This window comes from Rutilus rutilus (genome assembly GCF_951802725.1).
Source record: "Rutilus rutilus genome assembly, chromosome: 1".
Classification (NCBI taxonomy): Eukaryota; Metazoa; Chordata; class Actinopteri; order Cypriniformes; family Leuciscidae; genus Rutilus; species Rutilus rutilus.
This window is the reverse complement of record NC_140209.1, coordinates 57,939,897-58,011,985: the sequence shown is the minus strand read 5'-3', so window position 1 is coordinate 58,011,985 and position 72,089 is coordinate 57,939,897. Positions and strand designations below refer to the sequence as shown.

Genomic DNA, 72,089 nt, shown 5'->3' with positions numbered 1-72,089 from the left:
CATCTGTCGCCTTACACTGCATCCCAAGGTCTTTCATATGCTCCTGCATGACAACAATCACCGCCGTGTTCTTGTTCACCATTTCTTCAAACTTGGAGAATCGGTCATTCAGTCCGTGAATATCTTTCAGGATATCAGCATTGGACACATTTTCCGCTCCTTTCTTCGAAATTTCAGTGCGGACCTTCTTTGGACTGGGGCTATTCAGAGGGGTTTCAGGAAGAGGTGAACATAAGCTTGGGAAGGGATCAGACTCCAGGTCCATTATCAGTCCTCCCTTGCGTCTTGCTTCTTTTTTAGCCATATTTTCAGTGCTAGTCTGTCACGTTGATAACTGGATACTAGGTGCTATGCAATGCTAGCTGGAGCTGTTTACCTCCAGTCTTTGTGCTAAGCTAGGCTAGCGGTGGGTGCGTCAGACAGAGTTACTTCACGCACGGAGATGAAAAAGTTATGTATGGACTCATCTAACTCTGGGGGATACGGTGAATAAGCTAAAGTCCCAAAAAGTCGAAGTGTTCCTTTAATAAAAAAACGGCACTGTACTATGAAAGCCCATGCAAATGAACTCGTCCTCCGTAGAGGTCACAGTATCAAACTGAAAAAAAAGAAGAAGAAAAAAGGTGTTTTAAAATGCCCAGAATGCACAAATATGAATATGAAGTTAATTGGATGGCTTATTAAAATATCACAAAATACTTATAGTGAACATTACATTATTTTATACATTAACAACAGCCTTTCAAAATCTGTCATCTATTCATGTCAACTCCGTCAGATATTTTTCAAATTCAAAATAAATCAGGCATATTTTGGTCAGCTTTAACCCTGAGGACCCCCTTTGACTTCTCTCTGTTGATGGATGCAGCAGTCCAACACATGGTCCCCTAAGTTTTACTTTTTTTTTTTTTTATATATTCAGCAAACAAGTTGAAATCCCTGTGGTCACAGCTTTTATGTGTCAACACTGTCTTCAAAGTAGGGATGATTTAAATCAAGAATTTTGAAATAAAAGTTGGTATTTTGGTTTAGTGGCAGCTGGCAACTGAGGAAAATCCAAATTGCTACCATTTACTAGACATGATTAAGTTGAGAAAACATGTTGTCAACTCTCTCAGATATTTTGTCTGACAGTGTTGACATGTAAGCTGACGGAGTGGAAGATGTCCTTTTGATACTGACGGGGACAGCTCTTCCCCTCCAAGCAAGCCGGACCAGAGAGCTCTATGCCATATAGCCCCTGATGTTATGGACCTCATAGAGCGTAGGCATGTTCAACACCTCTTGTCCAATGCCCAAGTCCCGCAGGTTAGACAAACTATTATATAAATATCTAATGCTTGGCTCTACACTGAAGGCAGTAATGACAGATAAAACTCTCTCTATATATTTACTTACTTGTTGAGAGAAATTGAAGCAAATGATAGAAATGACCTGCCTGAGGCCCTGTAGAACAAAAGATGAATTACCTGTCTGAATCCCTGTGTTAAAGTAGAGCTGGAATTACAACAGACATTTCAGTCAATTTAGATTTACAGAAACACTGACATTATGAGTCTGATTGTTCACTTTTCATTTTTATAGTGAGCCTTTGGAAGGAGTCAGGAAATACATGAGGAGAATTCTGGATCCTGTTACACTTCAACATTTGTACACTATTAACACTATTACATAACTTTCTTAGTTAGTTCTCAGCCTAATGTGTCCTCTTGCAAATCAGTTGTTAGATTTACAGTTTAGTTCAAATATAGATGAGCAATAGAGGACCTCCAGATACATTTGCTTTTTTCTTTTGATACCAGGAACATTTTGACATTTTCATGTGTGCCTTAAACATCCTGTCACCAGGTACTCTTTGTTTGAAGTTTGATACTCTCTCCCTTTGCCATGTCAAAACTAGGTAAATATCTTTAATCAGTTTGATTCTCAATTAGTTTGTCAATTGTGTGTCAACACCATTAGTTGTGTGTCAATACTGTAAGATGGAGGTTTTTCATTTTTATAAAAAAATTTGTTTCTTTTGTTCAATTGAGTTCATACATTAAAACACCAACTTATCTACATGCATCAGTGTCTTGTGTGCACAAAACCACTGATTGTATATATTAAAAATGAAAACATTAGTAAACGAAATGAAGGTAATTTAAAATGGCTCATTTCTAAAATAATATTAAAAGTGTATACAATGCAATTTATCAGTTAACCTTGCTAAGGCACACCATTTCTACACACTTGAAGATTTTACAGTGTTGTTGAACGGATCAAACACACACACACAGACACACACACACACACACACACACACACACACACACACACACACACACACACACACACACACACACACACACACAAAAAAAAACAACATATTTTCATGTGTCAGAGAGTTGACAAATGTCAAGTTACTAAGTGTTTTTATAAAAAGTGGTTAAATAAAAAGCCTGTTCCTTTTCATGGTATGAAAGATGAGATCCGTGTTTATGAAGATATCCAATTCAAATTAATGTAGTATCGATTTTTTGTTTGTCACTTTTCAAAAGTACTTTTGTCCCTTATCTCAAGAATCAGTGACTTACTAATTCATTAATCAGAGTTTCTTGTTAGTTAATAGTAGTTACTAGAATGTTAATAGTGCATTACTCATTTGTTCCTGTGTAGTTATTCATTAATGAAGGAACAGTATTCTAAAGTGTTACCGTTTTTAGTGTGGTTTTGAATAATGAAATAAAACAGTTGTGAACAATGTAAGGAGTGAAAATGTAGAAAATTACAACTTCCTGAGATTTCAGATATTGGGTCACAAGGGATGAAAAACATGAACATGATTTCCTCAACGTTTGATAAAGTTGTTGATGTAAAATAGTTATTTTCAGATATAAAGAAATTTATAGTATCAGTGATGTTGCAATATATATATATATATATATATATATATATATATATATATATATATATATATATAGTGAGCTCTGAAGTTCTGGATAAAAAGAAAAGATTCCATCAGATTCCAGAAAGATTCTAAATGGATGTGTGGAGAGCCGGATCATTAGATATACAGTTTTTCTCGATTGCTTAAACACTATAACCAGGCTTTTGAACTAAAATTTCAAAACCATAATGCCATTTATCAAAAAGCACACCCATTTCACTAAACTATAAACACTATTCCCCTGTTTTGACACATCAGGTCAGATTTGTTGAACTGTCACTGCAAAACTCTACACACAAATCCCTTCATTTCTCATTGCCTACACCATGTTGTCATTTAGAAAGCATAGCATTTAATATTGTTCACTCAAGTCAGCACAGCTTCAGCTCATTTAGACACAATTATCCAGGTGGAAACACTAAGAGTCAAAATTTAACACACATCAATCAGATCCTTCAATAGATAAATAAAAGGGCCCAAATCAGTTTATTGAGTTTTGGAACAATGGATCCAGAAAGACATGAAGGAAGAGATCGAGAAGGAGGAGGAGGAGGAGGAGGAGGAGGAGGAGGAGGAGGAGGAGGAGGACAAAGGGCAAGAAGACAGGCAGTCTCAGATGAAATTCAAGCCACTCTTGCCCATGTCTTAGTCAATGGTATGAATATGGGAGGCTGGGCTACGAGTAAGGCCAAATTTGAGTCGCTTCACCGTCGCCTCGAGAACCTTCAGGGAGGAGTGGTGGCAAACAAAATTCTATCACTGAATAAGAGACAAACACAACCACAAGCAACATAACTTACCAGTTTTGGAAATGTTGTTTTGAATTTATTGCACCAGTGTGTTAGACTATGTTGTAGTGTGTGTGATTTTGAGGGCTTGTGTGTGATGTCTGAGGGCAAAGTTTGGTTTAGACACCTTACAGATAATGTGTTTTTATTTATCAATTACAAATAAGTAAAAACAAGGAGCATACCTTATATTAGGATATATAAGCCATTTAATTGAAAAGAAAGACAGTTAACATATCCTATATTTTTGTTTTGTTTGTAAGTTTTCAGTGATGTTTGAAAATCTTTGTCCAGTAAATACAAGCAACTGTAAAAGTCGTGGACATTTATTGGTCAAAAGGTGTGAGAACCCCAATCTCTGTTGTTATCTCAGCTTGTTATCTCAGAGTTTCGCATTCATATCAGACAGACTGGGATGTGTTCAGTCATGTGTGTGACTGTTCCCAGAGTCTTAGCATACAGCCTGCTGTGTATGTTATTGTGCAGTGTGTGTGTGTGTGTGTGTGTGTGTGTGTGTGTGTGTGTGTGTGTGTGTATGTGTGTGTGTGTGTGTGTGTGTGTGTGTGTGTGTGTGTGTGTGTGTGTGTGTGTGTGTGTGTGTGTGTTCATCCGCTCAGGGACTGTGTTCTGTCAGCACACCTGTGATCTGTTCTGCCACCCAAGCCCTCCCAGATAGCAACATTGTTTCGGCCCAGATCCGGCTCACATCTGACACTTGTGGGATGCTGATATGCAGCGTGGAAGGATGGATCTTGGGTGGACCGCTCCTGTTTGCCAGATCTGGGCCACAAGCAGGCCATAGCAATGCCACATGCCAAGAGCAAAGAAATAAACCACAACTGGGACATATCTGAGCCACAAAGTCTGTGTATATTACATATGGAGTCATCTCAGCCTTAATAAACCTTTTAACAAGCAGAACCACTGAAGGAAAGAAGAGAACAGAAAAAGAGACGAGCAGAAACACAAGAACTACAACTGACTTCAGCCACAGTCTTAGATGAAATCCACCGAAGAGAAAAGAAGACATTAAATCTGTGAAGATCTCAGCAGAGGAGGATTAATCAACTCCACAAACAGCATTACCAGCTTCACTTATTACTAACCAGACTGACCTTATTTCTGTCAGATGTCTGTAAGAAGTTTTTATTGAGAATTAACAGGGGTTTAACTCTAACGTGTTTCATTTGAAGTCACCACAACAGTGATTAGTGTTTCCATTAGTTGGGCTCCTAAATTGCACAGGATGCCACACCAATCAGCACTCTTACCTTCACAGCTGATTGTGTCTGTGATTTTCCATTCTGTTGTGATCGTTTAAGTCCTGTTGCTGTTCCTGCTGCAAGTCCACCTCCCAGGAATTCTCTGATTACTCCTGCTGTTACTGCTGCTCCTGATGTTGATGATACTGGTGCTAGTGATTCTGATGCTGCTGATACTGGTGCTGCTGATACTGGTGCTAGTGATTCTGATGCTGCTGATACTGGTGCCAGTGATTCTGATGCTGCTGATACTGGTGCTTGTAATTCTGATGCTGCTGATACTGGTGCTAGTGATTCTGGTGCTGCTGATACTGGTGCTAGTGATTCTGATGCTGCTGATACTGGTGCTTGTAATTCTGATGCTGCTGATACTGGTGCTAGTGATTCTGGTGCTGCTGATACTGGTGCCAGTGATTCTGATGCTGCTGATACTGGTGCTTGTAATTCTGATGCTGCTGATACTGGTGCTAGTGATTCTGATGCTGCTGATACTGGTGCTAGTGATTCTGCTGATACTGGTGCTAGTGATTCCGATGCTGCTGATCCTGGTGCTAGTAATTCTGATGCTGCTGATACTGGTGCCAGTGATTCTGATGCTGGTGATCCTGGTGCTTCTGATGCTGCTGCTCCTGGTGCTAGTGATTCTGATGCTGTTGATACTGGTGCCAGTGATTCTGATGCTGGTGCCAGTGATTCTGATGCTGCTGATCCTGGTGCTAGTAATTCTGATGCTGCTGATCCTGGTGCTAGTGATTCTGATGCTGCTGATCCTGGTGCCAGTGATTCTGATGCTGCTGATCCTGGTGCTTCTGATGCTGCTGCTCCTGGTGCTAGTGATTCTGATGCTGCTGATCCTGGTGCTAGTGATTCTGATGCTGCTGATACTGGTGCTAGTGATTCTGATGCTGCTGATCCTGGTGCTTCTGATGCTGCTGCTCCTGGTGCTAGACATTCTGATGCTGCTGATACTGGTGCTAGTGATTCTGATGCTGCTGATACGATGCTGCTGATCCTGGTGCTAGTGATTCTGATGCTGCTGATCCTGGTGCTAGTGATTCTGATGCTGCTGCTCTTGCCTGTGATACTTTAAATATTGTTGCTATTCCTGATCCTCCAATTAATGTTTCCGCAGGTAATGCTGCTTTTACTCTTTTTACTAGGTCTACCGCCCATTGTAAGCTATCTATCACCCAATCTATTGTATTTATTGCCGACTGTAATTGTGTTCTTCCTGCTGCAACCATTGCAGCTCCTGCCAGCGCTCCAGTTACTGCTGATCCTGTTAGTGATTGTGTTCCTAACAATAAGTGCAATATTGCTGTTGCTGTTCCTGCTAGGCCTCCTGCTACTGCTATATATGCTGTTCTTTTTCTGGCTTCTGCTTCCGATAGTGATTGTAAAATGCTTATTCCAGCTGCTGCTCCTACTACTGTTGCAACTATTGTTGATGTTACTGAATCACCTGTTACTGCAACTGTGGCAACTGTCAGTGCTATTACAGTTTTTGCCCGTTGCTTGAACACTATAGACCCATGCTTAGACTAAAGTAACACAAATTGAAGCTTTTGTTACCATACCTCCAACACATGTACCCATACCTTAAACAAAAGCGCTGCTTTGCACTCTAGTTGCAATTCTGCAACACACATACTCCTTTATGCAACACACTTGGTCCTGCATACTACACTCTATTTCATACATAAGACACTTCGTTCAAAAATGAAATCTCAGGGTGCCATTTGGAAAACACATGTATCCAAAATACAAAACACATCGGGTAATTGCAACCACTCAAATACACACCTGAAGGCACTTACTTGCAAAACTGAACACCAATCAGCCAGCTACAAAAAGGAGAAGGAGGAGGAGGAGGAGGAGGACGAGGACAAGGTCAATGTCAAGGTCGAAGAGGGCATGCACGGACCCCTATTTCTGATGATATAAGAGCAACTTTGGTGGACCATGTCATCAACCATGGCCCGACTGAGAAAACAGGTATGTCTTCACCTCTCTACCTTCTACTCTACTCAGATGGTATTTACAGCACTGTACTACAGTATATCACATTACCACATCACGTGTACAGGGTATTGCAGGGTGCTAATGCTCCTTTTGCAGCCAAAGTGGTAGTTTTTGTGAAACATACCATGATTCAGGGGTGTCGGACTGGGGGTAAAACCAGTACTGATTACCAGGGCCCCAAGGGGAGAGAGGGCCCTTGAAAAGTCTGGAATATATTTTATTTGGAACATGGGGGCCCATCAGGACTGCCTATACATAGGGCCCGGGATCTTGTGCTACGTCCCTGCCATGATTACTTACAGTATAACCATTTTTAAACCCTATAGAGGAATTCTTTTCGGCTTGGAGATGGCGTGTATATGACCGCCAACCACATGCCCGCATGCCTCTTCTGCAGGAAATGGAACAGGCCTGCGGCGACATTCAGGTGACAGCAATCCATGGATGGTTTCGACATGCAAGGGGATATTTTCCCCGGTGCCTAGCGGGAGAAGACATTGCTTGCGATGTCGATGAGGTCCTGTGGCCAGACCCCAACAGATGGCGGGATCCATGAGCCCACGTATGCACAATTGCCATGATTTTCTGTGTTTACAGCATAGTGTTTTTTCTATTATTATTATTTATTTATTTTTTGCTTTATCTGAATTCACTGAGTTACTGCAATATACAATATTGAGTAGGCCTATTTGCTTTTTTGGTTGTTTGAAAATGTGCCTCCTGAAAATATGCCTTCTGAATAAACAGTGAAAATCAAAGACTGCAGTGTTTTATATAAAGTAGACTAGTGTGTTCCCCCTGATCTGAAAGTGTATGCATATGATGCAAGTATGTGTCATTTTGTCATCAGAGTTACATTTTGACAAAGGAATGTTAGGTTTTGATAGCAGAGTTTAGGTTTTGATAGTAGAGTTTCAATTTGACACAGATGTGAATGGTATATTTCCCAGTGTTGTGTCATGTTTACTTGTGTGTAGAGTTTTGGCACAATGAGCGAAGTTTTGCAAAATGTGTTCAAGCAACGGGCAAAAACTGTATTACTGTTAGTGGTGATTGTAGAGTTGCCCTTTGTTCTCCTGCTTCTTCTCCTGGCACTGCAATATTAAAGAATTGTCTTCATGAAATGTCATCATCACAGAAATTATGCTCACTAATGTGTATAGGATATTGATGTTATCCATTTATAATTTACATTTCTTATCCATGTTGATTGATTTTAATTTGCCAGGATGACATAGATCTTCCCATAAGTACCCTTGTCAGGTTTACAGCTCTTTCCCCCTCTTTATTTCCAAGCCATTCGCCCGCCTTTAAAGAAACAAATGTTAAAACATTTTAAAATATTTTATTTTATTTATTTTTTTGACATGCAGCAGAAAAAGACAGTCAGTCAGAATGTTCATGGTGGATGATTAACCAAGTCTTTTCCGAAGGATCACAGTAGGTGAACAGGTGAGTATGTGACTTCATTTTCACTAACATATTTGTGGAAATATGTAGCAAACGTTCAAAATGATAAACAGAGCAAATTATTAATCGACAGTAAAATTTAGATAACACATGAAAACATGCGTTGCTTGAAATGTGCAAGATGTGATTTAAAAAGAGAATGAACGGTGTTTGCGGTGGCTGAGATGCAGCTGTGTGTGTGTGTGTGAGAGTGAGTGTGAGTCGTCAAGGAAATGAAAAATGAAGTTCACGAGCACCGCTGAGCAGCGATTTCGGCCCTCAAGAGGTTTCATAGTGAACTGTGGAATTGTGTGAAACTTCGTTTTAAAAAGTGGGTGGGACAGGAGTCCTGAAATCTATTTCAATAGTAGGCCTACATTGAGTTTAATTTATAAATAATAATAAATATAAAGATTTGCATAAAGCGATCATGTGAAAGCAGGATAGGTGATTTGTTCCCTCTCTGTGAAGTCTCTTCACATCCTGATAGCAATCACTAAGTTAAAGAGTCTAAATATATGTTTATATATTATTGTATAGCCTACTGTATATCATCTGTGTAAGGCAGAGGACCATAAAATGATTGTCAAATCCTTCTTGCTAAAAAATGTATCTACTATATTAAAAATCTAATTCAGGATTCAGGCCCCATCATGACTTACTTTTAGCTTCTGACCAAGGCTGCATCTCAATACTAGTTTTACTTGATCTTAGTGCTGCATTCAACACTATAAATTAGGGGTGACCCCGAATAGTCGAAGATTCGATGCTTCGATTGGAGGAGCCTGATTCGACTACCGATCTCACGGTCGAATCTTCGCCAAAAAAATTAAATAAAATAGAACTACCGGTTTTCTGTCAATACATTAATATTCAGCCTATTATGATAATGCTGTATATAAAAATGTGCAAAGAAAGAAGCTTTTAATAAATATTTTTTAACGTGCGTGAATAAATCCAAACACCCCGTGACAGATTTAAGTTTCACTTTCAATCCGTGACCGACAGAGGAGCGTGTTAGCGGCAAGGATTTAAATCTTCAACAATGTCTGGGATAAGAAAATCTAAATGTACACCATCAGAAAGGATATTCTCCAAGGCTAAATTCAGCATTCAAGCATTTTTCGCACTTCTGCCGGCCAACGTTAACAAGATGGCTTTCCACGGGACATTCTAAAATGCTTAACGTGAAAAAAGCTTTTAAAACGCTTAAAATGCACTTTAAAGCAGCACTCAGTAGTTTCGGGATTTCTTCGCTGTATTCTCGCTTTTTGTTCGCAGGTTTCTCTCTAGAGCTCCCCCCACAGCTTCGGAATAGATATTTGACAACACTGTTGTAAAAACTCGTTGGTGATTCTCAGACACCAGAGGCTAGTAGATCAACGACATCAAAGCAGATGGGACATTCTTTAAAACGTCTTCTTCATTCGGGTTCGGACAGCGTGAGGGAGCGCAATAATGACAGTATTTTAGCAGATTTCTTTTGGCTGTAAAGCAATTGTTTACATCGCGAGACCTGATATCACGCGATACTTCCTGACGCAGCGGCCGGCGGCCCGCCGCCCCAAAGTTGCAAGTGCGAATATTCCGCTCACGGGCACCAGGGGGGTGCGAAACGACCACCATTCAACCCGAAATAAGTAATATAACCATTCCAATGACTCCGAAGCTGTTCAGTTAAAGGGACACTTCACCCATTTGCATTAAGCTTTGCATTGTTAGAAACCCAGTCATACTATTGAATGCTCGTGCAACACTCTCTCATTTTCCCCTGAGACGGGAGAAATCCGTTATTTACCTCTTACACTTCCTCCTACAATGACGCAAAAATCGTCATTTTGCGTCATTGTAGGAGGAAGTGTAAGAGGGGGGGATTTCTGTTCAGACTACAGACACTCGTTCCTCATCTTTCCCAGGGGGCGGGACCCGCTCACGCTACAGACCTATTACAGATCAGTGGGTGGGACTTTACTCTCTGAAACTGAAAGCAATATCCTCCATCTTGTTTGAAGCTAAGCTAACAGGCGCTGTGGAGACAGATGTAAAGTTATGACAATAGCGGAGGAGAGTGCTCAATATGATATAGAAGAAGAGGATTTCGGAAGTCTGATACTTGAATCAGGTGTTTGTGGCTACCTTTACAAGCCGCATTATAGCGAAGAGCAGCCGAGGCAGAAGACCTGCCTGCCGCGGACGAGGAGCCCGGACTGGCTCGGGTTAGGGCGGACCGGTGGCGCCGGTGATCTCACTATGCAACTACGAACCGCTACGAACACAGAGATTTGCTTTGTGGCAAAGATTTTCAACGATGACAATTTCTCCTGGACGAAATCTCTGAATCAGACGAGGACACGGACGTTTGTGTTGTGAACTATCCTAGTTTCGCACCGCATATGTTCTGACTGAACATCCAGGTACCATGCAATAATTCACCTTTTCGAAAGATATACAAACGAGGAGTAATGCACTAATGAGTTCGCCAAATAACTAGACATTTTGTGTGAATGTGAAATTAATTTCAAGCTCTGGTGGTAGCTAGACTTGTAGACGGAAGAGTGATTTCTCTTATAGGCAGATATGCGCTTTCTGGATTAGTGGGAGTGGCTTGCGGAGCTGTGCAATGTGGTGCATTGTGGGAGTTGTTTTTCATACAAATGCGTCCTGAAGTTATTTTTTGTCTTTTCTCGGTCACAAAGGCACCAAATTCAAAATTTCTTTTACATTTCGACTACATATATGACCCACTTTAAATAAAAAACAATGTTCAAATGGGTGAAATGCCCCTTTAAAGGGATACTCCACTTTTTTCGGAAATATGCTCATTTTACAACTCCCCCAGAGTTAAACAGTTGAGTTTTACCGTTTTAGAATCCATTCAGCCGAACTCCGGGTCTGACGGTACCACTTTTAGCATAGCTTAGCACAGATCATTGATTCTGATGAGTCCAGTAGCATTTCTTTCAAAATGACCAAAGAGTTTCAATATTTTTCCTATTTAAAACTTGACTCTTCTGTAGTTAAACCGTGTACTAAGATCGACGGAAAATGAAAAGTTGCGATTTTCTAAGCCTATATGACTAGGAACTACTCTCATTCCGCCGTAATAATCAAGGAACTGTGTGGCCGTACCATGAGTGCAGCAGGCGTAATGATATGACGCAGCGCCTGAAAATAGGTCTAATAGGTTAGACAAACTTAGTCCCGGTCACGTTGGAAGAAGTTACCGAGCTGGGGACTATTTTCAGGCGCTGCGTCATATCACTACGCCTGCTGCACCCATGGTACAGCCACACAGTTCCTTGATTATTACGCTGGAATGAGAGTAGTTCCTAGCCATATAGGCTTAGAAAATCGCAACTTTTCATTTTCCGTCGATCTTAGTACACGGTTTAACTACAGAAGAGTCAAGTTTTAAATAGGAAAAATATTGAAAAACTTTGGTCATTTTGAAAGAAATGCTACTGGACTCATCAGAATCAATGATCTGTGCTAAGCTATGCTAAAAGTGGTACCGTCAGACCCGGAGTTCGGCTGAATGGATTCTAAAACGGTAAAACTCAACTGTTTAACTCTGGGGGAGATGTAAAATGAGCATATTTCCGAAAAAAGTGGAGTATCCCTTTAAGGTAAAAAAAGTTATCAAAAAAAGTTAAGTTAAGTTTTCTTTACATAATTTGATATTTTAATTTAACTATTTTAGGAGATTAAGCCGTAAACGCTTTTCACGTTTTAGAATGTATTTTATCCGCGCGCACAATTTGAAAAGACTCCAACGGACACAGACAGAGTGAAAGACTGGATTTGTTCTCACGATCAGGTAGGGTACAAGTGATTTCAAAACTTTTCAGCCGTTTCTAATTAGATTTTTGGATGCTGTGAACATTTTTAGCTAAAAAGACTGCCACTCCAGTTTAGCATTTATTGTTGTTTAATAATTTGTATTGTAATAATTTATTTATTTTAATTTTATTTATTGATCTGTCAGGGTTATCTAATCTAACTATTTGTGGCTTGTGTTTTAAATATATGTTCCCCTGCACTTTAGGCATTTTGCACACATTTGCTCCTCATCTTGTGACTTGATTCTGATTTATTTCGTTTTGTATTTTTATTTATTAGAAAGTTATATTCTGTTCTAATTTAATTTTGTAAATTGTTTATTTTTTTCTGTGCATTGATTCTGTGCTGAGCCAGGAGCCTGCTTGCACAGGTAATTTAGCTGATTTAATTTGATTTGCATGTGAAATGCAAATCCTGTTTGTGGCCTTTCTGGAGTTATGTTATTTCTTAGTTTTATTGATCCAAAATGTTTTTATACATTTTCTTATATATCTTTGTGTGATTTTCTTTACATCACGACTTTGAAAGGTTAAAGCCCCGCCCCCAAGCACATGATTCGACTATTAGTCGACTATAGGCAAGACTTGACGATTCTGATTCAACTATGAAAATCCATAGTCGGGGACACCCCTACTATAAATAGATCATGACATTTTCTTAAATGGATAACATAATTACACTGGTATTCAGGGACAGGCATTAAAGTGGTTTAGATCAAACCTGTCTGAATGTTACCATTTTGTTTATTGAAATGGGGAAATATCCAAGTTAACATCAGTAAAATATGGAGTGCCGCAGCCCGCAAGGGTCTGTTTTAGGCCCTCTGCTATTTTCAATACACATGCTGCCCCTCTGTAATATTAAGAAAACATGGAATTAGTTTCCACTGTTATGCTGATGATACTTACATTTCATGACCAGGTGAAATCTCTATAAATGATCCAATTTGACAGATCTGTGTTAAAGATATAAAAAATATTGGATGACCAGTAATTTTCTTCTAATACATTCTGTATTACTTATTGGACCTTAAAATAATGTACTGTTACTTCATCCTCAACAGTTAAAGTTCTGGGTGTTACAGTTGTGGACAATTTCACGTTCCTAGTCACCCTGGTGAGCTAAAAATGAAAATATGAATGGGAATATACTTCAGAGATATTTTACTCCTAAAAATTCATGGGGTGCCAATAATTGTGGCCAACGTGTTTTAGAGAAAAACGTTTATTTCATAATGTGATTTTACCCCTAATTTTAAATATTTTAGATTAGATTTTTGCAAAAAAATAATTATGAAAGATCAAAAGGATAAACAATGCAGATTAATTTTTAAAGCCATCTTTGATCATATTTACCAGGGGTGCCAATAATTCTGACCACAACTGTATATTAGATAACTTTTCGAAAATCATATTTAATATGTTACAAAAGCCTTCTTCCACCTCAGAAACATTGCTAAGCTACGAAACATGTTATTTGTTTCTGATGCAGAAAATTTTGTTCATGCATTCATGACCTTAAGACTGGATTATTGTAATGCATTACTAGCTGGTTGTCCTGCATCCTTAATAAACAAGCTACAGTTAGTCCAAAATGCAGCTGCTATTCTTACCAGGGCAAGAAAATATGACCATATAACCCCAATTTTATCATCTCTACACTGGTTACCTATTAAGTTCTGTATAGATTAAAAGTATTGCTACTGATCTATAAGGCCCTAAGTGGTTTAGCTCCTGTGTATTTAACTGATCTTCTATCACCCTACAATCCATCACTTTCTTTAAGATTACAAAACTCTGGGCTTCTGGTAGTACCTAGTAGCCTGGTTCTACCAGACTCTCGTACATTTCATTTGTACAGAGAGTCTGGCCTCTCTCCATTGACAAGCGTTAACTTCCTTGTAGGCGGCTATTCTGTTGAAGTTTAAAACTATTGGATCTGCCCAGAGTCACTCTGGATCTACCATAACCAATCGCTAACCTTTGGTCGTGACGTAACCCTACAACTCAAACTAATGCACGACATCAACGTCATCGTTCTCAGCCACTCCCTCTGTTCGCTGATTGGGCCGGAGAAAACCAAAGAATACACCACAATCCCAGACGTAGTACTGAAGGGAAACAGAGAATGTCTAATAAGGGGAGAACTTCCACTCTCAGTAAACTTCCGGCTTCTGAACTGGTTGCAGTTCCACTCTGATTCCATATGAGGGCGCTCACAGGACGAGTGCAGAATGAATGGAGGTCTATGGCAGTATACCCATCAAAATACACTTTTCTCAGGATATAATTTTTTGTCTAGTAATTTGAATGCTGTATTCGAAAAGAGATGCAAAGAAATTACACATCGCTGGGTGTTAGATTTTTTAGAGTCACTTATTTGCTTTAAAAAGTCTTTTAAAGTGTCAATGACGCATACACATCGTACGACCAGATATACTGATTTACGGCAATCCTTCAGTCACTCTGGTGCGTTCACGCTCTGCACTTTCTTTTCTCTCGAGGCATCGACAACACAGCTGACACAGGTAAATACACGTTGTTTTGTTTGTTTCTGGTCCCGCTTCGGATGCCGCGATGCCATCAAGCGGTATCTCTAGTCGTAATCAGTCCTTCACTGACCAATCAGCGTTCATTAGCAGAATGCTAGCGTGTTATGGGCAACAACAACTCAACCTGTAAGAAATCGAAAGGACATAAGTACTCGTTCATTCAACTTTCGACCTATAACCCATGTTGAACTTGCAAAACCTACAATCAAATCTGAGATTTATCAATGGCAATCGAGTGAAAGAGACGAATTTAGCCGTCTAGCCCCATAGACTCCCATTCATTTTGCACTCATGGGTGATCGCCCCCAGTGGAACTCTGGTGGAACTACAACCAAAATTCGGTACAATAGGACTTAATAGGGAGTGGGCAGGCTCTCCGTAGATGGGCTCTGAGGGAAATAAAATTGAGCGGAAGTATGCAGGAGGGCGGAGCCAGGCTAAGTACCTAGGATATCTAAGTCCACTAAAGGAGGGAGAGCGTTTTCACATTTGGCTCCTAAACTCTGGAATAGCCTTCCTGATAATGTCCTCTCTCTCCCAGTTTAAATCTAGATTAAAGACACATCTCTTTATCCAATCATTCAATGCACCTCATAACCTTATACTCCAGTTATATCAGATCAAAAGCACATGATTATATATTACTTGAAATATTATGAACAGCAGCTCCGCTGATTATTTCCCATTAGCTTTTCTGTTTTTACCTCGGGATCCTGAGTAAGCCAGCTCCAGTTTGGATCCAGCCTCTTATGAAGATTTCAGATGATCCAACACTTGTGAGGAGAGGACGCCAACCCCTGCGAGGACATCAGATGATGCCAACTCTGAATCAACATACAAAACTGCCAAATTTTCTATATACTGTAATCATTATGATCACAACTTGTAATAATTGCTTTAACTCTTTCCCCGGCTTTGACGGAATTTTCCAGTTTTCTGTGTTTTCACTGTTATACGGTAGGGGGCGCTATCACACATCTTCTGAAAGAGGACAGAATCTCCTGATCAAAACCTTTATTTTACTGTCTATGATCAAAACACAGGCAAAACAAGAAGCAGAAACAAGCGATAAAATCAACACGTTGTAGTCTTTGAAAACAATTTTCTCAGCTTTTGTTTAAAATGTTGTTGTTTTTATGAAACTTACCCACATTTAAGTGTTGATAAAAAAATAATGCCTAAAGCTACAGAGGATCTGTTATTTATTTTGATACATTGTATGTTCAGATATTCAACAAAATATTCGGGGGGCCATGAACGTTTTTTGAAAATTATAAAATAAAATAAAAATGCTGGCAGTTGCAATGTTTTTTAAAGACTCTGGTGGGGAAAGGGTTAATGAGCTCATTGTTTCTGCCTAAATGAATACATGATGTTAGCTAGCATGATCTGTATTATCTTAGAACTGTACATTTTGACATATTGACATTACTTTGACACAGTATATAGGTATATAGACATATGCATTCGTGAGTAGCCTAAATCTTCGCTCAGTCATTCATGAGCTTTGAACTCGTAATTATGATATTTTCGACTCCACTTGAAGGACACATACAGTAAACACAGCAGTAAAGTGTGTGTGTGTGTGTGTGTGTGTGTGTGTGTGAACGAGGAAGCTGCTTTACAGACACGCCTATTTTACACACGTCACTCAAACACAGAACCAGGAAACTATTTCAGCTCCTCAGTTCAGGGAAACAGAAACTGAAGTGTTGTTGAGCTGTTGTGTGTTTGTGTCTCTCTGTATTCATGCAGTAAAATGGCAGAAGCCAGATTTTCTCAGGATGAGTTCACGTGTCCAGTGTGTCTGGATCTCCTAAAGGAACCAGTGACTATCCTCTGTGGACACAGTTACTGTAAGATCTGTATTACAGACTGCTGGGATCAGGAGGATGAGAAGAGAGTCTACAGCTGCCCTCAGTGCAGACAGACCTTCAGTCCAAGACCTGCTTTAGCTAAAAACACCATTCTGGCTGAACTGGTGGAGAAACTGAAGAAGACTAAACTTCCTGCTGACTGTTACGCTGGATCTGGAGACGTGGAGTGTGACGTCTGTACTGGAAGAAAATACAAAGCCGTCAAGTCCTGTCTGGTGTGTCAGGAATCTTACTGTCAAACTCATTTAGACCGTCATGAGGAATATCACTCTCGTAAACCACACAAAGTGATTGATGCCACTGGACGACTGCAGGACATGATCTGCCGTAAACATGATAAAGAGCTAGAAATGTTCTGTGTCACTGATCAAGAATGCATTTGTGTGCGGTGTAAAGAGTATGAACATAAAAACCACAAAACTGTATCAACTGCAGCACAGAGGACAGAGAAACAGGTATGAACTGAGAGAGATTGATCAGGCAGTGATATGAAATAAATATGAATATATATGCAGATATGAAAGGTATATAGACATAGCCCCACCTACTGGCAACAGAAACTGGCATGGTTAACACAGTAATGCAGTACTAACCACATAATTATTGTGTACTAAGCATGCTAGAAACATACTAAACATGCTAGTTTTATATTTATACTAAACTTAGCTGAGTCATGAAGCATGCTATTATCACCATTATACAAAACATTTTGTAACTGACTTTGACATACTCTTACTATATATACCTCCTTAAATGAGCCCAAATAAAGCTGACACTAATCACGATTTTGGTGACTTTAAATGAAACATTCAATGAATCGTCAACACCAAAACCTGTTAATTCTCAATAAGAGCTTCTGTAGCGTCTGACAGAAATAAAGTCAATCTGGTTATTAATAACAAGAGAAAGCAGCATTTGAAAAAGACATTGAAAAAGAGGCATGATGTGATTGGCTGCCAAAAAACACCCGTTAATCTTTAAGTTTTCATGAATTAAGATTTAATTTATTTATTTGAATGTATTGCTTTATTTATTTTAGAGCATTTTATGGGATACCATATAAAATATACCTATAATTTTTTCATAAACACAAACTCTTCTCCACCCAGTGCTATTCTAGAGTTACATTTGAACACACATTGTGTGTTAAAATATACACAACATGTGTCAAATACCATCAACACATGATGTGTGTTGTTTTTTAACACATCTCTTTTTAGAGTGTATACCTCCTTAAATGCACATTGCCCAACCATGCTCTGTCTTCCTAAAGCCACCGAGTGACGCTTTCATCGCTGCTTGCAGCTTTAATTCACATATACTTTTTTAAAGGAATGCTGTTTTTAAAAGTTTTTTTTTTTTTTTTAAAGGACCAATTTTGATTCACAAATCAAATCATTGATCAACTCATGTACTCAGAGCCCAAATCAAAGAGGATGACGTCTTTAACCCTTATTGTGTGATAGTAGTTTTATGTGTCATTCGCTGTTATTGGTTTGTCCTCCAGAAACAGCTGAAGGAGACGCAGATGAAGATCCGTCAGAGAATCCAGCAGAGACAGAAAGATCTTCATCAGCTGAGAGAGGCTGTGGAGTCTCATAAGGTGAGTCTGTAGAAGAAGAGAAGTGTGAGACGTCTCAGTTTGGACTCACTGAACTCACTGTGTGATTGTGATGTGTGTGTAACAGCGCTCTGCACACACAGCAGTGGAGGACAGTGAGAAGATCTTCACTGAGATCATCCGCTCCATTGAGAGAAGCCGCTCTGAGGCGACACAGCGGATCAGAGATCAGGAAAAGACTGCAGTGAGTCGAGCTGAAGGACGACTGGAGCGACTGGAGCAGGAGATCAATGATCTGAGGAGGAGAGACGCTGAGCTGGAGCAGCTTTCACACACACACCATCACATCCAGTTCCTGCAGGTAACAGAGATCTAGAAGAACTGGATCATAGTGGACTTGAGCAAGAGACTCACAGAGAAACATTTCATGAGAGCAGAATGAGACTAACTTAAGCAGGGCAAAAAAACACTCTAAAGCTCAGCTATTTGCATTTAATAACAACATTAAACTAAACCACATTCATTTAACTGCAAATAACATGCAATTAAGTTTCCGAAAACATTACAGCCAATCGGCACTTATATATTTTTAAAGTATATTATTTCTGTTACAAGTACGGTACTTTCTTTTTCACAAGGAGTGTAAGTGTGAAATACTAGAGTTTGTAGCATTAAATGATGAATATGAGAAGAATGTGCTGATTGTGTGAAAGTGCTGGATTGAAGCGAGTCACTGAAGAGAAGTGAAGTCAACAAGAGCCGCTCAGATCTGATATAGTGCAGGTTATTGGCTGAAGTGTGGAGATGATGAGTTTTGATTTCTGTTTTCTGTAGAGTTTCCAGTCTCTCTCAGCACCTCCTGAATCTACAGACGAACCCGACGTTTCCTTCAGTTCTCTCTCCTCTTTTGATGGCGTGAGAGAATCTGTCCGTCAGCTGAGAGACAAACTGGAGGATTTCTGCAAAGAGGAGCTCAAGAAGATCTCTGATAGAGGTAAAGTCCTGCGCCTCGTTTATAAAGACGTGTGGAGAATGATCCGAAATATGAACGTACAACAGTTTCTGAAATGTTCCTATGATTTATAAAACATGCGCACAAATAATTGTCCTAAACGCATCCCACTTTATAAATCACAGTTCATCTTCAATTCAAGTGCATCAACTCTACAGAACAGCCACAAACATCCCTTGATGGTTTAGAAGTAATTAATATTTATGTTTATATTGAAATTGAAATCTATTGAAATTTAGGATTGAATTCGATACGTGTGTTTTATATATGAGGCATCTGGAGATTCTTCTGTTCTCAGAAATGAGTCCTGCATCATCTAATATCAGATTAGAAACGTCTTAGAAATGAATGTATTTTATCTTGTCATTTCTCTTCACACTGTTCATGTCTGTTTATTTCCACAGTCACATTCACCAACATGAATCCCAAGACCAGGAACGACTTCCTACAATGTAAGTCACTGAGAAACAAGCAGAAAAACTCACTGAATGTGTTCATGTTCTTCCTGTAGAAGGAGAAATAAACATGATATAAGAGTTTTATAATTGATCATGTAAATGATGATTTGCACAGGATATCTGATCAGCTGTACTGAGACACTGATGATACATTGTTCAGATACATTAAAAGATCAGACAGATTCATAATTCCTGATTCTGATGTGTTTTCTCTCCATCAGATTCCCATCAGCTGACTCTGGATCTGAACACAGTGCATAAACGCCTCAGTCTGTCTGAGAGGAACAGAGTGATTACTTACACTGACACACAACAGTCGTATCCTGATCATCCAGACAGATTTGATCACTGGCGTCAGGTGTTGTGTAGAGAGAGTGTGTGTGGACGCTGTTACTGGGAGATTGAGTGGTCTGGGAAAGGTGTGTATATATCAGTGTCATATAAGAGCATCAGCAGGAAGGGACGGGGTTATGAGTGTTTGTTTGGATATAATGATCAGTCCTGGAGTTTGTTCTGCTCTTCCTCCAGTTACTCATTCTGGCACAATAACATAAAGACTGATCTCCCTGTAAAGTCCATCAGCAGAAGAATAGGAGTGTATGTGGATCACAGTGCAGGAACTCTGTCCTTCTACAGCGTCTCTGACACAATGAGCCTCATCCACACAGTCCAGACCACATTCAGTCAGACGCTCTATCCTGGGTTTTATGTTTATTCTGGATCATCAGTGAAACTGTGTTGATGTTTCAGAATAGACTGTAGAGAGATTTTACCCAGAATACTTTGAGCTGATAAATCAGTAACAGTGAGATGTTACAGAGACTCTTATTTTAATTTTCATTAATATAGCTGAACTTCTGCTACTGAAATAACACATCAGAATAAATGTGTGCATTAGTTTTTTATTTTTATTTTTTATTGCTAACAAGCATCGGTCGATACTGAAAAAAAAAATCCACCTCTATCAAAAACAACTTAAATGATGGTGAAGAATTCTGGAATTTACATTTATGGATATGAAACTTGCCTAACAAAATGTAAAGGTTTACTATAGTATATAGTTTCTTTTCTTTGTATTCAAAATAAGTGATAATGTTCTTCCCCTCAATGTTGATTTTGTGTTTTGTTTTACATAATATATAATTCTCAAGTTCTTTCCAAAATGTAATACTGTGTGAACAACCATAAAACAAATGGGTTACATTTTCAAGTTCATTTTTACAAAAAGTACATTTGTTTTCAATATCAAGAAATCTTGAAATGTACATCTTAGATGGGTATATGTTATGTAGTATTTTTAGATGTAATTCTCTCATTTTATTTGTGACACAAAATTTAAAAGGAACAAGCCATGCCTTCTGCCAATTAATATTCATAAAAATAGCATTCCAAAAAAATGTCCCTCTAGGTATTATTTTTTTGGCATTGTAGAAACATTCTCTGATATGTTTATTAGTACATTTTTTGCTTAGAATGTCAATACCGTTTATGTAAAGAATGTTAGGAGTAGTGTGTTGTACATTTTGCTCTACATAGCTTTTCATTAATTATAATATTCCACTGGGAATAGAGTTAATTACTGAGCTAAATTCTTTACATTTTACAGGGAAAGTTTTCTGTGTAAGAAAGTCTTCATAGCTAAGAAGTTGACCATTAGGGCTAAATAAGTCTTTTAAATAAATGATATTTTGATCTATCCAGTTTTGTAAATACAATGATTTGTTCCTTTTAATAATACACTCATTGTTCCAAATGATAGATCTATGAAAAGTTATGTGAATAACATAGCTTCCAGGCTAACAGAGCTTGTGGATGAAATTCCGACATCTTAACTGGTAATTTAGAAATACTGTAATTACAAGACAGTAAGAACTTGAGACCTCCAACCTTCTTGAATATATTATGAGGAATAAAATTCCATAATGAATCTGGAGCTTTTAAGCATTCCTTTAACCATTTAACTTTAAATGTATAATTTAAATCAAGTCTAATAGATCAAAACCACCTTTAGCTTTAGGACCAGAAAGCAAAGCTTTTTTCAAATGATGGTGCTTATTCTTCCATACAAATTTTACAAACATATCATTGATTTCTTTACATGGAATCACAGACATTAAGGGAGAGTGCTGGATACACAAATCTAGAAACTCCTTCAGCTTTAGTCAGAAGGACCCTACCTAAGATTGATAAGTCTCTTTGAAGCCATAGGTTCAATATAGTTTTAGATTTGTTCATTTTGGGGGAGAAGTTAAGTCGTTGGCGCTCTATAACATTCTTACAAACAAAAACACAGAGATATCTAATACAATTTTTAACAGGCATATTATATATGGTTTTAACATTTGTTTCAAACAGACATAAAATTTCGCATTTAGATTTATTCAATTTTAGTCCAGAAGCAGCTGAGAATTCGTCTATTAATGCTACAGCGTTTTCAATCTGATGTTTGTCCTTTAAGAATAATGCTGTATCATCAGCTAGTTGGGTCAGTTTAATTTCCTTACCAAAAATAGATAAACCTTCAATTATTGGGTTATTTAAAATATGTAATGAGAGCAATTCGACAACAATCAAAAATAAAAAGGGAGAAATCGGACAGCCTTGACGGACGGATCTCAGCACTGGAAATCTTTTGGTAGTGTTTGGATATAGTATGACACAACTGTCAATATTTTTATAAAACATTTCGATTGTTGAAATAAAATTTTGACCAAAACCAAAGGTTTGAAGTGCTTTAAATAAAAAATGATGTTCCACCGTATCAAAAGCCTTGTAAAAATCAAGAAAAACTATAAGGGAGTCATTATCAATGTTTTCAGAGTAGTCTAATAAGTCAAGAACAAGCCTTATGTTGGAACTAATATGACGGTTGGACATAAATCCAGTTTGAGTTTCGGCGATAATTTCTCCAAGATCTTTTTTTAACCTTTTAGCATATACCAGAGCCATAGAGAGAAAGAGTTGCGACACTCCCATAGACCTCCGTTGTAAATAATGGCGGCGCTTTTAACCGCCTACTTCCGGGATTTGAAGATCGGATTAGTTCCAAACACTGTCATTTGGTCGTTGGACACCATTCACTTACATTGCTGCGCGTCGAGTTGTTCCAGAGGTAAATTGCTGAAATATCGACCTCTTTTGAATTGTCAACTGTCTATATTGTATCAGAGGCCCTTTACGATGCTTATACGGGTCTTCATTTTTATATGCACGGCGTAATTATTTATATTTTATGTTGGTTGTTTCAACCAATTTTCAAGCACTGCCTGCTAGCTAGCTAGCGCGACTTCGTCAGCTGTGACAGTAAGAGCTCGGTAATGAATCGCTCCCACCTTTATAGCGACTTAATTAATTTTAATCTTAATTAAATATAATAGGGATATACTAACTTTTCATTATGTTTTGTTGTCTTGAGTGAAGCAGCTTGTGTGAACAATGCTGGACATCTAGGATTGTTATGGCCATAACCAGTCCTGTCTGTTTCATGGATCACCTGCCCCTGGTTTTTGTTTTTCTTGTTCACACACACTCACACAAGCAAACATTTTTTGTTGTCTGTCATTGTTTAATAAAACGTATTTTATTTGAAAACCTTCATTTGTATCAGCCATGCTTAATTGATGTCTCAATAGCTGTAACAGAAGTTACAAGTGTTTTGTTAGTGAATTGCTTAAGTTACTTGGATTGAGTTACAGCTACCCTTACTCTTAGCCTACTCTGTACACTAACCCAGAGCCATAGAGGAAAATCTTCACTCTGCACTTACCTATAGACACAAACATAAAAGCGTAAATTCGTTTTTAATCTGTTATAGTTTTGATAATATGTGTATGGCTTAATCTTAAAATTATATTCTTAGTCTTAACATGATCATGTTTCACGTTGTGGTCCTGGGGGTGGCCAGTTTCATCAGAAGAAGTGATCAAAGGTAGGCTAATGGCTGAATCGGAATTTATAAGCAAAATCACGGGAATCAATAGCCTAATACAGCCCAGTTGTGCTAAAATAAATATCATGAGACGTCCATCATCAGATGAATGATATGGAAAAGTTAAGTTAGAGCCGCTAAAGCCAGTGCTACGCTTTTCCCTCCAAAAATATAGCCTAAAACTTATCTCCAAATGCAAAACTGACATTAACAAAATGCAATAATGCAATAACAGCTGAAAAAGTACTTGGGTGTGTGTTTTATTTTATATTTACCGTTCAATAATACAATCGCTGCTGTCTGTCCCATAGAAGAACATGACAGCCAGCGTATGTTTTGGAACTATTGGGGCTTACATGAACCACGTGACAGCCATAGCGGCGACATCAAAGAGTGTCGCAACTCTTTCTCTCTATGGCTCTGGCATATACCAATGAGATAATTTTGTAATCTATATTTAAGAGCGTAATAGGTCTCCAAATTTTCTATCATAAGGTGATCTTTTTCCGGTTTAGGAATTAGTGTTATAATACCCTGTTTCATACTTGTTGACATTTCTTTCCTATCTTGACATTCCTTAAAGGGACAATATGTAGCTTTTTAGGTATTTTATTATCTAAAATCAATATTTTTATTCATAAATATGCCCTCAATGGTGTACAAATACCTATGCCAATGATCAGACTAATCCTCGTAAACGAAGAATTTATTATCTTTATATACATGGCACGGGTAGGTCCACGGAGGCTTCCATGTAGTTCTGCCATCTTGAAAAACTATAATAGCAGAGAGGGACAAAAAGTACTAGACCAACGCGTTTCCACAACGCGTTTCGTTCAGAGCCAGCGTCACGTGACTGAAGCCAGCAGAAGCGGAGGAGCAGAGCAGTGAGAGGCGCTTGTCACTTCCCCGGCAAGTTTAAAAGGCTGCACTGCACGGTTATTTATACATCGTTCATTCATACATACATATGAGTCACAGGATGAGGAGTCCTCGTCATCGAAAAAGTCCAAAATAGACCGTAAAAGGAAACGTGACCGGAGATTACAAAAACAAGGGTTAATGTCGGGATAGCTAATGCAGGAGAAAGCTTTCAAAAGAGATGCTGAAGTTGCCTGCTTTCTTCTCGACAGGTAAGTCAATGTTACCGTCTTAATTACAAGCTTTTTTTTCATTGCTTGGTTGTGTACTTTATTATATAGACAGTAGAACATTTATAGTTAAAAGTTAAACAGGCTCTTTGATGAATAGCAGCTATTGAGTAAAGTAACGTTAGAGAAGGCTCTGATGATGATGATATCTAACAATGCACGTACTTCAAAAAATATAACGAGTAAAGAAGGCATTACTACTAATTACCATAGTTAATGTTTTTCACAGTCAGTAATTCATACTGTAACATTCTTTTATTCGTTGTTTTAAGTTTCAGTTTGTTTTAAATAACAAACCTGTTCACCCGAAGGAAAACTCGAAGTGCTATTATAAGACATCCTGTCATAGCTTTTTGGTACATAACGTCTACCGTAGATGCAACGCGCATTTGAAAAAGTGAGGCGCTGGAGAGCATTATTCGTTTGAATGCAAAATACAGTTTCACCACTAGATGGGAGAAATTCCTACTTAGTGTCCCTTTAAATAATTCCAATAAAGGATCCACAATAATATTCCAAAAATGTAAATAGAATTCAACCGAGAGGCCGTCGTTGCCTGGAGATTCTCCTTTTTTCATTGATTGGATTGCTTCTGATATTTCTGATTTTGTGATGGGTCGTTCACAGTTAGTTTTGAAGGGCTCTGAAATGGTTGGTGTATATTTTTTAATTGATTCAATAAACTTATCACAATCATTGATTTGGGAATTTGATTTGTATATGTTACTGTAGAATGAATAAGCATATTTTGAAATGTCCAAATGATTAGTGGTTATGACATCATCAATCTTGAGTGCAGAGATATTGTTTCTTTTTTGATTTAGTTTCTCTAGGGCAAAAAAAGTAGCTAGAGTTCTTTTCGCCTAATTCCAACCATTTTGCTCTTGACCTTATGAAGGCTCCTTTAGCCATATTAATATATGTATGATCTATTTCTTCTTTTAGTCTCTTCAATTTAATTTCTTCTTCCTCTAATAGACTATCTTTCTTCAATAATGTATTTAGTTCGTTCATGATACTAATTTCTTTTGAGGCGTTATTATTTTCTCATTGCTGCTTCTCTTATCTTAAATTTAAAGGATTCCCATTTTTGTGTATGATTCATTTTAGGATCCCTAAATATCTGTTTCGCTGTTCTTTTAACATCACCACAAAATATTTCATCATTTAATAAATCATTATTTAGCTTCCAGAAACCACGAAGATTGTTTTGATTTTGTTTAGTGCCTATTAAATGAATTTTAATCAATTTATGATCAGATAAGGGAGCAAAATCGTGAGATGCTTCTGAAACAAATTGTGTGCAAGAAGGTGATATAAGCCACAAGTCAATTCTGGATTGTAGAGATCTATTCGTATTACTCCAAGTACATTCTTTTGTATCAGAATTTAAGTATCTCCATACATCGATAACCGAAAGTTGTTCACAAATATATGCAATGCTTTTAAATCTTGAATGTTGAACTGTTCTCATCGGTAATCGATCTAAGAGATCATCTGGAGCATCATTATAATCTCCCCCAAGAATCAATTGTGCTTCTTTGTACTTCAGTTTAAGAGCTTCAAGTTTCTTACACAATTGCATACACATTGTTTTGGCTAGAGCTGTGTTGTTATGATTATATAAGTTACAAACTATAAAAATGGTGTTATCCAGTTTGAAAACTGAAATAATCCATCTACCCTCATCTGAAAATAATGATTCAATAATAATTTTTTTAATTTGTTGAGGAGAATTGCTACACCAGCAGATTGTTGAGAGGCATGACAAAAGTAACACTGATCACCCCATTGTGCTTTCCAAAACTTCACGGCATTTTCACTTGAGTGAGTCTCTTGTAAAAGGATTAAATCTGCATTTTTTCGCCAGCAAAAAATAAAAATAGACTTTCTTTCGGTGCTGTCACGGATACCTCTAACATTAAGGGATATTATTTTTAAGGAACTGAAATGGAAGTCTGTCATAGAAAAATAGAGTAAAGTGAACTAGAAGACTGTAAAATTAACAGGAACTTGTAGAGTGTTGAGATATAGACACACAAGTAGGTACTCTCAAACGAGAACTCTAAATATTGAGTACCTTATGAAATTGAAGACTCGTTTCTTTCTCTTTTTTAATATAAAGAAGTGAACAAATTGCTTAAATAAGCAAGTAACTGTGCCACTGTAGAAGTAGGTTATTTAACTACTAGTACTCATAGTGCAGTATGCTAATTTCAAACATAGGTAACCATCACATCAATGTGATTGTGCTATACAGTGGACAATAAGTGCCTTAGTAGGAGAACTTAAGTTATGAACATTTTTCCGGTAAATCAATACATCTAATCAAACATGTAAACTTAAATTAACCATTGTTCCTTGTGAACAATAACCTGAGTTAGCTTGAGGTATTTAAGGGATCTTATTAATATTACTTAGCATTCAACTTAACTTAAGATCACCTTATTATTCATCTAATTGATTCTTAAACTGTATGTCTTACACCATCAATGATGGCCACCGGGCCGATCCATTTGGTCTTCTTCCCTTCATCTCGGGCTTGTTTAACTTTTGGCCAGAGTTTGTTTCTGCACTGTCTCTCCATGTAAGTGAGGTCTTCTGCCATCCGTAGATTTTTTCCCTTCAACACATCGGAGTTGAGGGAGGCTCTCCATAATCTGTGTCGGAAAGTGCGCATGGTGAATTGCATGATAATGGGACGTGGTTTGTTGTCATCTTTATTTCTCCCCACTCTGTGTACAGTGTCTACCTGGGCCCGTATTCATAAAGATTCTAAGAATCCTCTCAGAAAACTCTTAATTTAGCTTAAAAACTTTTACGTAGGAGTCTTAGCTTAAGAGCGATTCGGGACCGATCTGAGAGCAACTCTGAGTAAGGAAAAGACAAAAACTTTCATCTTAGTAAGGAGGCGGGGTTGACCCCGTTGCTATGTATGACACAATCTTTTGAAGACTGTGATTGGTTGGTTGTCAAAGAAGGAAAAAAAAGTGATTTTAAGTATAGGGTCTATTCTAAGCCTTCACTTTGAAATTACATGCGTAATTTTTCCTATTTGACCGTTCTCTCTCACACACACACACATTATAGGCCTATATAAATCCTTTTTTATTTACCATGCTGTTCATTTCCTATAAGGTATTTGATTGCTTAGAATGATAAAAATTGTTCCACTCTTTCCAGTTACACTGATTGCTGGCATGTCTATTTAAGTGGTGGTTTGAATGTTGAGTTTAATGTATCAAACATGGAATTTTCCCAGTTGCCAAATATCGTAATGTAGTGATTACTTTCATTTCTGGCACTATGGCATTTCTGCGCTGTATCGGAGATGTTAGCGTGTCTCTAATAAGATCTGTCACAAACACGATCTCTGCACGATCTAATCTATAGCGTCTTATTAACTCACTGTCATCCATTGTCTGCAACACATTTCTTCTCCCTCTTTGTCTTTCTGCCATTTTCTCCTCTGCTAAAGAAACTCTTAAGCCTCTTAAAAGTCCTCATCTGTGCTCCTAACAATTTTGACCTTAAAACCTCTTTTAAGGGTTAAGATGCTTTCTGAATGACTTTTTTCTTTTTTAAACGGCCACATTTCTAAGAATTTTCTTAGAATTTTGTCACTAGGAGCTACTCTTTGCATTAAGATTCTTTATGAATACGGGCCCAGGAACCCAAGTCTGGACTTTTCTTCTGGAATGATCTGGGCGATTATTCCCATCACCTCCTCTCTCACATCTTTGTTGCTGTATTCCGGGAGATTAAGCAGACGGAGATTCCATCGTCGGCTATATCTCTCAGCCTCCTCCTGCCGCTCCTGAATTGCAGTCGCTCGCTCGTTCAGCTTCTTCACGATGTCATCTGTCGCCTTATGGTGCGTTCACACCGAACGCGAATAGCGCGTCAGGCGCGAGTGATTTCAATGTTAAGTCAATGCAAAGACGCGTTTCGGGCGTAAAAAATTCCTGGGGCGCGAATGAGGCGTAGAGCGCGGCGCGGTAGATGCGAATACGCCTCGTTCGCGCGAATAGCGCGAATTGAGCGTCTAGCGCGTTAAGCGCGAATGATTTTATTAGTGCTATTTGTGCATTCACGCGTTTGACGCGAATTCGCGTCTGCCGCCCGAGTTGAAAAATCTGAACTTCTGCGTCAATTCGCGCCGCGTTAACCAATCAGGAGCCTGCTTGCTGCTGTCACGTGGTGAACTGACAGTTTATAATGTTATTTTATGTTTGGCCTCAATAAATTATTTTGTAATATGACTAAAATGCACAACAAAGCAAATCTTTCACATAAAAACTCGATTTCAATATGAGAGATACTCATTTTTTATTGAATGCTATTTATTCCATATCTATTCTAGATTAGCCTATATGAAACTTTATTAATCTAATGTAAAGACACCAAACACAATTAAGTGTATAAAAACTTTTCAAAAAAAATAACAGGACAGGTTTCACTTTTGGAGGCTGCCTCCATTTATTATCAAAACAAAAATAAATGACAGATTAGGTGCGGGAGAGGGTGAACCTCGCGCCGGGCTTTACAGCGCGGGCTCGTTAGGCAGCGACCACTCGAGGCCGAGGCTTATACGGCCTACGCTGTCCTCGTCAGCGTCCTCACCGTTAGGTCCACCAAACCTACCTACTGGAGCAAATTGTGAAACTCCTGAAACCCTCCGGAGGTTTTGGTGGACCCGAGTACAGCGACGATGTCCCCTACGCAGCTGTTTCTGCTCTTCAGATCATATAAGAGCGGTGACTCTCTCGATTAATGCTATTGCTAATGCTCGATAAACATCTAAAAAAGATGCCCGCCAACAGCTTAGAAACTTTCGCCCCCTGACTTCGCCTTTGTCGCGCGTAAATTTCGCTTCAAACTTTTGATTTGACGCGCGTCAATTTCACTCTTGACGCGCGAATGCACACAAAGTGGTCACGCGTATAACTAGACGCGGCAGGCGCGAATTTTGACGCAGATTCGCGTTTGGTGTGAACGCAGCATTTTATGGGCCTTTCACACAGGACGCGGTATGCGCGGCGCTTGCCGCTGGGTTCAGCGTTGCCTTTCAGATACAACGCGATTTGCGCTGAGCTATGACGTAGGCGGAGTTTTAAAAACTTTTAGCGGGAGCTCTATTACGTCTGTTTTTGTTTCTTAGTTTCAGATTTAATGTTTGAATAGATGTTTTATTCTAAAAAAAGAGCTGACTTCATGATTCTTGTTTTAATTCAGATATAAAATTTTGCTGTTCATCCATTTTGATTTCCGTCCTTGTTTGGATCCCCCGATTCTATTGGCCGCGCTGGTAATCGTCACAGAGCGCAGCGGCAAAAGTTGAACTATTTTGAACTTTGACCCGCGGCGTGCGCGTGAGCACGCCAATGATGCGCACCGCTGCGCTTGCGCTTTGCTCGACGCAGAAACAAAACGTCCTTGCGCGGCGCAAGCCATTGAGATGAATGGGTTTTATAGCGCAGCGCCGCGCATACCGCGTCCTGTGTGAAAGGCCCATTACACTGCATCCCAAGGTCTTTCATATGCTCCTGCATGACAACAATCTCCGCCGTGTTCTCGTTCACCATTTCTTCAAACTTGGAGAATCGGTCATTCAGTCCGTGAATAGCTTTCAGGATATCAGCATTGGACACATTTTCCGCTCCTTTCTTCGAAATTTCAGTGCGGACCTTCTTTGGACTGGGGCTATTCAGAGGGGTTTCAGGAAGAGGTGAACATAAGCTTGGGAAGGCATCAGACTCCAGGTCCATTATCAGTCCTCCCTTGCGTCTTGCTTCTTTTTTAGCCATATTTTCAGTGCTAGTCTGTCACGTTGCTAACTTTTCTCTTTTTTAAGGTTAAATAGTCCTACTGTCCGTGCATAAAATACAGAGGCAACAAGTCACTTCTCAGAAAACACTCTTTGAGTCCATTAGGATCATTCTAAAAGTTTGGTACTTTGAAAAATTCACGAGTTCACAGAAAAGTGTCTACCCAGGTCGCCATCTTGGCTCTCCCCGAGACACAAACTATGTTGTGCGTCACAAGTAAATACAGCTTGACGCACAGACAACAACGAGTCCGTGTCTTCTCGTCTATTATATCGTCTATTTTCCAACGCTATCTCACGACCAATTCGTACGAATTCGTACGACCTCACTCGTACGAATTTGTACGATTTGTCTAAACCCACGTGATGGGTAGGTTTAGGGGCGGGGTCAGGGGTAGGTCATTCGTATGAATTCATACGAATTGGCCAATTCGTAAAATATATACGATTTTGCAAAAAACGTACTAATTCGTACGAGTCAGGTCGTATGAATTCGTACGAATAAGCCACCTCGTAGAATTTTTACGTTTTTCTGTGAGATCGGGCTCTGCAAAACTTACATTTTACAGTTATATTCTCCATCTGTAAATGTTAGAAAGTCATGCAAATGTATCCATTTTGCTACTAATCTTCATATTGAACGAGCGCTGCTGCGCGCCAAATAGGAGCGCAATAATTCTGACTAAAATATACATTTTGCTTGGAAAATTAATATGCGAGATGTTATAACACTAGAAATATCTTCAAATTATAATAATTTATCTTTAGGATGTTGGATAAGTTGCAGTGAACATCTAGCGAACAGAAGTACTTCAGTGAACAGAAGTAGCCTAATTCAGGGAAGTTTTTTTTTAAGAAACTAAATATATAAAGATACAAAATATAGTTTTGGGTATAGGACCTATGCTACTTAAAGATGACGTATACTTATGCTGAGAATTACAGCTTTTAATGCAATATTTTTTTGGAGAAAGCAAGAATCCCCAGTTTTAAATGAGTAGATTTAGTTTCTAAAGTACACTATGGAGAGGATAACATGAAATTAAGAGCAAATGTATACATTTTGAAAATATATGTGCAACTCTAAAATCAAAGAATATTCCATAAAATAAAGGAATATATAAGCCTACATTAACTACATTTTTATATAACCCTCCCTCCCGGAAAATACGGTAGTTTTTTCATTAAAACCAAAGATGTTCATCAGTGATTGTTTGTCAAAAGCATGGACACGTAATTTGTTTTGAGATTTCACCGGAACGAATAGAGAGTCTCCGCCACGGTGTTGAGCGACAGATTGAAGTGAAGAGGGGCACTGGCCCCAACCGAAACCTGATTGGCCCCTGAAGTGGCCCTGCCCTGTCACTCATGATCGCTGATCTACGTCAATTCAACCCGCGTAAACAGCGCTCATTCAAGGACGTGCATTTATTGCACAGACGGCACAAGAGCATTTAACGTAAGGGTCTAAAATGAATGTGCAGTTCAGTTGAATGATAAAGTTTGCACTCTTTAATGCTGTTGAACCTGTAAACCTTCTCCATGTCCGTGCCACCACCATGTTGCCCGACTGAAAGAAGCTGCCATTTCTGTTGCACACTAGAAACATCAATCATCAAATGAAATTAAAATAAAACGAAACTCGCTTGTTATAATTACAAATGACTTGCTTCTAGCTTCTGACCTGCTCCTCAATACTAGTTTGACTTGATGTTATTCATCAAGTAAACATTACTCTGTCATTCATGAGCTCGCGACTTGTAATTATGATATTTCCGACTCCACTTGAAGGACACATACAGTAAACACAGCAGTAAAGTGTGTGTGTGAACGAGGAAGCTGCTTCATAGACACGCCTATTTTACACACGTCACTCAAACACAGAACCAGGAAACTATTTCAGCTCCTCAGTTCAGAGAAACAGAAACTTAAGTGTTGTTGAGCTGTTGTGTGTTTGTGTCTCTCTGTATTCATGCAGTAAAATGGCAGAAGCCAAATTTTCTCAGGATGAGTTCATGTGTCCAGTGTGTCTGGATCTCCTGAAGGAACCAGTGGCCATTCCCTGTGGACACAGTTACTGTAAGATCTGTATTACAGACTGCTGGGATCAGGAGGATGAGAAGAGAGTCTACAGCTGCCCTCAGTGCAGACAGACCTTCAGTCCAAGACCTGCTTTAGCTAAAAACACCATTCTGGCTGAAGTGGTGGAGAAACTGAAGAAGACTAAACTTCCTGCTGACTGTTACGCTGGATCTGGAGACGTGGAGTGTGACGTCTGTACTGGAAGAAAATACAAAGCCGTCAAGTCCTGTCTGGTGTGTCAGGAATCTTACTGTCAAACTCATTTAGACCGTCATGAGGAATATCACTCTCGTAAACCACACAAAGTGATTGATGCCACTGGACGACTGCAGGACATGATCTGCCGTAAACATGATAAAGAGCTAGAAATGTTCTGTGTCACTGATCAAGAATGCATTTGTGTGCGGTGTAAAGAGTATGAACATAAAAACCACAAAACTGTATCAACTGCAGCACAGAGGACAGAGACACAGGTATGAACTGAGAGAGATTGAACACGCAGTGATATGAAATATATATGAATATATATGCAGATATGAAAGGTATATAGACATAGCCCCACCTACTGGCAACAGAAACTGGCATGGTTAACACAGTAATGCAGTACTAACCACATAATTATTGTGTACTAAGCATGCTAGAAACACTTAGCTGAGTCATGAAGCATTTATCTATTAAATTAATTAGCTATTATCACCATTATACAAAACATTTTGTAACTGACTTTGACATACTCTTACTATATATACCTCCTTAAATGCCCAACCATGCTCTGTCTTCCTAAAGCCACCGAGTGACTCTTTCATCGCTGCTTGCAGCTTTAATTCACATATACTTTTTTAAAGGAATGCTGTTTTTAAAAGTATTTATTTTTTTAAAAGGACCCATTTTGATTCACAAATCAAATAATTGATCAAAACAGAGCCCAAATCAAAGATGATGACATCAATAACATCAAACTTCACTGATCTGTGGTTTGAACCTACAGTATAAACTTGCCATGCTAGATCTTTAACCCTTATTGTGTGATAGTAGTTTTATGTGTCATTCCCTGTTATTGGTTTGTCCTCCAGAAACAGCTGAAGGAGACGCAGATGAAGATCCGTCAGAGAATCCAGCAGAGACAGAAAGATCTTCATCAGCTGAGAGAGGCTGTGGAGTCTCATAAGGTGAGTCTGGAGAAGAAGAGAAGTGTGAGACGTCTCAGTTTGGACTCACTGAACTCACTGTGTGATTGTGATGTGTGTGTAACAGCGCTCTGCACACACAGCAGTGGAGGACAGTGAGAAGATCTTCACTGAGATCATCCGCTCCATTGAGAGAAGCCGCTCTGAGGCGACACAGCGGATCAGAGATCAGGAAAAGACTGCAGTGAGTCGAGCTGAAGGACGACTGGAGCGACTGGAGCAGGAGATCAATGATCTGAGGAGGAGAGACGCTGAGCTGGAGCAGCTTTCACACACACACCATCACATCCAGTTCCTGCAGGTAACAGAGATCTAGAAGAACTGGATCAAAGTGGACTTGAGCAAGAGACTCACAGAGAAACATTTCATGAGAGCAGAATGAGACTAACTTAAGCAGGGCAAAAAAACACTCTAAAGCTCAGCTATTTGCATTTAATAACAACATTAAACTAAACCACATTCATTTAACTGCAAATAACATGCAATTAAGTTTCCGAAAACATTACAGCCAATCGGCACTTATATATTTTTAAAGTATATTATTTCTGTTACAAGTACGGTACTTTCTTTTTCACAAGGAGTGTAAGTGTGAAATACTAGAGTTTGTAGCATTAAATGATGAATATGAGAAGAATGTGCTGATTGTGTGAAAGTGCTGGATTGAAGCGAGTCACTGAAGAGAAGTGAAGTCAACAAGAGCCGCTCAGATCTGATATAGTGCAGGTTATTGGCTGAAGTGTGGAGATGATGAGTTTTGATTTCTGTTTTCTGTAGAGTTTCCAGTCTCTCTCAGCACCTCCTGAATCTACAGACGAACCCGACGTTTCCTTCAGTTCTCTCTCCTCTTTTGATGGCGTGAGAGAATCTGTCCGTCAGCTGAGAGACAAACTGGAGGATTTCTGCAAAGAGGAGCTCAAGAAGATCTCTGATAGAGGTAAAGTCCTGCGCCTCGTTTATACAGACGTGTGGAGAATGATCCGAAATATGAACGTACAACAGTTTCTGAAATGTTCCTATGATTTATAAAACATGCGCACAAATAATTGTCCTAAACGCATCCCACTTTATAAATCACAGTTCATCTTTAATTCAAGTGCATCAACTCTACAGAACAGCCACAAACATCCCTTGATGGTTTAGAAGTATTAAATACTTATGTATATATTGAAATTGAAATCCGATACGTGTGTTTTATATATGAGGCATCTGGAGATTCTTCTGTTCTCAGAAATGAGTCCTTCATCATCTAATATCAGATTAGAAACGTCTTAGAAATGGATGTATTTTATCTTGTCATTTCTCTTCACACTGTTCATGTCTGTTTATTTCCACAGTCACATTCACCAACATGAATCCCAAGACCAGGAACGACTTCCTACAATGTAAGTCACTGAGAAACAAGCAGAAAAACTCACTGAATGTGTTCATGTTCTTCCTGTAGAAGGAGAAATAAACATGATAGAAGAGTTTTATAATTGATCATGTAAATGATGATTTGCACAGGATATCTGATCAGCTGTATTGAGACACTGATGATACATTGTTCAGATACATTAAAAGATCAGACAGATTCATAATTCCTGATTCTGATGTGTTTTCTCTCCATCAGATTCCCATCAGCTGACTCTGGATCTGAACACAGTGAATAAACACCTCCGTCTGTCTAAGAGGAAAAGAGTGATTACTTACACTAACACACAACAGTCCTATCCTGATCATCCAGACAGATTTGATCAGAGGTCTCAGGTGTTGTGTAGAGAGAGTGTGTGTGGACGCTGTTACTGGGAGATTGAGTGGAGTGGATGTGTGTTTATATCAGTGTCATATAAGAGCATCAGCAGGAAGGGACGGGGTAATGAGTGTGAATTTGGCTGTAATGATCAGTCCTGGAGTTTGTTCTGCTGTTCCTCCAGTTACTCATTCTGGCACAATAACATACACACTGATCTCCCTGTAAAGTCCATCAGCAGAAGAATAGGAGTGTATGTGGATCACAGTGCAGGAACTCTGTCCTTCTACAGCGTCTCTGACACAATGAGCCTCATCCACACAGTCCAGACCACATTCACTCAGACGCTCTATCCTGGGTTTACTGTTTGTTTCGAATCAGTGAAACTGTGTTGATGTTTCAGAATAGACTGTAGAGAGATTTTACCCAGAATACTTTGAGCTGATAAATCAGTAACAGTGAGATGTTACAGAGACTCTTATTTTAATTTTCATGAATATAGCTGAACTTCTGCTACTGAAATAACACATCAGAATAAATGTGTGCATTCGTTTTTTATTTTATTTTTTATTGTTAACAAGCATCGGTCGATACTGAAGCCTCATCTTCAAAACTCTTCACACATTCAGTGAAACAGAAGTCTATGCCAAACTGTGAATATGTATTCATTGCTTTTGTAGTGTGGTTAAAAAGATCAATATGATTTATGCAATACTAAACAAAATGGTATGTGAGTTTATTGCATACCTGTCAACATTTGGGTACCAAAATATAAATGTCATCTATACATTACACACCCCATCGCCAAATCATAGAAAAATTCATCTTAACAATACACAACAAATCAATGTACAGAAAAACAGATTTCTAAAATAAGGTATAGGCCACAAATCTGTGAGTACAGTTTGCAAAACTGAACAGGTGATGTTGTGTAATATTAAGTTACTGTAAGAAACTGTTCCAGCGGGTGGAGTTTACTGGTACTGAACATTAAATCACCTGTGTATAGCTTACTCCATTAACTGGAACAGATTTTCACTGGAACTGAATATTACATCCAAATATTATGTAATCAATCAGCATATTGTTGTGTAACTTCACCTATTGGAACAGTATTTCACAATTTTTCACAGGAACTGAATATTACAAACAGGCCTATTGCGAAAGAACGATTTACAAAACAACGATTGCGAAAGCGTGCACGGATTATGAATTTGTTCATTTTTCTGTACAGTTCTATTTTGTTAATAAATTTTGCATTCTATTTTGGCTTTCTTGTGTGTCCCTATTTTTGTTGTGTCCCTTTGAGCCACGGGGCGAAACGGGTACGGATTGAAAAACCAAAGCAACTGTACGGTTTACAAATCTGACCACAGAGACTTTTTCTCTGGTACTTTTGGCATAGGATATTTATTTCCGTCAAGGTCAGGCTGCGATGTCAAATGTATTCCCAGGAATGAGTGATGCGCTTTCCGCTTTTAAAGTTTTATAAAATAAGTAGCCTAAGATATGGCTTGAATGGTTTAAAAGCATTAGCAAGAATAAAAGCGCATCATATAATGTAACGCCATGCAGGCAAAGGATGACAGAAAAAAACGGATGCTGATAAATCCCCAGCAAACACATTTACGTTGTGGCAACGTCTCTGGCACGTTGCATTTCTGCTATGGCAACGTTGCTGTCTACGTGCTCGCAACATTGTAACAACACGTAGAATTGTAAGACGCCACAGGGCTGTAGCAACGTTGTTGCGCGACATTCAGCAACTGAGAGACGACGTTCTGACAATATTTTTATATGGTGCATTTTGATAGATAATTATATACTTTTTATCGTTTATTGTTTATCTATATTATTATTATTTAATGGGGCTATCAACACCTGCAAGTGTAGCCTACATTATACTACATTAGCTTACAAGCGATGCTACATTAATCACATTAGAAATTAAAGTTGTAGGTTGTGTTTGATAGCTGAGGTAGGCTAAACGCAATACTCACGTATCCTTGCTCGATGATGAATGAGAACACAATGAGCCCAACAACAGGTGGTAGGAATTTAAAAGGCTGATTTTCCCGCTTCAGGGCAGTGACGAGTACATTATGTAGGCCTAGTCCAGTGGTTGTCCAGACACCCTAGGCACAACCTTAAGCAATGGCCCTGAACGGTGGTTTAATGTCAACATTGTGACAACGCTGTAACAACCTTCACCACACAACGTAGTAATAGCAACCTTTTGGCCATGTTGTTAAAACGTTGTTGACCTACATATTTTTTTTTATTTTAATTTTTTTATTCACATACACATACATGTATTCATATGCACTTGAGATAAAACAAAGAACAAAGAAATGATCATGCATGTGAACTGGTCCCCAAAGAAGCTATCTAAAGCTATACTCGGGGGCCATGTCAGACAAACAAGAAAAAGAAAAAAAAAGAAGATGAAAGATGTGTGGCCTACATATATAATACATTTCATACATCTCAGAATACAACAAATAGTAGGAGATCCCATTTAACAGATACAATTTTGTTTAACAGTTTACCTTGAGGTTGAAAGATTAATACTGACATACATGCAGAGTGAGAAATACGTACATCAGGAAGATGTATACAAGCTTAGTAATTGTTTCTTGAGGTTTTGTTTAAAAGAAAAAAATAGAGCTTGATTTTTTCCAATTTTCATCCAGCTCGTTCCAGATCCGCGGTCCCCGGCACACTACACTCATACCAGTGCTTTTTAATCTCCATTTTTTACCAATAATGATGTGCGTGTTTCTAGTGAGGTAAGTGTGCCGGGGATATCGGATGGGAACAAGCTCACATAGACTGTTATTCAAGCCAAAGACCACCTGATACATAGTGCATGCATTGTGAAATATATTATATTCAGTAAGTCTTAAAAAAACGTACCTAGAGAAAATAGAACGAGTTGGAGCATTGAAATCAGACCATGATATGGCGCGAATGATTTTTTTTTTTTGTAGAATTTCTAATTTTTTTAGGTGAGTGGGATAAGTATTGCACCATATAATATTGCAGTAATTTAAATGGGGTTCAAAGAGGGTTTTGTAAAGAGTGAGTAGTATTGCGTGGGGAAGCAGGTGTCTAAGCTTAAAGAACAGACCAACATATTTTGATAGCTTTTTGACAAGGTATTCAATATGGTGTTTAAAGTTTAGGTGATCATCTATAAAGACCCCCAAGAATTTAGTAGTCTTCACTCTCTTTAGTTCCTCTCCCTTTATTTTGATATGGAAATTTGGATCCTCGAAATTAGGTTGTTTTTTATTTGGACAGAATATTTTGTAGTTTGTTTTACTGGTGTTTATGGATAATTTATTTACTTTGAACCAGTTATCCACATTCTGAAGCTCTTTGTTGAGTAGTTGTTGAAGTTCAAATTCATTTTTGTGTGATAGGAACAAGTTAGTGTCATCTGCAAAGATTACTTTATGGAGGGTCTTTGAGGAATTTTCCAGGTCATTAATGTACATAATAAAGAGGAGAGGGCCTAATATGGATCCTTGTGGAACACCATATTTAATGTGTTTGTTTTCTGATGTCTGTTCGTTAATAGTTACATATTGTTGCCTCAGGTGTAAGTAGCTCTTGAACCAATTCAGTGGTTGGCCTCTAATTCCATAATGGTGCAATTTGTACAGTAGTATGGTGAAGTCGATGGTATCAAAGGCCTTTGAAAGGTCTAAGAATACACCGATACCAACACCACTTGTATGGCGATCCTTGATCTTACTGAAAAGATCAATCATGCCATTGAAAAGGGGGAATATGGTAAGATACCATATTCCCCCTTTTCAATGGCATCATTGATCTTTTCAGTAAGATCAAGGATCGCCATACAAGTGATGTGTTTTTTCCTGAAGCCATATTGGGATGGGTTGAGTATGTTCAGTGTATTAAGATAATTAATAAGTCTATTATAAACCACTCTTTCCAATATTTTGGAAAGAGTTGGTAAGATGGATATGGGACGATAATTTGTTATGTCATTTTTATCACCAGATTTGAAAATCGGAATTATTTTAGCAATTTTTGTCATTTTGGGAACAGTTCCTGTGAGCAGTGAGAGATTAATACTATATATATATATACCCGTAAGTGGTTCAATTATTTCTTTGGCAATACTTTTTAATATTTTACTGCTAATTTCATCTTCTCCAGCAGAATTTGAGCTCTTCAGAGCCATTATAATATTATGCAGTTCAGTGGCGTCTGTAGGCTTTAGGAAGGAGTTTGGATAGTTGCCTGACATATATTGTTTGTAAGAGATACTGTGTGGTTGAGTGATGTTTTTTTGAGAGATTAGCCCCTATTGATACAAAGTAATTATTAAATTCATTTGCAAGATCAGTATTATTTATTGTGTCTGGGAGCATGGTGTCTTTATGGCCCCTATTCAAAACATTATTCAGCACTTTCCATGATTTCTTGGAGTCTCCCTGCAAGTTTTTTTATAAGTTCAGAATAGTGACTATATTTGCTTTTCCTGATTATATATACCAGTTTATTCTTGTAAACATTGTATTTAGTTTTATTCTCTATATTTGGTTTTTAAGATATATTTGGTAAAGTTTATTTTTTTGTTTGATGGAGTTAGAGATTGCCCTTGTTAGCCAGGGTTTATGGTCTGCCCTACTGTGTGTGACAGTTTTTATAGGAATAGAGCAGCGAATGGAATCTGTTATTTCATTTACCAGGGAATCATATGCAGTGTCAGGATCGCAGCAGCAATAAACAGTGTTCCATGCTTTAGCTTGCAGACTTGCCTTAAGTTGATGCATTGTTCTATCATTTACTACTTTATTTTTTTTTACCGGGTGACATAAAGGTAAACATTTGTAATCAAGATTAAAGTACAGTATTGTTGGGTAATGATCAGATATATCAGAAAGTAAAGCTCCTGATTCAAGCTTAATATTTCGTATATTTGTGACAATATTATCTGTAACAGTTGTAGAAGTATTTGTGACTCTAGTAAATATATTTATAGTTGGAAAGAAAGAGGAGGAGTGTAGTGTGTTAATGAAGTCATTTTTGACTGCATCGTCCTTGGAGACATCAATATTGAAGTCTCCAAGGAGGACGCAGTCTGTGTTTAATTTATTTATGTGTAATAAAATTTCTTCAAGTTTGTTATTAAAAATGTTTAAATCAGAATCTGGGGGGCGGTAAATTACACCCACAATAATGCTTTTACCTTTGTCATTTTTTATCTCAATAAAAAGAGAGTCTGTGTGATTGTCATTAACAGCAAGATCGCAAACATCGGCATGCATGTTCGAACGTACATTGGTCTACCACAGCTTCCTCGGTGGGCGGATGATCCTTTACAGGACAACGGTCAGCGTGTATCAGGCCAAGTTAGTAGGCTACTGCGGGGCGATCCTGCTTTGCTCTTGACTGTCGTGCTTTGCACTCCGTCGGATCTAGTGGTGCAGGACCCAGAGGAAGACTGTTGTCCTGGGCAAACATCCGTCTTCTGCACTTTGCCCTGGCATTCGGTGCTATAGCATGCATGGAAAGTAATACACATATTCAGCGACTGGCAAATCGGGAGCCCTTGCACTCAAGGGCTGTCGTTGCTCGGCAGGACACGCGTGTAAGGCAGGCGCGGTCAGGTCGACATTCTGCGACTGCCTCCTCTTCCTCTTCCTCCTCTTTCTCTTCTTCTTTTTTGACATTGGCGGGCTGGAACATCAGAAGTCTTGGAGTGCACTCCGATCTCAACAGTGCTCCTCCTCGGAAATCAGCCGTCATTGACTGCGAACTATCTCGCCTCAGAGTGGATATTGCTGCTATAAGCGAGACTTGGCTGTTGGGCAGTGGTTCGGTGCGCGAGAGGAACTACACCTTTTTATGCCCACGTTAGCGAGGTCATTCATTCTGTCCCAGCTGGGGATGATCTAGCTCTGCTTGGGGACTTCAATGCCAGAGTTGGAGGGGATGTCATTGTCTGGAGGCCGGTCTTGGGTCATTTTGGGATTGGTAATATCAATGACAACGGCCAACGTCTCCTTGAGTTGTGCGCTGCTCATGACCTATGCTTACCGTCTTCCTTTTCATCTGGTCCTATTAGATCCAAGGTTACCTGGATGCACCCCCGGTCCAAACATTGGCACCAACTTGATCACATTATTGTCAGGAGGCGCCAACTCAACGCTGTCAAGAGGTACAGGAGCATGCACTCTGCTGACTGTGACACCGACCACGCCCTTGTCCGCTGCTTTCTAAAACTCACTCCAAAAAAGTTTCACAGTGCCACTCCAAAGCCCATTCCAAAGTTAAACACTGAGTTGATGCGGAAACATGAATACATGGCAAGATTTTGTGCGCGTATGGAGGGCCTTCACCTCAGAGCTGACGACACTCCTGAAAACATCTGGGCCGAGCTAAGAGGATCCATAATGGAGGCTGCATCTGAGGTCTTTGGCCTTTGTAGTAGGAAACAGCCGGACTGGTTCCTTGCAAGCTCTGCTACTCTGCTCCCGGCCCTTGCTGACAAGCGTGTTGCCCGTCTCAGTGTTCTCCAAGATAGAAACGACTCCACTATCGCTCACTATCGTAAGGCCAGGAATGACGTTAAGCGTATCACACGCCAAGCCCAAGAGCAGTACTGGCAGGATCTTAGTCGGAGGGTAGAACGGTGTGCAAGTACTGGGGACATACGCGGCATGTACAGCGGCATCAATGAGGCACTGGGTCCTACAGTGAAAAAAACAGCACCTTTGCGAGCCAATGATGGCACCATCATCAACGACCTTCCAGGCCAGCTTGGTAGATGGGTTGAGCATTACAGCTTGCTGTATGGCACTCCTGTGGATGCCGACTTGAATGCTGTTTCTGCTGCTGTACCACAACTACCTGTTTTCAACGAGCTGGATGCGGAGATCTCAACAATGGAAATCGAGTGTGCGATTGCAGCCATGAAGGATAACAAGTCACCGGGTAGCGATGGAATTCCAGCGGAGCTGCTGAAGTGTGGCGGGGCAGTGTTGGTCAGACGGCTTCACTGCTTGTTTCGATACTGTTGGCAGAATAAATGCATCCCTAGCGAACTCAAAGATGCCAACATCATTACTCTTTATAAAAACAAGGGTGACAGGCAGGACTGCAACAACTATCGAGGCATTTCGCTCCTTAGCCTTCCAGGAAAATGCCTTGCCCGTGCAATCCTCCCAAGACTGCAGCGTGTTGCTGACCAGGTTCTGCCGGAGAGTCAGTGCGGCTTCCGTGCTGGTCGCTCAACCTTGGACATGATTTTCTCAGTTCGCCAGCTTCAGGAAAAGTGTGTGGAACAGCAACGCCCATTGTACATGGTGTTTGTTGATCTGACTAAGGCTTTCGATTATGTGAGTCGCTCTGGTCTCTTCCACGTTCTGCAGCGACTTGGTTGTCCGGCAACTCTTTTGGCAATACTCCAAGGTTTCCATGATGGGATGCGGGCAACCGTACAGTTCAACGGTGCCCGCTCAAACGAGTTTGATGTCTGCTGTGGAGTAAAGCAAGGGTGTGTCCTCGCTCCCACCTTGTTTGGCATCTATTTCTCGGCTGTGCTGCGACGGGCGTTTCCGGATCCAGGTGGGGTTCTGCTGCACACCAGGTGTGATGGCAACTTTTTCAGCCTGGCTCGTCTAAGGGCCAGAACCAGGGTGAAGCGCGTCCTTGTGCGTGAGTTGCTCTACGCAGACGACGCTGCATTCGTGGCTCACACTGAACAAGAAATTCAGGAGATGTGCAATTCTTTTGCCACTGCCTGCACAGAGTTCGGACTCACCATAAACCTCAGTAAGACAGTGGTGATGGCTCAGAATGTTCTTGCTCCCCCTCACGTCACCATCAATGGCACAGTGCTGTCGGTTGTCGAAAAATTTGTCTATCTCGGCTCAACTCTGACAGCAAACAACAGCCTTGATGCTGAACTGAATACCAGGATCGGTCGTGCCTCAACAACCTTTGGGCGTCTTCAGTCTCGTGTCTGGAACAACAGCCACCTTTCTCTCAAAGTAAAGGTGCGCGTATATGAATCCTGTGTGCTCTCTGTTTTATTATATGGAAGTGAAACGTGGCCTACATACCGGCGGGAGGAGCACAAGCTTAATGCTTTCCACTTCCGTTGTCTACGACAGATCCTTGGCCTGTCATGGCAGGATCGGGTCCCGAACACCACTGTATTGAAGCTCACTAACAGCAGTGACATGTACACCGCAATCCGGAGGAGACGTCTTGGATGGATCGGCCATGTGCGTCGTATGCCGGATGAACGTATCCCAAAATCCATCTTCCATGGGGAGTTAGCTGTTGGACATCGCCCTCGTGGCCGACCCAAGCTCCGTTTCAAGGATGTCATCAAGCGGGATATGAATGTCTTTAACATCAACCCTGACCGATGGCATCATATTGCGGAAGACAGGGCAGCTTGGCCGTCTGCGCTGACAGAGGGCATGACTCTGTCATGCCAAGCTTACATTAGCTTTTGCACAGATAGACGGCATGCTAGACATCGTTTAGATCGGCGCTTGCGCTGCAAAAGGCCTTGATGATGTGATGAGGCATACCCCACCACCAGATCTGCCAAATCTGTCCTTATGATATAATTTATAGCCTTCGAGGTTTAAGGCATCTATGTACGATTTGTCATTTAGCCACGTCTCACTACAACCAATTATGTTAAAGCAGCATTTAGTGTTTGAGAGTAGGGAGACAAGCTCATCGTGATGTTTATTCAAACTTCTTATGTTTAAGTGCAGAAATGAGAAGTTATTTACTATATTCAGACATTTTACATGCTCAGGATCATAGTATTTACAGGTTATGTTGTTTTCAACATCAATACAGTGATGTATATCATCTCCATCATATGTCAAGTCTTTAAATCCCATAAAAGATAAAAAAAAAAAAAACATTTTCCCAGGATCACACAAAAAGAGACAAGCACGCACGCACACGCACACACACAGACGCGGCCACACACAAAACAAGCATACAAGACGAACAAAGGGAGGATAAAACCTCTTTACGAGAGGCATTAGAATAACGAGAAAAAATAAATAAAAAAGAGAATAAAAAAAAGAGCGCTCCAAGCGCCCGCCCGTCATTACATAATTAATTGGCTGGATTAAATAAATCAACGTCTACATTTCAATCAATGTCCAAACAAAACAAGTAACAATCAGAGGCTTTCCAGCCACATTCCTACATAATAGGCTACTTTAATTAGCAAGAATAGGCCTAAGAGTATTTTCATGAGTCCAGTCGCATTATCCTTTGCAGGAGGGAGAAGCAATGCTGTTATTCCATGATGTTAAAATAAAGTGGTCCTCCTATTTCAAAGTTCACGCATAGAAAATTATATAACCCAAACAGGGGGTCCTACCTTTCCAGCAAAGACACGCCCCTTCATTTCGGCTGGATCCATAAATAGGAGATGTAGGTCTAATCCAAGAAGTGTAAAAGTCAGCCCCATCGGCGGAGAATAAAAAAATAAAAAAAAACTAGTCCTTGAGTATGGTCAAATATTCACGTGCATCAGCTGGGCTTCTAAATGAGCGGCGATCTTCTCCGCGTGACAGGCACAGAATTGCGGGAAATTTCATGTTGAATCTGATGTTCTTTTTGATCAGCGCCTCGCACACCTCGTTGAAACCCCGTCGTTGTTCACGGACAGCTGGGGATAAATCTTGATAGATGGACAGCTTCTTTTTCTCTAACATCAATGACCCCTTGGCTTTCACAGCACGCATAATCCTGTCTTTGTCGCTGGGATTGTGTAATTTTATGATCATCGCTCGCGGTCTGTCATCCTGCGCGTCGTCCAACGCGGTGAGCCCGATCAATCTTCACCCTGCCCTTGCCAATCTGGAGGCCCAATAGCTTCGGAAGCATAGATTCGAGGAATATTTTCGGGTCAGTCCCTTCAATTCCTTCTTTCAGATTCAGGATTTTGAGATTGTCCCGACGACTTCGACTTTCCAGATCGATCACTTTGTCGTTTGCTGTTTTCAGCTGTGTTTCCATTACAGCCACTTTAGTTTGAAGTATCTTAACGGAATCTTCCACAGTTGATATCCGCTCTTCTGCCGATTGAAGTCTCTGCTCATTTTGTGCCACTACAATTGTGAGTTTATCAGTGATTTTTTTTTAGCTTATCGTCCATTAGTGTAGAAATAACTTCAGTTAATAAACTGATAAAATAACTGTTATTTTTTTTACTTAAAATTAAAAAAAAAAATCAGCTTCTGACCTGCTCATCAATACTAGTTTGACTTGATGTTATTCATCAAGTAAACATTACTCTGTCATTCATGAGCTCGGGACTTGTAATTATGATATTTCCGACTCCACTTGAAGGACATATACAGTAAACACAGCAGTAAAGTGTGTGTGTGAACGAGGAAGCTGCTTCATAGACACGCCTATTTTACACACGTCACTCAAACACAGAACCAGGAAACTATTTCAGCTCCTCAGTTCAGAGAAACAGAAACTGAAGTGTTGTTGAGCTGTTGTGTGTTTGTGTCTCTCTGGATTCATACAGTAAAATGGCAGAAGCCAGAATTTCAGTGGATCAGAATGAGTTCACGTGTCCAGTGTGTCTGGATCTCCTAAAGGAACCAGTGGCCATTCCCTGTGGACACAGTTACTGTAAGATCTGTATTACAGGCTGCTGGGATCAGGAGGATGAGAAGAGAGTCTACAGCTGCCCTCAGTGCAGACAGACCTTCAGTCCAAGACCTGCTTTAGCTAAAAACACCATTCTGGCTGAACTGGTGGAGAAACTGAAGAAGACTAAACTTCCTGCTGACTGTTACGCTGGATCTGGAGACGTGGAGTGTGACGTCTGTACTGGAAGAAAATACAAAGCCGTCAAGTCCTGTCTGGTGTGTCAGGAATCTTACTGTCAAACTCATTTTGACCGTCATGAGGAATATCACTCTCGTAAACCACACAAAGTGATTGATGCCACTGGACGACTGCAGGACATGATCTGCCGTAAACATGATAAAGAGCTAGAAATGTTCTGTGTCACTGATCAAGAATGCATTTGTGTGCGGTGTAAAGAGTATGAACATAAAAACCACAAAACTGTATCAACTGCAGAACAGAGGACAGAGAAACAGGTATGAACTGAGAGAGATTGATCACACAGAAATGAAAGTGTCTTCATTTACTCATTCATTTACTTTCTTCTGTAGATTGTAAAGATGATATTTTGAAGAATGTCTCGTCTATTTTACTCTATACATTGAAAGTCAAAGAGGTTCAAAAGTTTCAAGCTCCAAAAAGGATAAAAAACATATAAGTAATCTTAAAGGGACACTCCACCCATTTGCATTAAGCTTTGCATTGTTAGAAACCCAGTCATACTATTGAATGGTTGTGCAACACTCTCTCATTTTCCCCTGAGACGGGAGAAATCCGTTATTTACCTCTTACACTTCCTCCTACAATGACGCAAAAATCGTAATTTTGTGTCATTGTAGGAGGAAGTGTAAGGGGGGGATTTCTGTTGAGACTACAAGCACTAGTTCCTCATCTTTCCCAGGGGGCGGGACCCGCTCACGCTACAGACCTATTACAGATCAGTGGGTGGGACTTTACTCTCTGAAACTGAAAGCAATATCCTCCATCTTGTTTGAAGCTAAGCTAACAGGCGCTGTGGAGACAGATGTAAAGTTATGACAATAGCGGAGGAGAGTGCTCAATATGATATAGAAGAAGATGATTTCGGAAGTCTGATGCTTGAATCAGGTGTTTGCGGTGACCTTTACAAGCCGCATTATAGCGAAGAGCAGCCGAGGCAGAAGACCTGCCTGCCGCGGACGAGGAGCCCGGACTGGCTCGAGTTAGGGCGGACTGGTGGCGCCGGTGATCTCACTATGCATCTACGAACCGCTACGAACACAGAGATAGAGTCCGACTGCGGCAAAGAATTTCAACGATGACAATTTCTCCTGAACGAAGAGGGGGAGAGGGGGAGAGGGGGAGAGGGGGGAGAGGAGGGGGGGGGGGGGAACTGTCATCGCCAGTGGCCCATGCATATCGACTGTCACTAAAAATCAGTGGTAAAACGTGAGGAAATGCTCGATTTTTTTTATAGCTGGCAAAGTTAAAGTCTAATGAAATAGGCTACACACGGACACCTTATTTTTGTCCTTTCAAAAGTAACTGAATGCCCTGCTACATATATTAGCCTACAGTAATCATAATTGTATTTAAACATATAAGTTGTTTCTATACACACTAGAAATGCGTAATTTCAAAATAATACATTTTCCGCTTAAAATAAAAAAAAAGTTCTGTAGCCTACATAGCCTAGAATAGATCTACGTGCCCCCTAAACCCACATAATAAAGATGGACAGTGACATAGAAATTTGCACAAATTAAGCATATGTTCCATACACTTGAGGTATTATCGAAATATCTAAATTTTAATAACGAGTGATTATTTAACAAAAGGCAAGTAAAACGGTCAGGGTTACATTTTAGACACACACACACACACACACACACACACACCTCTGAAGCAATAGAAAAGTCGTCGGGACCGCATCACTAGACGAAACCTGCATTGGTGTAGGCTACAAGGCCGAAGTCCACCATTCTCCTGTTGAATGGTTGCTACACACACATAGTTTAGATGTGACCGTGGTTGATGGCCAACCGCCCGCAGTCAGAGTTCAGCCCGGGCAGAATCGCGGGGAAAGATGCACTGGAACTTTTGCACCACGAAAACAAACGCGCGTCCCATCATTGCTCTCTCATCTACTACGCGATATCACTGTTTGACATGTCTGTCATTGAAAGTTCCACGTGGTGTAATGAATAATTAAGAGCAAGTGTCTTCTCATTGGATAAGAAAACTCGGTACATGAATAATAATGAGACACCGATGAGTCATCAAAGTGCTCTGGACATGATGAAGATTTTAAACCTGGAAGATGAAAATAGCGGAAAAAAACTGAAATTTAAAAATTGTCCCCTACTATTAAATCTAACAGATGCTAACATTGTCTTCAATGGTGTTCAACACACTCTGTTAAAATCTCAGAAAATTTGGTTTACGGTTTCATGACCCTTTAAAGAGAGTAAATGTTCATGACTGTTTCACCAGAGGTGGGAGTAAGTCACACATGTGCAAGTCACAAGCAAGTCTCAAGTCTTCAAGTCACAAGCAAGTCTCAAGTCTTCAAGTCTCAAGCAAGTCCAAGTCAATTTTGAGAAAAGCAAGTCAAGTCAAGTCAAGTCACTGCTTTATGTCAAGCAAGTCAAGTCAAGTCGTAGCTTGGGTCACAAGTCACTGGCAAGTCATACAAACGTTTGATGATTTCACTGAATTTATATATTAAAATAAGTTAAAACTACAGAAGTTGTGGACTATGGTTTTATTTGCAACATTTTTTTTTTATATGCATTTCCACATACAGCTGAGTGGTTACTACAATAAAAAAAAAAAAAAAAAAAAAAAAAAAAATCAAACTAAACCTAAAATGTAAATGTAACTGAAATTAGGCCAACATTCAATCATGAAAAAATAAATATGCCTCAAACATTGCAGAAGACCATTAAAAGGTATTAAAACAATTCACAAAAAGTATGCCACCAAATGGTATTCTTCAAACTGGCATCCCCTTTATATAAGTTATATATATTAAGTTAAATCCGCCTAGGCTAATTATAAAAATAACTCATGGCAATTTTTCCACCACATTTTGAATTTTGGGTGCATATTAATTCTGCTGGCATTTTGCCCCGACAAAACATTAACATTTTTTATGTTGCTTTTTGTCATTGGAAAGAACGACATATTTGGCTTTAAAGCATGATTGGAAAGAAATGTGGCAAATGTTATACAAAACATATGCCATCATTAATTATCATTTGAATATTGACAACATTAAGCTACATTTGAAAACATAATTGTGTATAAAGAGGCATGCTGTTTTGACCAATATTCTCTCTAGATTAAAATATTTAGCTTTAAAGAAAGTCAAATTAACAAACAGGTTAAACAAGCCATAGCTTACTTTTAGACGTGGTGAATGAAGTTCGACTGTTCGAGGTTGTGATGGTCGTCCGATATCCCTTGCCAGTTATTATGCGTACAGCAAATCTTCTTGTATGAATATTGTCAATTTTAGTCTTTATATCCAAAAAGAAACGATGCTATCCTGGAGATGTTTTTGTATTAAGCGCGCTCACCGCGATGTGGTTTTTTTCTGGGCTTGTGCAGCGCCACGCAATCGCACAGAATCTGATGACTGGCGTCAATGGTTCCGTTGCTTTCATTTTGTTCATCAATTGATGTTGCGATGATTTATATAAAAATGTATATCAAGTCATTCTCGAGTCATACAGTTCAAGTCAAGTCAAGTCTCGAGTCATTGGATCTCAAGTCAAAGTCAAGTCGAGTCATTTTCTTAATTTAGTCAAGCAAGTCTCAAGTCCTTAAATTTGCGACTCGAGTCTGACTCGAGTCAAGTCATGTGACTCGAGTCCCCCCATCTCTGAACACTAATGTCAAATTAAAGGTTTTACTTTAAAGCACCTTTAAATATTTTTTTTATATTTCAATGTGACTCTTTTGCTCTGTGCTTTAAAGAAGTGCACTTATTTTCATGTAAAGTACTTGATTATAATTACAACTCTAGTGTGTTATTCTATATATTTAGTGTTAATATATTTTTAATGTACAACTTCATTATTACAGTATATTTTAGTTTATCATAAATGCTTGTCTGTACAGATGACAGTACACTTTAACTATATTTTAAAAAGAATAGAATTATGAAATAACATTTGAAGAAGTACTTAGAAATCACTAATAAGTTCAGCTAATTGCTTTAAATATAAATTTAAACTATAATACATTTTCATGTAATGGCAATTAACATGCAACTACGTGTCTGTAAACATTACATTCAGTTTACACTTAAGTATATTCTTTTAAAGTATATTATTCACATATACTTTTTTAAAGGAATGCTTAAAGTTTTTCTTTTTTTAAAGGACCAATTTTGATTCACAAATCAAATCAAATCAAATCAAATCAAATCATTGATCAACTCATGTACGCAGAGCCCAAATCAAAGATGATGACGTCAATAATATCAAACTTCACTGATCTGTGGTTTGAACCTACAGTATAAACTCGCCATGCTAGATCTTTAACCCTTATTGTGTGATAGTAGTTTTATGTGTCATTCCCTGTTATTGGTTTGTCCTCCAGAAACAGCTGAAGGAGACGCAGATGAAGATCCGTCAGAGAATCCAGCAGAGACAGAAAGATCTTCATCAGCTGAGAGAGGCTGTGGAGTCTCATAAGGTGAGTCTGGAGAAGAAGAGAAGTGTGAGACGTCTCAGTTTGGACTCACTGAACTCACTGTGTGATTGTGATGTGTGTGTAACAGCGCTCTGCACACACAGCAGTGGAGGACAGTGAGAAGATCTTCACTGAGATCATCCGCTCCATTGAGAGAAGCCGCTCTGAGGCGACACAGCGGATCAGAGATCAGGAAAAGACTGCAGTGAGTCGAGCTGAAGGACGACTGGAGCGACTGGAGCAGGAGATCAATGATCTGAGGAGGAGAGACGCTGAGCTGGAGCAGCTTTCACACACACACCATCACATCCAGTTCCTGCAGGTAACAGAGATCTAGAAGAACTGGATCATAGTGGACTTGAGCAAGAGACTCACAGAGAAACATTTCATGAGAGCAGAATGAGACTAACTTAAGGAGGGCAAAAACACACTCTAAAGCTCAGCTATTTGCATTTAATAAAAACATTAAACTAAACCACATTCATTTAAGTAAGGGATAATCCACGGCTAGCCATGCATTAAAGGATTTTAATGCACGACGTAGAGGCGAAGAACCACCCGACGCGAAGCGGAGGGTGGTTGCCTCTACGAAGTGCATTAAAATTCTTTAATGCATGGCTAGCCGTGGATTATCCCGCTTATACCTTGGTTATTTGCCAAGTTAAAAATAAGTTAAAGCTGTAACTGATGTTTACAGTGTAATTTTTTAACAGACGTGTAAAAATGACGGTTATTTCTTAAGTTAAGGCTCGTCAGTTCTTGCACTCCGTCCGCTTTAAATAAAGTAGAGCCATCGGATTGCTTTTATTTGAATGAATTCACATTTATTTAAATTCATTATTAAAAGAGAGAGACAGAGAACTGAAGGAGAAGGAACAGAGAGAGAGAGATGCGTGCGCGAGTTACCTGTGTGCGTCGATCTCTTCTTTAAAGTCTAGCAGCTACAGTCCCCTCATTGCTTAAGCATATAGCTAACTTAATGATTCTTTAATGGATTTATTACAATTATTTATGAATGACAGGCAACACTGATACAAATTAAACGATATTCAAAAATCATCCATTGAGCCTACCTAAACGTTTTCATATGCGTCTCTCATCCGCTTGCAAGTGTATCTGTGTTACTATGGTTACCAATGTAGCGGATTAATTTCGAACTGTAATCAAACTGACTGGAACTACCTGTGCATTAAACGGTTTTACTGCACACCTTCCAGCCAATCAGAATCGAGTATTTAAACAGCCCATGGTATAACTGCAAATAACATGCAATTAAGTTTATGAAAACATTACAGCCAATCTGCTCTTATATATGTTTAAAGTATATTATTTCTGTTACAAGTACTTTCTTTTTCACAAGGAGTGTAAGTGTGAAATACTAGAGTTTGTAGCATTAAATGATGAATATGAGAAGAATGTGCTGATTGTGTGAAAGTGCTGGATTGAAGCGAGTCACTGAAGAGAAGTGAAGTCAACAAGAGCCGCTCAGATCTGATATAGTGCAGGTTATTGGCTGAAGTGTGGAGATGATGAGTTTTGATTTCTGTTTTCTGTAGAGTTTCCAGTCTCTCTCAGCACCTCCTGAATCTACAGACGAACCCGACGTTTCCTTCAGTTCTCTCTCCTCTTTTGATGGCGTGAGAGAATCTGTCCGTCAGCTGAGAGACAAACTGGAGGATTTCTGCAAAGAGGAGCTCAAGAAGATCTCTGATAGAGGTAAAGTCCTGCGCCTCGTTTATACAGACGTGTGGAGAATGATCCGAAATATGAACGTACAACAGTTTCTGAAATGTTCCTATGATTTATAAAACATGCGCACAAATAATTAATAATGGTTTAGAAGTAATAAATAATTTGTATATATTGAAATTGAAATCCATTGAAATTTAGGATTGAATCCGATACGTGTGTTTTATATATGAGGCATCTGGAGATTCTTCTGTTCTCAGAAATGAGTCCTGCATCATCTAATATCAGATTAGAAATGTCTTAGAAATGGATGTATTTTATCTTGTCATTTCTCTTCACACTGTTCATGTCTGTTTATTTCCACAGTCACATTCACCAACATGAATCCCAAGACCAGGAACGACTTCCTACAATGTAAGTCACTGAGAAACAAGCAGAAAAACTCACTGAATGTGTTCATGTTCTTCCTGTAGAAGGAGAAATAAACATGATAGAAGAGTTTTATAATTGATCATGTAAATGATGATTTGCACAGGATATCTGATCAGCTGTATTGAGACACTGATGATACATTGTTCAGATACATTAAAAGATCAGACAGATTCATAATTCCTGATTCTGATGTGTTTTCTCTCCATCAGATTCCCATCAGCTGACTCTGGATCTGAACACCGTGTATAAACGCCTCAGTCTGTCTGAGAGGAACAGAGTGATTACTCTCACTGGCACACAACAGTCGTATCCTGATCATCCAGACAGATTTGATCAGTGGTCTCAGGTGTTGTGTAGAGAGAGTGTGTGTGGACGCTGTTACTGGGAGATTGAGTGGAGTGGGAATAATGTGTGTGTATCAGTGTCATATAAGAGCATCAGCAGGAAGGGAGGGGGTAATGAGAGTCTGTTTGGAGGTAATGATCAGTCCTGGAGTTTGTTCTGCTCTTCCTCCAGATACTCATTCTGTCACAATAACATAAACACTGATCTCCCTGTAAAGTCCATCAGCAGAAGAATAGGAGTGTATGTGGATCACAGTGCAGGAACTCTGTCCTTCTACAGCGTCTCTGACACAATGAGCCTCATCCACACAGTCCAGACCACATTCACTCAGACGCTCTATCCTGGGTTTTATGTTTGGTCTGGATCATCAGTGAAACTGTGTTGATGTTTCAGAATAGACTGTAGAGAGATTTTACCCAGAATACTTTGAGCTGATAAATCAGTAACAGTGAGATGTTACAGAGACTCTTATTTTAATTTTCATTTATATAGCTGAACTTCTGCTACTGAAATAACACATCAGAATAAATGTGTGCATTAGTTTTTTATTTTTATTTTTATTTTTTATTGCTAACAAGCATCGGTCGATACTGAAGCCTCATCTTCAATACTCTTCACACATTCAGTGAAACAGAAGTCTATGCCAAACTGTGAATATTTTTTCCTTGCTTTTGTAGTGTGAAAAAAAAAAGAAAAAAAGATTTATGCAATACTAAACAAAATGGTATGTGAGTTAATTGTTGTTTTGTTGGTTAACTGGAGAAAAATAAATTGTACTTCAAGAAATGTCCACTAGGGCGAAACCAAAGGCTGCAGGCAGTAGCTGATAGCGCCTTTTTTTATTTATTTAAAATTATAACAACAACATTTCAGTCTTTCCAGTTCACATTCGTTATAATAATAACAATACAATACGTTAAAGGTTGAAAAAACAAACAGATTTGTGACAGATTTGTATCCCATGACAAAAATAGTTCTAGTGACATATTATCCATTAAACATTTCTGAATGAATGTTCTTTACTGATATGCATTTCTTGTTTGTAATTAATTTAAGAGACTTAAAATAAAAATCCACCTCTATCAAAAACAACTTAAATGATGGTGAAGAATTCTGGAATTTACATTTATGGATATGAAACTTGCCTAACAAAATGTAAAGGTTTACTATAGTATATAGTTTCTTTTCTTTGTATTCAAAATAAGTGATAATGTTCTTCCCCTCAATGTTGATTTTGTGTTTTGTTTTACATAATATATAATTCTCAAGTTCTTTCCAAAATGTAATACTGTATGAACAACCATAAAACAAATGGGTTACATTTTCAAGTTCATTTTTACAAAAAGTACATTTGTTTTCAATATCAAGAAATCTTGAAATGTACATCTTAGATGGGTATATGTTATGTAGTATTTTTAGATGTAATTCTCTCATTTTATTTGTGACACAAAATTTAAAAGGAACAAGCCATGCCTTCTGCCAATTAATATTCATAAAAATAGCATTCCAAAAAGATTTCCCTCTAGGTATTATTTTTTTGGCATTGTAGAAACATTCTCTGATATGTTTATTAGTACATTTTTTGCTTAGAATGTCAATACCGTTTATGTAAAGAATGTTAGGAGTAGTGCGTTGTACATTTTGCTCTACATAGCTTTTCATTAATTCTAATATTCCACTGGGAATAGAGTTAATTACTGAGCTAAATTCTTTACATTTTACAGGGAAAGTTTTCTGTGTAAGAAAGTCTTCATAGCTAAGAAGTTGACCATAGGGCTAAATAAGTCTTTTAAATAAATGATATTTTGATCTATCCAGTTTTGTAAATACAATGAGTTGTTCCTTTAAATAATACACTCATTGTTCCAAATGATAGATTTATGTGGTGAAAAGTTATGTGAATAACATAGCTTCCAGGCTAACAGAGCTTGTTGATGAAATTCCGACATCTTAACTGGGAATTTAGAAATACTGTAATTACAAGACAGTAAGAACTTGAGACCTCCAACCTTCTTGAATATATTATGAGGAATAAAATTCCATAATGAATCTGGAGCTTTTAAGCATTCCTTTAACCATTTAACTTGAAATGTATAATTTAAATCAAGTCTAATAGATCAAAACCACCTTTAGCTTTAGGACCAGAAAGCAAAGCTTTTTTCAAATGATGGTGCTTATTCTTCCATACACATTTTACAAACATATCATTGATTTCTTTACATGTAGAATCACAGACATTAAGGGAGAGTGCTGGATACACAAATCTAGAAACTCCTTCAGCTTTAGTCAGAAGGACCCTACCTAAGATTGATAAGTCTCTTTGAAGCCATAGGTTCAATATAGTTTTAGATTTGTTCATTTTGGGGGAGAAGTTAAGTCGTTGGCGCTCTATAACATTCTTACAAACAAAAACACAGAGATATCTAATACAATTTTTAACAGGCATATTATATATGTTTCTAACATTTGTTTCAAACAGACATAAAATTTCGCATTTAGATTTATTCAATTTTAGTCCAGAAGCAGCTGAGAATTCGTCTATTAATGCTACAGCGTTTTCAATCTGATGTTTGTCCTTTAAGAATAATGCTGTATCATCAGCTAGTTGGGTCAGTTTAATTTCCTTACCAAAAATAGATAAACCTTCAATTATTGGGTTATTTAAAATATGTAATGAGAGCAATTCGACAACAATCAAAAATAAAAAGGGAGAAATCGGACAGCCTTGACGGACGGATCTCAGCACTGGAAATCTTTTGGTAGTGTTTGGATATAGTATGACACAACTGTCAATATTTTTATAAAACATTTCGATTGTTGAAATAAAATTTTGACCAAAAACCAAAGGTTTGAAGTGCTTTAAATAAAAAATGATGTTCCACCGTATCAAAAGCCTTGTAAAAATCAAGAAAACCTATAAGGGAGTCATTATCAATGTTTTCAGAGTAGTCTAATAAGTCAAGAACAAGCCTTATGTTGGAACTAATATGACGGTTGGACATAAATCCAGTTTCGGCGATAATTTCTCCAAGATCTTTTAGCATATACCAATGAGATAATTTTGTAATCTATATTTAAGAGCGTAATAGGTCTCCAAATTTTCTATCATAAGGCGATCTTTTTCCGGTTTAGGAATTAGTGTTATAATACCCTGTTTCATACTTGTTGACATTTCTTTCCTATCTTGACATTCCTTAAATAATTCCAATAAAGGATCCATAATAATATTCCAAAAATGTAAATAGAATTCAACCGAGAGGCCGTCGTTGCCTGGAGATTCTCCTTTTTTCATTGATTGGATTGCTTCTGATATTTCAGATTTTGTGATGGGTCGTTCACAGTTAGTTTTGAAGGGCTCTGAAATGGTTGGTGTATTTTTTAATTGATTCAATAAACTTATCACAATCATTGATTTGGGAATTTGATTTGTATATGTTACTGTAGAATGAATAAGCATATTTTGAAATGTCCAAATGATTAGTGGTTATGACATCATCAATCTTGAGTGCAGAGATATTGTTTCTTTTTTGATTTCGTTTCTCTAGGGCAAAAAAGTAGCTAGAGTTCTTTTCGCCTAATTCCAACCATTTTGCTCTTGACCTTATGAAGGCTCCTTTAGCCATATTAATATATGTATGATCTATTTCTTCTTTTAGTCTCTTCAATTTAATTTCTTCTTCATCTTTCTTCAATAATGTATTTAGTTCGTTCATGATACTAATTTCTTTTGAGGCGTTATTATTTTCTCATTGCTGCTTCTCTTATCTTAAATTTAAAGGATTCCCATTTTTGTGTATGATTCATTTTAGGATCCCTAAATATCTGTTTCGCTGTTCTTTTAACATCACCACAAAATATTTCATCATTTAATAAATCATTATTTAGCTTCCAGAAAACACGAAGATTGTTTAGATTTTGTTTAGATTTTGTTTAGTGCCTATTAAATTAATTTTAATCAATTTATGATCAGATAAGGGAGCAAAATCGTGAGATGCTTCGGAAACAAATTGTGTGCAAGAAGGTGATATAAGCCACAAGTCAATTCTGGATTGTAGAGATCTATTCGTATTACTCCAAGTAAATTCTTTTGTATCAGAATTTAAGTATCGCCATACATCGATAACCGAAAGTTGTTCACAAATATATGCAATGCTTTTAAATCTTGAATGTTGAACTGTTCTCATCGGTAATCGCTCTAAGAGATCATCTGGAGCATCATTATAATCTCCCCCAAGAATCAATTGTGCTTCTTTGTACTTCAGTTTAAGAGCTTCAAGTTTCTTACACAATTGCATACACATTGTTTTGGCTAGAGCTGTGTTGTTATGATTATATAAGTTACAAACTATAAAAATGGTGTTATCCAGTTTGAAAACTGAAATAATCCATCTACCCTCATCTGAAAATAATGATTCAATAATAATACCTTTAAATTTGTTGAGGAGAATTGCTACACCAGCAGATTGTTGAGAGGCATGACAAAAGTAACACTGATCACCCCATTGTGCTTTCCAAAACTTCACGTCATTTTCACTTGAGTGAGTCTCTTGTAAAAGGATTAAATCTGCATTTTTTCGTCTGCAAAAAATAAAAATAGACTTTCTTTCGGTGCTGTCACGGATACCTCTAACATTAAGGGATATTATTTTTAAGGAACTGGAATGGAAGTCTGTCATAGAAAAATAGAGTAAAGTGAACTAGAAGACTGTAAAATTAACAGGAACTTGTAGAGTGTTGAGATATAGACACACAAGTAGGTACTCTCAAACGAGAACTCTAAATATTGAGTACACTGTAAAAAATTATTTTTTGGTGAAGTAAATACTACTAAAAAAAAAACAATGTAATTTACATGAAAAAGTTAGTTCAGGCAAGAATTTAAAAAACGAAGTAAATTCCATATCAGTACTTAATTCAAGCGAGTAGAAATGAAAGCGTAAATATCAACTCAATAAAATTAAGTAAAAATTACTCAACTTTTCTGATACTGGGGTTCCCATCATGCACTGGACCTTGAATAATTAATCAGGTTGATTTTTCACTGGTTTCCAGCTGTATTTACACTGTTTTATCATTGCTTTTGTTGTCAGGATTAGTAACTTGCCATTTTGTGACATTTCGAGTACATTTTCTGCTCAAAATGACACATTCAAACACAAAACCGATCCATCAAATGTTACCGTCATTGTGTATTGTCTACCAAGTATTGAGGTTCACATGGTGCTTAACATCTGACATGCTATAGTATAAATTACTTAGATAATCTAAGTAAAGCACATACTATAAATGACTGGTATAATTCAATATTATTGTTTGAGTGAAATGTAATGCAAAGGAAATTTCAACTAAATCGATATTAATCAACCTTTTCCTAGCCAAGTTAAAGTTACTTATTTTCTTTGTTACGTTCACTTAACTAGGTTAAGTAAAGTTTACTTAATTCCATATTCCAAGTAAATTTTACTTAAAGATTTCTAATTAAAGCTACTGATAAATATGTTTAGGTTTTTACTTGGCAAAGCTTTGTAAATTTACTAGCATTTTCTGAGTGGAAAAAGTTGCCTAGCTTTTTTTAAGTAAATGTCACTCCAAATTTTTTTCAGTGTACCTTATGAAATTGAAGACTCATTTCTTTCTCTTTTTTAATATAAAGAAGTGAACAAATTGCTTAAATAAGCAAGTAACTGTGCCACTGTAGAAGTAGGTTATTTAACTACTAGTACTCATAGTGCAGTATGCTAATTTCAAACATAGGTAACCATCACATCAATGTGATTGTGCTATACAGTGGACAATAAGTGCCTTAGTAGGAGAACTTAAGTTATGAACATTTTTCCGGTAAATCAATACATCTAATCAAACATGTAAACTTAAATTAACCATTGTTCCTTGTGAACAATAACCTGAGTTAGCTTGAGGTATTTAAGGGATCTTATTAATATTACTTAGCATTCAATTTAACTTAAGATCACCTTATTATTCATCTAATTGACTCTTAAACTGTATGTCTTACACCATCAATGATGGCCACCGGGCCGATCCATTTGGTCTTCTTCCCTTCGTCTCGGGCTTGTTTAACCTTTGGCCAGAGTTTGTTTCTGCACTGTCTCTCCATGTAAGTGAGGTCTTCTGCCATCCGTAGATTTTTTCCCTTCAACACATCGGAGTTGAGGGAGGCTCTCCATACTCTGTGTCGGAAAGTGCGCATGGTGAATTGCATGATAATGGGACGTGGTTTGTTGTCATCTTTATTTCTCCCCACTCTGTGTACAGTGTCTACCTGGGCCCGTATTCATAAAGATTCTAAGAATCCTCTCAGAAAACTCTTAATTTAGCTTAAAAACTTTTACGTAGGAGTCTTAGCTTAAGAGCGATTCGGGACCGATCTGAGAGCAACTCTGAGTAAGGAAAAGACAAAAACTTTCATCTTAGTGAGGAGGCGGGGTTGACCCCGTTGCTATGTATGACACAATCTTTTGAAGACTGTGATTGGCTGGTTGTCCAAGAAGGAAAAAAAAGTGATTTTAAGTATAGGGTCTATTCTAAGCCTTCACTTTGAAACATGCGTAATTTTTCCTATTTGACCGTTCTCTCTCACACACACACACATTATAGGCCTATATAAATCCTTTTTTATTTTCCATGCTGTTAATTTCCTATAAGGTATTTGATTGCTTAGAATGATAAAAATTGTTCCACTCTTTCCAGGTACACTGATTGCTGGCATGTCTATTTAAGTGGTGGTTTGAATGTTGATTTTAATGTATCAAACATGGAATTTTCCCAGTTGCCAAATATCGTAATGTAGTGATTACTTTCATTTCTGGCGCTATGGCATTTCTGCGCTGTATCGGAGATGTTAGCGTGTCTCTAATAAGATCTGTCACAAACACGATCTCTGCACGATCTAATCTATAGCGTCTTATTAACTCACTGTCATCCATTGTCTGCAACACATTTCTTCTCCCTCTTTGTCTTTCTGCCATTTTCTCCTCTGCTAAAGAAACTCTTAAGCCTCTTAAAAGTCCTCATCTGTGCTCCTGACAATTTTGACCTTAAGACCTCTTTTAAGGGTTAAGATGCTTTCTGAATGACTTTTTTCTTTACTAGGATTTTTTCTTTAATTTTAAGAGTAAACGCCCACATTTCTAAGAATTTTCTTAGAATTTTGTCACTAGGAGCTACTCTTTGCATTAAGATTCTTTATGAATACGGGCCCAGGATCCCAAGTCTGGACTTTTCTTCTGGAATGATCTGGGCGATTATTCCCATCACCTCCTTTCTCACATCTTTGTTGCTGTATTCCGGGAGATTAAGCAGACGGAGATTCCATCGTCGGCTATATCTCTCAGCCTCCTCCTGCCGCTCCTGAATTGCAGTCGCTCGCTCGTTCAGCTTCTTCACGATGTCATCTGTCGCCTTACACTGCATCCCAAGGTCTTTCATATGCTCCTGCATGACCACAATCTCCGCCGTGTTCTCGTTCACCATTTCTTCAAACTTGGAGAATCGGTCATTCAGTCCGTGAATAGCTTTCAGGATATCAGCATTGGACACATTTTCCGCTCCTTTCTTCGAAATTTCAGTGCGGACCTTCTTTGGACTGGGGCTATTCAGAGGGGTTTCAGGAAGAGGTGAACATAAGCTTGGGAAGGCATCAGACTCCAGGTCCATTATCAGTCCTCCCTTGCGTCTTGCTTCTTTTTTAGCCATATTTTCAGTGCTAGTCTGTCACGTTGATAACTTTTCTTTTATAAGCTAGCCGGTGCACTCTTTCATAACGCGACGACGGAAGAACTTCACTTTTTTCTCTTTTTTAAGGTTAAATAGTCCTACTGTCCGTGCATAAAATACAGAGGCAACAAGTCACTTCTCAGAAAACAATCTTTGAGTCCATTAGGATCATTCTAAAAGTTTGGTACTTTGAAAAATTCACGAGCTCACAGAAAAGCGTCTACCCAGGTCGCCATCTTGGCTCTCCCCCCGACACAAACTATGTTGTGCGTCACAAGTAAATACAGCTTGACGCACAGACAACAACGAGTCCGTGTCTTCTCGTCTATTATAACGTCTATTTTCCCCTTTTCCAGGGGTGCAACACTTTCACACAAAATGCATTCAATGGCCACATTTCCCAAAATCCACAAACAATTTTGTCATTCATATTTCACCTTCTGCAAAACTATATATTTGCAGCAGATTTTTCCACTGCTTTCAAAACTGATCAAAGCTCATTCAAATCAGAATTATGGCAAACTAATAATTTCTGCAGGGATTATATTGAAATATAAAATATTAGCAGAATATTTACAATGAAATTAAATAATAATTATTACAAACAACTAATTTCAGTCCTATTTTTAGTCTGGATCATGGAAACTGAGGAAAGAAGAGTGGCAGAGAGAGGGAGGACTAGAATCCTCACTGTACTGTACATCCATTCATCCGACTATTCCATACATTTTCCAGAAGTGAAGCTTGTCCTCTAGGGTCGTGGGGAAGCTGGAGTCTTTCCCAGCGTCTCGGGTCGGAGGCAGGAAAACACCCTGGACAGAATGGCCGGTCCATCACAGGATATTCACACACACATTCATATTCACACACACACACACACACACACACACACACACACACACACACACACACACACACTCCACAGTCTCCACTTCACCTGTCCTGTATGTCTTTGGATTGTGTGGGAATCCCAGAGGAAACCAACGTCATCATGGAGAGAACACACAAACTCCACACAGAAAGGCCTCCGGACACAGCTGGACTCCAATACTGCACATACGCCATTACAGTGTGCTAGACATGCTTTTAGATTTTTTTGCTTCAGGATTTTGTTGTTGTTTCAACTTTTATTTTTTTGCATGTTAATGACTATATTTAAAGATATATAAAAAAAAAAAAAAAAAACTTCTGCATTTCTCATTCATTCTTTATGCTGTAATACAGTCAATCACATGAAAAGGTCTTATTCTTATCATATAATGAATACATATGTGGGGAAAAAAACATTCAAACATTAAAAATAAAAGTTCAACATTTATGAAACGCTCCCTGTTGTTAGTGATTTTAGGTCAGTCTGTTATGAGTGTAATGTATGTTTTCTGAATGAGAATTGTTCAGTGTTATGGTGGAACGAGTTTATTTTGAGACATATATGAAGCGTTTTGTTGTTCTGAGTGAGTTTTGGAGGTGAGATTCACTGTTTGGCCAAGATTCAGCTTGATAATGCAGAATGTGTGAAGAGTTTTGAAAATGTGGCTTCAGTTTTGAACAATGCTTGTTAGCAATTGAAAAAAAAACCTCTAAATCCTCATGTAGTCAGTAAGAACAGTGTGTGTGTGTGTGTGTGTGTGTGTGTGAGAGAGAGAGTGTGTGTGTGTGTGTGTGTGTGTGTTCGTTAAGTAACAATGTGTATCTGTTCTTTTCTCAAGCTCTTTGTTTTGATGAAAATCACATTAATTTAGTTTTATTGTAGTGAAACATAAATACATAAATTGTATTTACACTTTAGAATACTGTTCCTTCATTAATGAATAACTACACAGGAATAAATGAGTAATGCACTATTAACATTCTAGCAACTACTATTAACTAACAAGAAACTCAGATTTTCATACCTCCCAGATAACTACTATATACAGGTTCATAATTAACATGAATAATGCATAATTTACAATAAAATGTAACTGTAACCCACTAGTAATGACTTGTTGTTAGTGTTACTACATCCTTCTAAAGGAACTAGTAATTATTTGGATCAGTATTGTAAAGTGAAAAGCTTGATAACTCCCTAATATTGACTGAAGTCACGGTAAGCTTTTAATATTTTCATAACATATTGAATAGTAATTCCTTCTGATGGATTTGGTAACACTTTAGTCATTACTAGTGTGTTCCCATGATCTTCACTTTAGATTACTGATCCAAATAATTAGTAACTCATTTAGAAGGATGTAGTAACACTTGATTCATTACTAATGGGTTACCATTATATTGTGTATTATCCATTATTAATATTAATAATGAACCTGTATATAGTAGTTCTTAGTAGTCCTCAGTGAGTATGAAAAATATTGATTATCTAATAGTGAACTACCAAATTAAACTGAGCGCTATTACTTCACTGATTCTTGAAATAAGGGAAATAATGTCCCCCATCAGAATGTTGCAATTTGCCTCAAAAAACAAATGATTTCATTTAAAAAGGCTTTAAAAGTTGGATGTGAAAGACGTGTGTATGTTTAGACCCTTAGTTTTGTATATATTTTATTATTTCATAGTAATTTAAAGGAACACGCCGACTTTTTGGGACTTTAGCTTATTCACCGTATCCCCCAGAGTTAGATAAGTCCATACATACCATTTTCATCTCCGTGCGTGCCGTAACTCTGTCTGACGCACCCACCGCTAGCCTAGCTTAGCACAAAGACTGGAGGTAAACGGCTACAGCTAGCATACTGCCTAGAGCCCTGCACGGGGCAAAACATCCAGCCCTAACCGAGACCTGGCCCGTGGTGTTCAAGCCCGTCTGCAATTTTTCAGCCCGAACCCGACCCGAGACCAACATCAATATCACTTAAAGCTCTCTCTGATGCGCGCTGTCTCTGCTAGATGCACACACACACACACACACACACACACACACACACACGCTACTAGGTAAAATTTAATTATAGGCCTCAAACATAACTACCACCACCGACAATTATGCCCACAAATATTAATACAGACTGTCCATTACAGAGAAGCATAAGCATGCAGTAGAGAATATTATATAGCCAAATGTGATCCAGCGGTAAATAAAGATTTACGGCCTACCTTTTTTTGATGTCAAGTAACTTTACTGAAGAACATTGTTTCAAAGAACTCTTCGTCAACTGGCTAACGTTAAATAATAATAAAAATAAAATAAAGAAAAAAAAATCTGTTGAACTGAGTAGGCCCTCATTCACTGTTTATTCGCGAGTGTTGAGAAGAAAAAGAATAGCATCCACTGTTGAAGGCTTCAGGCTCATTGTTTGTTGTGGTAATCAAAGCAAAACTCATTCAAAATGCAGCTTTTCCTGAAGTATTGGGAACTTTTAGTAACTCCCCGCTCCAACTTCTCCCTGATGCTCTGCATGGTCAACTGTCACCTATAAAGCATTGCACTCGCGTAATCGCATATTGCGTTGCATATTTATAATATTATCAATATAACAATATTTCATACAGTAGCCTGCGCTCTGCACGTAAATTATGGGCACGATGAAAGGAGAAAAGCTAAATGAGCCCGAGTCCGACCAAAGCCCGATCTGTAAAAAAAAAAAAAAAGACCCGACTGCTCCCAATAAGTGACAAGATAACGCCAACATTTTCCTATTTACATTTTCCTATTTACATAGGAAAATGTTGGCGTTATTTTGTCACTTATTGGGAGCAGTATGCTAGCTGTAGCCGTTTACCTCCAGTCTTTGTGCTAAGCTAGGCTAGCGGTGGGTGCATCAGACAGAGTTACGGCACGCACGGAGATGAAAATGGTATGTATGGACTTATCTAACTCTGGGGGATACGGTGAATAAGCTAAAGTCCCAAAAAGTCTAAGGGCCCTATTTTAACGATTTGAAACGCAAGTGTCAAAGCGCAAAGCGCAAGTAACTTTGTGGGCGGGTCTTGGCGCTGTTTCTATTTTCCCGGCGGGATACATGACTCTTGCGCCTGGCGCAAATCTAAAAGGGGTTGGTCTGAAGTAGCTTCATTATTCATAGGTGTGGTTTGGGCGTAACGTGAAATAAACCAATCAGAGCGACATCTCACATTCCCTTTAAGAGCAGGCGCGCTTGTTCTAAAGCGGATTCCTATTATAACGGTGGATTTGCCAGGCGCACGACAGGAGCGGTTCAAGGCCGAGGAGACCGACGTTCTCGTCAGGGACGTTGGGGATGGAAAAACACACCCAAATTAACTTCGGGTAAAAACAGGCGTATGATAATGTGGGTAAATGTGTAAGCTAGATGTATGCTTTTATAATAAACTGTCTATCTATCTATCTATCTATCTATCTATCTATCTATCTATCTATCTATCTATCTATCTATCATAATAATGTATGATTTTCAAAAATAACTGCTGCGTCTGTGTGTAGATGAGAGAATCAAAGTGTATGCGCGTTGTGCACACGCTACATTGATTATGGCCAAGCATGCGCCCTTAAAATAGCATATGAATAACATGTGCAATGCGCCACTGACTTTAAACAGTTTTTTTTCGGTCACTGGCGCAATTGTTTTCTAAACCTGTAAAATAGTATGAGGGAACGTTTGCGCCGGAACACGCCTCCTCTTTGCGCTGAACCGCCCCGGGGAGCGCAAGTGTATTTCTTAGTTAACCGACGTGCGTCTGTGGAGGGAAAAGTCCGCTTTGCGCGAGTGCAAAATAGGAATGATACATACGCATGTATCATTCCTATTTTGCACTCGCGCAAAGCGGTGCACAAAGTCAATTGCGCTGGGTGCAAGATAATGCCCTAAGTGTTCCTTTAATAAAAAAAAACGGCACTGTACTATGAAAGCCCATGCAAATGAACTCGTCCTCCGTAGAGGTCACAGTATCAGACTGAAAAAAAAGAAGAAAAAAAGTGTTTTAAAATGCCCAGAATGCACAAATGTGAATATGAAGTTAATTGGATGGCTTATTAAAATATCACAAAATACTTACAGTGAACATTGCATTATTTTATACATTAACAACAGCCTTTCAAAATCTGTCATCAATTCACGTCAACTCCGTCAGATATTTTTCAAATTCGAAATCAATCAGGCATATTTTGGTCAGCTTTAACCCTGAGGACCCCCTTTGACTTCTCTCTGTTGATGGATGCAGCAGTCCAACACATGGTCCCGTAAGTTTTACTTTTTTTTTTTTAAATATTCAGCAAACAAGTTGAAATCCCTGTGGTCACAGCTTTTATGTGTCAACACTGTCTTCAAAGTAGGGATGATTTAAATCAAGAATTCTGAAATAAAGGTTGGTATTTTGGTTTAGTGGCAGCTGGCAACTGAGGAATATCCAAATGGATACCATTTACTAGACATGATTAAGTTGAGAAAACATGTTGTCAACTCTCTCAGATATTTTGTGTGACGGTGTTGACATGTAAGCTGACGGAGTGGAAGATGTCCTTTTGATACTGACGGGGACAGCTCTTCCCCTCCAAGCAAGCCGGACCAGAGAGCTCTATGCCATAGCCCCTGATGTTATGGACCTCATAGAGCATAGGCATGTTCAACACCTCTTGTCCAATGCCCAAGTCCCGCAGGTTAGACAAACTATTATATAAATATCTAATGCTTGGCTCTACACTGAAGCCAGTAATGACAGATAAAACTCTCTCTATATATTTACTTACTTGTTGAGAGAAATTGAAGCAAATGATAGAAATGACCTGCCTGAGGCCCTGTAGAACAAAAGATGAATTACCTGTCTGAACCCCTGTGTTAAAGTAGAGCTGGAATTACAACAGACATTTCAGTCAGTTTAGATTTACAGAAACACTGACATTATGAGTCTGATTGTTCACTTTTCATTTTTTCAGTGAGCCTTTGGAAGGAGTCAGGAAATACATGAGGAGAATTCTGGATCCTGTTACACTTCAACATTTGTACACTATTAACACTATTACATAACTTTCTTAGTTAGTTCTCAGCCTAATGTGTCCTCTTGCAAATCAGTTGTTAGATTTACAGTTTAGTTCAAATATAGATGACCAATAGAGGACCTCCAGATACATTTGCTTTTTTCTTTTGATACCAGGAACATTTTGACATTTTCATGTGTGCCTTAAAGCAGCACTCAGTAGCTTCGGGATTTCTTCGCTGTATTCTCGCTTTTTGCTCGCAGGTTTCTCTCTAGAGCTCCCCCCACAGCTTCGGAATAGATATTTGACAACACTGTTGTAAAAACTCGTTGGTGATTCTCAGACACCAGAGGCTAGTAGATCAACGACATCAAAGCAGATGGGACATTCTTTAAAACGTCTTCTTCATTCGGGGTCGGACAGCGTGAGGGAGCGCAATAATGACAGTATTTGAGCAGATTTCTTTTGGCCGTAAAGCAATTGTTTACATCGCGAGACCTGATATCACGCGATACTTCCTGATGCGGCGGCCGGAGGCCCGTGCAAGTCAAGTCAAGTCAAGTCAAGTATATTTGTATAGCGCTTTTCACAATACAGATTGTATCAAAGCAGCTTCACAGTATTAAATTAAAATAATACAACAAGGTTTGTTTCTAGTGGAATTTATTGATAAAATCAAATTAGATATCCCCAGAATATCCCCAACTGAGCAAGCCAAAGGCAACAGTGGCAAGGAACCGAAAAACTCCATCAAGTGACCTAATGGTGTCCTAAAACTCCATCAGGTGACCCAATGGAGAAAAAAAGAAACCTTGGGAGAACCCAGGCTCAGTCGGGGGCCAGTTCTCCTCTGGCGTTTATTAACTAGAGGCCGGATTGTAATTTGAACTGTAAGATTAAAAATATTATATGAATGCCTGGCTGAAGAGATGCGACTTTAATCTAGTTTTAAACTGGGAGAGCGAGTCTGAGCAACGAACACTATCAGGAAGACTATTCCAGAGTTTTGGAGCTAAATGTGAAAATGCTCTCCCTCCTTTGGTGGTTCTGGATATCCTAGGTATGACCAAAAGCCTTAAATTAAGTGATCTTAAAGAGCGCGATGGATTATAGGGCGATAGAAGATCCGTTAAATAGACTGGAGCTAAGCCGTTTAGGGCTTTATAAGTTAGTAGCAATACCTTGTAATTAATACGGAACTTTATAGGTAACCAATGCAGTGATGATAAAATCGGTGTTATATGATCATATTTTCTTGATCTAGTAAGAACTCTAGCTGCGGCATTCTGGACTAACTGTAGCTTGTTAATTGAGGATGCAGGACAACCGGCTAATAAAGCATTACAGTAATCTAGTCTTGAGGTCATGAATGCATGAACTAACTTTTCTGCATCAGAAACTGATAGCATATTACGTAGCTTAGCAATGTTTCTAAGGTGGAAAAAGGCGGTTTTTGTAACATATGAAATATGATTTTTGAAAGACAGGTTGCAATCGAGTATAACACCCAGGTCTTTTACTGTAGAGGATAAAGTAACAGGACATCCTACTATATTAAAGTTGTATTGCGAAAGGTTTTGTGGGCGGTTTTTTGAACCGATAAGTAGTACCTCTGTTTTGTCTGGGTTTAATAAAAGAAAATTACGCGTCATCCAATCTTTTATATCTTTAACACACTCTGTCAATTTGGATAATTTTGCGTTTTCATCTGGCCGTGATGAAATATATATTTGAGTGTCATCAGCATAACAATGGAAACTAATTCCATGTTTCCTTATAATATTTCCAAGTGGCATCATATATACTGAGAATAATAGAGGGCCTAACACAGATCCCTGCGGCACTCCATAGTTTACTGGAGTTATGATCGATTTTTCTCCATTTAAATAGACGAAATGGTAGCGGTCAGATAAGTATGATCTGAACCAGCTTAATGCTTGTCCTTGAACACCAGTATAATTTTGTAGTCGATCTAAGAGTATTGTGTGATCTATAGTATCGAACGCAGCACTAAGATCAAGTAAAACTAGTATTGAGATACAGCCTTGGTCAGAAGCTAAAAGTAAATCATTTGTGATTTTAACGAGCGCAGTTTCAGTGCTATGATGCAGTCTGAATCCTGACTGAAACTTTTCATAGATATCATTTTCTTGCAAGAAAGAACACAATTGAGCGGACACCACTTTTTCTAATATTTTAGACATAAATGGAAGATTTGAAATGGGTCTATAATTTGCTAGGTTATTATGATCTAATTGTGGTTTCTTAATGAGTGGTTTTATAACTGCCAGTTTAAATGTTCTTGGAACATGACCTAAAGATAAAGACGAGTTAATAATATTGAGGAGAGGCTCTTCCACTACAGGTAACACTTCTTTCAATAGCTTAGTTGGTATAGGATCTAATAAACATGTTGTAGTTTTAGATGAAGTGATAAGTTTATTTAACTCTCTTTGTTCTATAGTTGTAAAGCACTGTAATTGTTCTTGCGGGGTGATAATTGAGGCTGAATTAAAAGGCGCAATTGAAGATTGAACGTTTACAATTGTGGTTCTGATGCTTTCTATTTTCTCAGTGAAGAACTTCATAAAATCATTACTACTAAACTGTAACGGGATATTTTGTTCGGGTGACGTCTGTTTATTTGTTAGTCTAGCCACGGTGTTAAATAAAAACCTTGGATTATTTTGGTTATTTTCTATTAGTTTGCGGAGGTGCTCAGCCCTGGCTGCTTTTAGGGCCTTTTTATAACGTGACATACTGTCTTTCCACGCGATTCTAAAGACCTCTAAATTAGTTTGTTTCCATTTACGCTCTAAAATACGGGTTTCTCTCTTTAGAACATGCGTAGTATTGTTGTACCACGGTGCTTTAATTTTCTCTCTGACCTTTTTTAATCTAATAGGTGCAACAACATCCAATGTTCTAGAGAGAATAGTGCTCATAGTGCTAGTTAGTTCTTCTAGTTCATCTGTTTGTTTGGGTTCAGGCAGCAGCTGAGACAGATCAGATAAGCAATTTGAGAAATTATCTATGGTGGATGGAAGGATTGTTCTGCCTGGTTGATAACGCGGCGCCGCATGACATATTACAGCAGTACGTAATATGCAAGTTACCATGTAATGGTCAGTGACTTCATCACTTTGCGGTATAATATCTATATCGGTTGGATCGGTTCCATGTGATATAATTAAATCGAGTGTATGATTAAGACGATGAGTTGGTCCGGTGACGTTTTGCTTGACCCCAAATGAATTTAATAAATCTGTAAACGCAGCCCCTAACGCATCATTTGGATTATCTACGTGTATGTTAAAATCTCCAACAATTAATGCTTTATCGACATTGACTAATAGGTCTGAGAGAAAATCTGCAAACTCTTTTAGGAAATCAGCGTAAGGCCCAGGCGGTCTATATACGGTAGCCAAGGCTAGAGATAATAGGGATGTTTTTCTAACATCTAAGAGCGTAACATTTAGTACAAGTACTTCAAACGAAATAAACTTATAACCCGCTTTCTGAGTAACATTGAGAATATCTCTATAGATTGTCGCAACACCACCGCCACGACCAATCAGACGGGGCTCATGCTTATAGGAGTATCCAGGAGGAGCAGACTCATTTAGACCGAAATAATCATTTGGTTTAAGCCAGGTTTCAGTAAGGCAAAGTACATCGAAGCTATTATCTGTGACTATTTCATTTACAATAACTGCCTTAGGTGTGAGTGATCTAATGTTTAGAAGACCTAGCTTTAGAAATGGTTTTTGTTTACTAATAGCAACATTTTCTGTTTTAATAACAATTAGATTTTTCCTAGATCCTGCAGTAGATTTATTATTTGATCTCACTAAACGAGGAATAGACACGGTTTCTATGCAATATTCTACACTAGTATTTATATCAGTTAAATTGGTGCAGCAGAGACTATGACTTGGACTTTTGGTTACTAGTCAAAAGGTATTTAACATTTTGGAGATGTTATCCGACAGAAGATCTGCTCCGAATCTGCTTGGGTGTAAGCCATCGGCACGGAAAAGCCTAGGACGCTCCCAAAACAGATTCCAATTATTTACAAAGAGCAGTTTCTGCTCATTGCACCATGACATTAACCATTCATTTAGCGCAAATAATCTGCTAAACTTTTCATGTCCTAGTCGGTACGTGGGAAGCGGTCCTGACACAATGATCGTTGTTTCAGGCGATGTGCTGCGTACCGTATCGATCAGATTCCTGAAGTCTTTCTTCAGAATCTCCGTCTGGCGCATCCTGATGTCGTTCACTCCCGCGTGCAGGACAACAGTTCCGACGCGCTCGTCACCGTTCAGAATCTCGGGAACGTGAGTAGCGATTTCAGAAACACGAGCACCAGGAAAGCAGTGACTGTGCACCTTACTTTTACCTAACGTTGCGCGTACGTGCCGAACGATGGAATCGCCGATGATCACAGCATCGCGTTCTGTTTCGCGAAGCGGGGAGAAGCGGTTTTGTGTGGATAACTCGAAAACCGGGAGGGTCGGAGAGAGTCTTGGTCTAGACCTGACTCGCGTCTTCCGCTGCGGAACCACCCAGGCTTCGTGGTGGCGTGTTGGAGCCGGAGTGAACGAGACCATGGCTGATCGCGACCTCGGCGCTCGGGACCTATGTTGAGAAACGCACGGAGTAGACGAAGTCGGAGTCAGCGGGTTAGTAACGTTAATCTCTGATTTGTGTGCATCGGCGCGTGATGTTTCAAGAGCTAACCGCCGGTCTATCAGCTCGGCTTGTCTCAATAAAAGGTCGTGGATCTGTTTCTCAACAGCTTCCAGCTCAGACTGTAGTGCATGCAGCTCAAATGTGTCCTCACCTGCACCAAAAGGTAGACTACTTACATCTGATATATTCGCCATTTTAACAGATGGACAGTAAGTTAGCAACGAAGCTACCAGTGATGCTATCAATATTAATACTAATTTATGACTGAAGTCTTAGATATAATCCGTCTTTTTAGTGGTA

General features: G+C 38.7%; 2 protein-coding genes across 2 annotated transcripts; both read left to right on the top strand.

Annotated features, from left to right (window-relative positions):
- The first annotated feature begins 16,490 nt into the window (after nt 1–16,490).
- LOC311286674 (tripartite motif-containing protein 16-like protein) lies at nt 16,491–21,674 on the top strand. The gene is made up of 6 exons (XM_084402934.1): nt 16,491–17,173; nt 18,226–18,321; nt 18,407–18,640; nt 19,114–19,273; nt 19,696–19,743; nt 19,971–21,674. The coding sequence occupies exons 1-6, from the start codon at nt 16,601–16,603 to the stop codon at nt 20,489–20,491; spliced, it is 1,632 nt and encodes a 543-aa protein (XP_084259060.1). The 5' UTR covers nt 16,491–16,600; the 3' UTR covers nt 20,492–21,674.
- Nucleotides 21,675–32,578: 10,904 nt separating this feature from the next.
- On the top strand, nt 32,579–54,788 carry LOC311304889 (uncharacterized protein). Its single transcript, XM_084432240.1, has 14 exons — nt 32,579–33,210; nt 33,811–33,906; nt 33,992–34,225; nt 34,699–34,858; nt 35,259–35,306; nt 35,534–36,041; nt 41,823–44,119; nt 45,414–45,499; nt 46,180–46,797; nt 50,909–51,004; nt 51,090–51,323; nt 52,558–52,717; nt 53,057–53,104; nt 53,332–54,788. The coding sequence occupies exons 1-14, from the start codon at nt 32,638–32,640 to the stop codon at nt 53,850–53,852; spliced, it is 5,679 nt and encodes a 1,892-aa protein (XP_084288366.1). The 5' UTR covers nt 32,579–32,637; the 3' UTR covers nt 53,853–54,788.
- Nucleotides 54,789–72,089: the final 17,301 nt, after the last annotated feature.

Bases quoted from the DNA above. Each gene is read 5' to 3' on its own strand.
- LOC311286674 (XM_084402934.1), top strand. From the start codon at position 16,601: ATGGCAGAAGCCAGATTTTCTCAGGATGAGTTCACGTGTCCAGTGTGT. The intron at 18,322-18,406 runs GTGAGTCTGTAG...TGTGTGTAACAG, and splicing joins AGGCTGTGGAGTCTCATAAG to CGCTCTGCACACACAGCAGT. The intron at 19,744-19,970 runs GTAAGTCACTGA...TCTCTCCATCAG, and splicing joins CAGGAACGACTTCCTACAAT to ATTCCCATCAGCTGACTCTG.
- LOC311304889 (XM_084432240.1), top strand. From the start codon at position 32,638: ATGGCAGAAGCCAAATTTTCTCAGGATGAGTTCATGTGTCCAGTGTGT. The intron at 33,907-33,991 runs GTGAGTCTGGAG...TGTGTGTAACAG, and splicing joins AGGCTGTGGAGTCTCATAAG to CGCTCTGCACACACAGCAGT. The intron at 45,500-46,179 runs GTGAGCCCGATC...AGTGTTGTTGAG, and splicing joins CCTGCGCGTCGTCCAACGCG to CTGTTGTGTGTTTGTGTCTC.